This window comes from Camellia sinensis, chromosome 11 (assembly GCF_055761805.1).
Source record: "Camellia sinensis isolate YWXY chromosome 11, ASM5576180v1, whole genome shotgun sequence".
Classification (NCBI taxonomy): Eukaryota; Viridiplantae; Streptophyta; class Magnoliopsida; order Ericales; family Theaceae; genus Camellia; species Camellia sinensis.
This window is the reverse complement of record NC_138971.1, coordinates 86567850-86639938: the sequence shown is the minus strand read 5'-3', so window position 1 is coordinate 86639938 and position 72089 is coordinate 86567850. Positions and strand designations below refer to the sequence as shown.

The 72089-nt window shown below is 41.7% G+C and overlaps 1 protein-coding gene across 1 annotated transcript; it reads left to right on the top strand.

Moving 5' to 3' along the window:
- Nucleotides 1–39410: 39410 nt before the first annotated feature.
- LOC114316230 (uncharacterized) lies at nucleotides 39411–64312 on the top strand. Its single transcript, XM_082895186.1, has 9 exons — nucleotides 39411–41179; nucleotides 41694–41827; nucleotides 60386–62014; nucleotides 62190–63331; nucleotides 63388–63444; nucleotides 63550–63600; nucleotides 63727–63788; nucleotides 63981–64064; nucleotides 64306–64312. The coding sequence occupies exons 1-9, from the start codon at nucleotides 39411–39413 to the stop codon at nucleotides 64310–64312; spliced, it is 4935 nt and encodes a 1644-aa protein (XP_082751312.1).
- Nucleotides 64313–72089: the final 7777 nt, after the last annotated feature.

Here is a 72089-nt window from a genome sequence, read left to right as displayed (position 1 = left end):
AGTGCTCGAATCCTAATGCACAAGAAATGGCAAGTAAACACCACAATTACATACATGTAATCACGTAACAGGGTCCAAATGGCTGTCCGATCGTTCGAACCCTAATGCACGAGAAATGGCAAGTAAACACCATAATTACATATCTGCCATCATGCAAGAGGGTTTGAATAAGTGTCTGAATGTTTAAACCCTAATGCATGAGAAATAGCAAATAAACACCATGATTACATATCTGCCATCATGAAAAAGGGTCTGAATAAGTGTCTGAGTGTTTAAACCCTAATGCATGAGAAATGGCAGGTAAACACCATAACTACATATCTGTCATCAAGCAAGAGGGTTTGAATTAGTGTCTGAGTGTTTAAACCCTAATGCATGAGAAATCGCAAGCAAACACCATAATTACATATCTGCCATCATGCAAGAGGGTCTAAACAAGTGTCCGTGTGTTTAAACCGTAATGCATGAAAAATGGCAAGTAACCCCCATAATTACATATCTGCCATCATCTAAGAGGGTCTGAATAAGTGTCCGGGTGTTTAACCCTAATTGATGAGAAATGGCAGGTAAACAACATAATTATATATCTGCTATCGTACAAGAGTGTCTGAATAATTGTCCGAGTGTTTAAACCCTAATGCATGAGAAATGGCAAGTAAACACCATAATTACATATCTACCATCATGGAAGAGGGTCTGAATAAGTGTCCGAGTGTTCAAACCCTAATGCCTGAAAAAGGGTAAGTAAACCCCATAATTACATATCTGCCACCATGTAGGAGGGTCTGAATACGTGTCCAAGTGTTTAAACCCTAATGCACGAGAAATGGCAAGTAAACCCCATAACTACATATTTGCCACCATGCAAGAGGGTCCGAGTAACTGTCTGAGTGTTCGAACTGTAATGCATGAGAAATGGCAAGTAAACACCATAATTACATATTTGCCATCATGCAAGAGGGTCCGAATAAGTGTCCGATTGTTTAAACCCGAATGCACGAGAAATGGAAAGTAAACCCCATAATTACATATCTGCCATCATGCAAGAGGATCTGAAGAAGTGTTCGAGTGTTCGACCCGTAATGCATAAGAAATGGTATGTAAACACCATAATTACATATATGCCATCATGCAAGAGGGTCCGAATAAGTTTTCGAGTGTTTAAACCCTAACGCATGTGAAATGGCAAGTGAACACCATAATTACATTTCTGCCATCGTGCATGAGGGTCCGAATATGTGTCCGAGTGTTCGAATCCTAATGCACGGGAAATGGCAAGTAAACACCACAATTACATATATGCAATCATGCAAACGGGTCTGATTGTTCGAACCATGATGCATGAGAAATGGTAAGTAAATACCATAATTACATATATGGCATTATGCAAAAGTGTCCGAATAAGTGTCTGAATGTTTAAACCCTAATGCATGAGAAACGGAAAATAAACACCATGATTACATATCTGCCATCATGCAAGAGCGTCTGAACAAGTGTCTGAGTGTTTAAACCGTAATGCATGAGAAATGGCAGGTAAACACCATAACTACATATCTGCCATCATGCAAAACAGTTTGAATTACTGTCTGAGTGTTTAAACCCGAATGCATGAGAAATCGTAAGTAAACAGCTTAATCACATATCTGTCATCATGCAAGAGGGTCTGAATAAGTGTCCTTATGTTTAAGCCCTAATGCATGAGAAATGGCAAGTAAACACCATAATTACATATCAGCCATCACGCAAGAGGGTCCGAATAAGTGTCTGAGTGTTGAAACCCTAATGCATGACAAATGGCAAGTAGGCACCATAATTACATATCTGTCATCATGCAAGAGGGTCCGAATAAGTGTCCGAGGGTTTAACCCATAAAGCATGAGAAATGGCAGGTAAAAACATAATTATATATCTGCTATCATGCAAGAGGGTCCAAATAAGTGTCCGATTGTTTGAACCCAAATGCATGAGAAATGGCAGGTAAACCCCATAATTACATATCTGTCATCACGGAAGAGGGTCCGAATACGTGTCCAAGTGTTGTAACCCTAATGCATGAGATATTGCAAGTAAACACCACAATTACATATCTGCCATCATGCAAGAGGGCCCGAATAAGTTTTCGAGTTTTTAAACCCTAATGCATGAGAAATGGCTAGTGAACACCATAATTACATTTTTGCCATCGTGCATGAGGGTCCGAATACGTGTCTGAGTGTTTGAATCCTAATGCACGGGAAATGGAAAGTGAACACCACAATTACATATCTACCATTGTGCAAGAGGGTCCGAAAAAGTATCCGATTGTTTAAACCCTAATGCACGAGAAATGGAAAGTAAACCCCATAATTACATATCTAGCATCATGCACGGGGATCTGAATATGTGCCCGAGTATTTAAACCTTAATGCATGAGAAATGGAAAGTAAACACCATAACCACATATCTGCCATCATGCAGGAGGGTCCGAATAAGTGTTCGAGTGTTCGAACACTAATGCATGAGAAATGGCAAACAAACACCATAATTACATATATGCCATCATGCAGGAAGGACTGGATAAGTTTTCGAGTGTTTAAACCCTAATGCATGAGAAATGGCCGGTGAACACCATAATTACATTTATGCGATCATGCATGGGGGTCCAAATACGTGTCCGAGTGTTCGAATCCTAATGCACGGGAAATGGCAAGTAAACACCACAATTACATATTTGCCATCATGCAAGAGGGTTCGAATAAGTATCTGAATATTTAAACCCTCATGCATGAGAAACAGCAAATAAACACCATGATTACATATCTGCCATCATGAAAGAGGGTCTGAATAAGTGTCTGAGTGTTTAAACCCTAATGCCTGAGAAATGGCAGGTAAACACCATAACCACATATCTGCCATCATGCAGGAGGGTTTGAATTAGTGTCTGAGTGTTTAAACCCTAATGCATGAGAAATCGCAAGTAAACACCATAATTACATATCTGCCATCGTGCAAGAGGGTCTGAACAACTGTCCGTGTGTTTAAACCCCAACGCATGAAAAATGGCAAGTAACCACCATAATTACATATCTACCGTCATGTAAGAGGGTCTGAATAAGTGTCCGAGTGTTTAACCCCTAATTGATGAGAAATGGTACGTAAACAACATAATTATATATCTACTATCATGCAAGAGTGTCTGAATAAGTGTCGAGTGTTTAAACCGTAATGCATGATAAATGGCAAGTAAACAGCATAATTATATATCTGCCATCATGGAAGAGGGCCTGAATAAGTGTCCGAGTGTTCGAACCCTAATGCCGGAAAAAGGGTAAGTAAACCCCACAATTACATATCTGCCATCAGGCAGGAGGGTCCAAATACGTGTCCAAGTGTTTAAACCCTAATGCAAGAGAAATGGCAAGTAAACCCCATAACTACATATTTGCCACCATGCAAAAGAGTCCAAGTAACTGTCCAAGTGTTCGAACCGTAATGCATGAGAAATGGCAAGTAAACACCATAATTACATATCTGCCATCATGAAAGAGGGCCCGAATAAGTGTCCGATTGTTAAAACCCGAATGCACGAGAAATAGAAAGTAAACCCCATAATTACATATCTGCCATCATGCAAGAGGATCCGAATAAGTGTTCGAGTGTTCGACCCGTAATGCATAAGAAATGTCAAGTAAACACCATAATTACATATATGCCATCATACAAGAGGGTCCGAATAAGTTTTCGAGTGTTTAAACCCTAATGCATGTGAAATGGCAAGTGAACACCATAATTACTATTCACCCCAAAAAAAAAAACACCATAATTACATTTCTGCCATCGTGCATGAGGGTCCGAATACGTGTCCGAGTGTTCGAATCCTAATGCACGGGAAATGGCAAGTAAACACCATAATTACATATATGCAATCATGCAAAAGGGTCCGATTGTTCGAACCCTAATGCATGAGAAATGGAAAGTAAATACCATAATTACATATCTGCCATCATGCAAGAGGGTCCGAATAAGTGTCTGAATGTTTAAACCCTAATGCATGAGAAACGGAAAATAAACACCACGATTACATATCTGCCATCATGCAAGAGAGTCTGAATAAGTGTCTGAGTGTTTAAACCATAATGCATGAGAAATGGCAGCTAAACACCATAACTACATATCTGCCATCATGCAAAAGGGTTTGAATTAGTGTCTGAGTGTTTAAACCCCAATGCATGAGAAATCGCAAGTAAACAGCTTAATTACATATCTGCCATCATGCAAGAGGGTCTGAATTATTGTCCTGGTGTTTAAGCCCCAATGCATGTGAAATGGCAAGTAAACACCATAATTACATATCAGCCATCATGCAAGAGGGTTCAAATAAGTGTCTGAGTGTTGAAACCCTAATGCCTGACAAATGGCAAGTGGGCACCATAATTACATATCTGCCATCATGCAAGAGGGTCCGAATAAGTGTCCGACTGTTTAACCTATAAGGCATGAGAAATGGCAGGTAAGAAACGTAATTATATATCTGCTATCATGCAAGAGGGTCCAAATAAGTGTCCGAGTGTTTAAACCCTAATGCATGAGAAATGGAAAGTAAACACCATAATTACATATCTGCCATCACGGAAGAGGGTCCGAATACGTGTCCAAGTGTTTTAACCCTAATGCATGAAAAATTGCAAGTAAACACTGTAATTACATATTTGCCATCATGCGAGAGGGTCCGAATAAGTTTTCGAGTTTTTAAACCCTAATGCATGTGAAATGGCGAGTGAACACCATAATTACATTTTTGCCATCGTGCATGAGGGTCCGAATACGTGTCCGAGTGTTCGAATCCTAATGCACGGGAAACTGCAAGTGAACACCACAATTACATATCAGCCATCGTGCAAGAGGGCCCGAAAAAGTGTCCGATTGTTTAAACCTTAATGCACGTGAAATGGAAAGTAAACCCCATAATTACATATCTGGCATCATGCAAGGGGATCCGAATACATCCCAAAGTATTTAAACCTTAATGCATGAGAAATGGCAAGTAAACACCATAACCACATATCTGCCATCATGCAGGAGGGTCTGAATAAGTGTTCGAGTGTTCGAACAGTCATGCATGAGAAATGGCAAGTAAACACCATAATTACATATATGCCATCATGCAGGACGGTCTGGATAAGTTTTCGAGTGTTTAAACCCTAATGCATGAGAAATGGCCGGTGAACACCATAATTACATTTATGCCATCATGCATGAGGGTCCGAATACGTGACCGAGTGTTTGAATCCTAATGCACGAGAAATGGCAAGTAAACACCACAATTACATATATACAATCACGCAAAAGGGTCCAAATGGGTGTTCGATTGTTCGAACCCTAATGCACGAGAAATGGCAAGTAAACACCATAATTACATATCTGCCATCATGCAAGAGGGTTCGAATAAGTGTCTGAAGGTTTAAACCCTAATGCATGAGAAATAGCAAATAAACACCATGATTACATATTTGCCATCACGAAAGAGGGTCTGACTAAGTGTCTGAGTGTTTAAACCATAATGCATGAGAAATGGCTGGTAAACACCATAACTACATTTCTGCCATCATGCAAGAGGGTTTGAATTAGTGTCTGAGTGTTTAAACCCTAATGCATGAGAAATCGAAAGTAAACACCATAATTACATATCTGCAATCGTGCAAAAGGGTCTGAACAAGTGTCCATGTGTTTAAACCGTAATGCAAGAAAAATGGCAGGTAACCACCACAATTACATATCTGCCATCTTGTAAGAGGGTCCAAATAAGTGTCCGAGTGTTTAACCCCGAATTGATGAGAAATGGCAGGTAAACAACATAATTATATATCTGCTATCATGCAAGAGTGTCTGAATAAGTGTCCGAGTGTTTTAACCCTAATGCATGACAAATGGCAAGTAAACACCATAATTACATATCTGCCATCATGGAAGAGGGTCTGAATAAGTGTCCGAGTGTTCGAACCCTAATGCCTGAAAAAGGGTAAGTAAACCCCATAATTACATATCTGCCATCATGCAGGAGGGTCCGAATACGTGTCCAATTGTTTAAACCCTAATGCACGAGAAATGGCAAGTAAACCCCATAACTACGTATTTGCCATCATGCAAGAGGGTCCGAGTAACTATCCGAGTGTTCGAACCCTAATGCATGAGAAATGGCAAGTAAACACCATAATTACATCTCAGCCATCATGCATGAGGGTCCGAATAAGTGTCCAAATATTTAAACCCGAATGCATGAGAAATGGAAAGTAAACCCCATAATTACATATTTGCCATCACGCAAGAGGATCCGAATAAGTGTTTGTGTGTTCGACCCGTAACGCATCAGAAATGGCAAGTAAACACCATAATTACATATATGCCATCATGCAAGAGGGTCCGAATAAGTTTTCGAGTGTTTAAACCCTAATGCATGTGAAATGGCAAGTGAACACCATAATTACATTTCTGCCATCATGCATGACAGTCCGAATACGTGTCCAAGTGTTCGAATCCTAATGCACGGGAAATGACAAGTGAACACCACAATTACATATATGCAATCATGCAAATAGGTCTGATTGTTCGAACCCTAATGCATGAGAAATGGCAAGTAAATTCCCTAATTACATATCTGCCATCATGCAAGAGGATCCGAATAAGGTTCTAAATGTTTAAACCCTAATGCATGAGAAACGGAAAATAAACACCATGATTACATATCTTCCATCATGCAAGAGGGTCTGAATAAGTGTCTGAGTGTTTAAACCCTAATGCATGAGAAATGGCAGGTAAACACCATAACTAGATATCTGCCATCATGCAAGAGGGTTTGAATTAGTGTCTGAGTGTTTAAACCCTAATGCATGAGAAATCGCAAGTAAACACCATAATTACATATCGGCCATCATGCAAGAGGGTCTGAATAAGTGTCCGTGTGTTTAAACCCTAATGCATGAGAAATGGCAAGTAAGCACCATAATTACATATCTGCCATCGTGCAAGAGGGTCCGAATAAGTGTCCAAGTGTTTAAACCCTAATGCATGAGAAATGGCAGGTAAACACCATAACTACATATCTGCCACCAAACAAGAGGGTTAGAATTAGTTTTTGAGTGTTTAAACCCTAATGGATGAGAAATCGCAAGTAAAGACCATAATTATATATCTACCATCATGCAAGAGTGTCTGAATAAGTGTCCATGTGTTTAAACCCTAATGCATGAGAAATGGAAAGTAAACACTATAATTTCATATCAGCCATCATGCAAGAGGGTCCGAATAAGTGTCTGTGTGTTGAAACCCTATTGAATGAAAAATGGCAAGTAAGCACCATAATTACATAGCTGCCATCATGCAAGAGGGTCCGAACAAGTGTCCGAATAAGTGTCCGAGTGTTTACCCCTAATGCATGAGAAATGGCAGGTAAACAACATAATTATATATCTGCTATCATGCAAGAGCGTCTGAATAAGTGTCCGAGTGTTTAACCCGTAATGCATGAGAAATGGCAGGTAAACAACATAATTATATATATGCTATCTTGCAGGAGGGTTTGAGTATGTGTCCGAGTGTTAGAACCCTAATGCCTAAAAAAGGGAAAGTAAACCCCATAATTACATATCTGCCATCTTGCAAGAGTGTCCGAATAAGTTTTCCAGTGTTTAAACCCAAATGCGTGAGAAATGGCAAGTAAACACCACAATTACCTGTCCACCACCATGGAAGAGGGTCTGAATAAGTGTCTGAGTGTTCGAACCCAAATGCCTAAAAAATGGAAAGTAAACACCATAATTACATATCTACCATCATGCAAGAGGGTCCGAATAAGTTTTCTAGTGTTTAAACCCTAATGCATGAGAAATGGCAAGTGAACACCATAAGTACATTTCTGCCATCATGCATGAGGGTCCGAATACGTGTCCGAGTGTTCGAATCCTAATGCACGGGAAATGGCAAGTAAACACCACAATTACATATATGCAATCATGCAAAAGGGTCCGAATGGGTGTCTGAGTGTTCGAACCCAAATGCATGAGAAATGGCAAGTAAACAACATAATTACATATCTGCCATCATCCAAGAGGGTCCGAATAAATGTCCAAATGTTTCAATCCTAATGCATGAGAAACGGCAAACAAACACCATGATTATATATCTGTCATCATGCAAGAGGGTCCGAATAAGTGTCTGAGTGTTTAAACCCTAATGCGTGAGAAATGGCAGGTAAACACCATAATTACATATCGGCCATCATGCAAGAGGGTTTGAATTAGTGTCTGAGTGTTTAGACCCTAATGCATGAGAAATCGCAAGTAAACACCATAATTACATATTTGCCATCATGCAAGAGGGTCTGAATAAGTGTCCGTGTGTTTAAACCCTAATGCATGAGAAATGGCAAGTAAACACCATAATTACATATCTGCCATCATGGAAGAGGGTCTGAATAAGTGTCCAAGTGTTCGAACTCTAATGCCTAAAAGAGGGAAAGTAACCACCATAATTACATATCTGCCATCATGCAAGAGGGTCCGAATACGCGTCCAAGTGTTTAAACGCTAAAGCATGAGAAATTGCAAGTAAACACCATAATTACATATATGCCATCATGCAAGAGGGTCCGAATAAGTTTTCGAGTTTTTAAACCCTAATGCATGTGAAATGGCAAGTGAACACCATAATTGCATTTCTACCCACATCCGTGAGGGTCCAAATACGTGTCCAAGTGTTTAAACCCTAATGCTTGAGAAATGGCAAGTAAACACCATAATTACATATTTACCATCATGCAAGAGGGTCCGAATAAGTGTCCGAATATTTAAATCCTGATGCATGAGAAATGGCAAATAAACACCATGATTACATATCTGCCATCAAGAGGGACCGAATAAGTGTCTGAGTGTTTAAACCCTAATGCATGACAAATGGCAGGTAAACCGCATAATTAAAGACCGTAATTAGATATCTACCATCATGCAAGAGTGTCTGAATAAGTGTCCATGTGTTTAAACCCTAATGTATGAGAAATGGCAAGTAAACACTATAATTTCAAATCAGCCATCATGCAAGAGGGTCCGAATAAGTGTCTGCGTGTTGAAACCCTAATGAATGACAAATGGCAAGTAAGCACCATAATTACATAACTGCCATCATGCAAGAGGGTCCGAATAAGTGTCCGAATAAGTGTCCGAGTGTTTAACCCCTAATGCATGAGAAATGGCAGGTAAACAACATATTTATATGTCTGCTATCATGCAAGAGCGTCCGAATAAGAGTCCGAGTGTTTAACCCGTAATGCATGAGAAATGACAGGTAAACAACATAATTATATATATGCTATCTTTTTTTGGGTGAATAATATATATGCTATCTTGTAGGAGGGTTTGAATAAGTGTGCGAGTGTTCGAACCCTAATGCCTAAAAAAGGGAAAGTAAACCCCATAATTACATATCTGCCATCTTGCAAGAGTGTCCGAATAAGCTTTCCAGTGTTTAAACCCTAATGCGTGAGAAATGGCAAGTAAACACCACAATTACCTGTCTGCCATCATGGAAGAGGGTCTGAATAAGTGTCTGAGTGTTCGAACCCTAATGCCTAAAAAAGGGAAAGTAAACACCACAATTACATATCTACCATCGTGCAAGAGGGTCCGAATAAGTTTTCCAGTGTTTAAACCCTAATGCATGAGAAATGGCACGTGAACACCATAAGTACATTTCTTCCATCATGCATGAGGGTCCGAATACGTGTCCGAGTGTTCGAATCCTAATGCACGGGAAAGGGCAAGTAAACACCACAATTACATATATGCAATCATGCAAAAGGGTCCGAATGGGTGTCTGAGTGTTCGAACCCTAATGCATGAGAAATGGCAAGTAAACAACATAATTACATATCTGCCATCACGCAAGAGGGTGCGAATAAGTTTTCCAGTGTTTAAACCGTAATGCATGAGAAATGGCAAGTAAACACCACAATCACATATCTGCCATCATGGAAGAGGGTCTGAATAAGTGTCCGAGTGTTCGAACCCTAATGCCTAAAAAAGGGAAAGTAAACACCATAATTACATATCTACCATCATGCAAGAGGGTCCGAATAAGTTTTCCAGTGTTTAAACCCAAATGCATGAGAAATGGCAAGTGAACACCATAAGTACATTTCTGCCATCATGCATGAGGGTCCGAATACGTGTCCGAGTGTTCGAATCCTAATGCACGGGAAATGGCAAATAAACACCACAATTACATATATGAAATCATGCAAAAGGGTCCGAATGGGTGTCTGAGTGTTCGAACCCTAATGCATGAGAAATGGAAAGTAAACAACATAATTACATATCTGCCATCACGCAAGAGGGTGCGAATAAGTTTTCCAGTGTCTAAACCGTAATGCATGAGAAATGGCAAGTAAACACCACAATCACATATCTGCCATCATGGAAGAGGGTCTGAATAAGTGTCCGAGTGTTCGAACCCTAATGCCTAAAAAAGGGAAAGTAAACACCATAATTACATATCTACCATCATGCAAGAGGGTCCGAATAAGTTTTCCAGTGTTTAAACCCAAATGCATGAGAAATGGCAAGTGAACACCATAAGTACATTTCTGCCATCATGCATGAGGGTCCGAATACGTGTCCGAGTGTTCGAATCCTAATGCACGGGAAATGGCAAATAAACACCACAATTACATATATGAAATCATGCAAAAGGGTCCGAATGGGTGTCTGAGTGTTCGAACCCTAATGCATGAGAAATGGAAAGTAAACAACATAATTACATATCTGCCATCACGCAAGAGGGTGCGAATAAGTTTTCCAGTGTCTAAACCGTAATGCATGAGAAATGGCAAGTAAACACCACAATCACATATCTGCCATCATGGAAGAGGGTCTGAATAAGTGTCCGAGTGTTCGAACCCTAATGCCTAAAAAAGGGAAAGTAAACACCATAATTACATATCTACCATCATGCAAGAGGGTCCGAATAAGTTTTCCAGTGTTTAAACCCAAATGCATGAGAAATGGCAAGTGAACACCATAAGTACATTTCTGCCATCATGCATGAGGGTCCGAATACGTGTCCGAGTGTTCGAATCCTAATGCACGGGAAATGGCAAATAAACACCACAATTACATATATGAAATCATGCAAAAGGGTCCGAATGGGTGTCTGAGTGTTCGAACCCTAATGCATGAGAAATGGAAAGTAAACAACATAATTACATATCTGCCATCACGCAAGAGGGTGCGAATAAGTTTTCCAGTGTCTAAACCGTAATGCATGAGAAATGGCAAGTAAACACCACAATCACATATCTGCCATCATGGAAGAGGGTCTGAATAAGTGTCCGAGTGTTCGAACCCTAATGCCTAAAAAAGGGAAAGTAAACACCATAATTACATATCTACCATCATGCAAGAGGGTCCGAATAAGTTTTCCAGTGTTTAAACCCAAATGCATGAGAAATGGCAAGTGAACACCATAAGTACATTTCTGCCATCATGCATGAGGGTCCGAATACGTGTCCGAGTGTTCGAATCCTAATGCACGGGAAATGGCAAATAAACACCACAATTACATATATGAAATCATGCAAAAGGGTCCGAATGGGTGTCTGAGTGTTCGAACCCTAATGCATGAGAAATGGAAAGTAAACAACATAATTACATATCTGCCATCACGCAAGAGGGTGCGAATAAGTTTTCCAGTGTCTAAACCGTAATGCATGAGAAATGGCAAGTAAACACCACAATCACATATCTGCCATCATGGAAGAGGGTCTGAATAAGTGTCCGAGTGTTCGAACCCTAATGCCTAAAAAAGGGAAAGTAAACACCATAATTACATATCTACCATCATGCAAGAGGGTCCGAATAAGTTTTCCAGTGTTTAAACCCAAATGCATGAGAAATGGCAAGTGAACACCATAAGTACATTTCTGCCATCATGCATGAGGGTCCGAATACGTGTCCGAGTGTTCGAATCCTAATGCACGGGAAATGGCAAATAAACACCACAATTACATATATGAAATCATGCAAAAGGGTCCGAATGGGTGTCTGAGTGTTCGAACCCTAATGCATGAGAAATGGAAAGTAAACAACATAATTACATATCTGCCATCACGCAAGAGGGTGCGAATAATTTTTCCAGTGTCTAAACCGTAATGCATGAGAAATGGCAAGTAAACACCACAATCACATATCTGCCATCATGGAAGAGGGTCCGAATAAGTGTCCGAGTGTTCGAACCCTAATGCCTAAAAAAGGGAAAGTAAACACCATAATTACATATCTACCATCATGCAAGAGGGTCCGAATAAGTTTTCCAGTGTTTAAACCCAAATGCATGAGAAATGGCAAGTGAACACCATAAGTACATTTCTGCCATCATGCATGAGGGTCCGAATACGTGTCCGGGTGTTCGAATCCTAATGCACGGGAAATGGCAAATAAACACCACAATTACATATATGAAATCATGCAAAAGGGTCCGAATGGGTGTCTGAGTGTTCGAACCCTAATGCATGAGAAATGGAAAGTAAACAACATAATTACATATCTGCCATCACGCAAGAGGGTGCGAATAAGTTTTCCAGTGTCTAAACCGTAATGCATGAGAAATGGCAAGTAAACACCACAATCACATATCTGCCATCATGGAAGAGGGTCTGAATAAGTGTCCGAGTGTTCGAACCCTAATGCCTAAAAAAGGGAAAGTAAACACCATAATTACATATCTACCATCATGCAAGAGGGTCCGAATAAGTTTTCCAGTGTTTAAACCCAAATGCATGAGAAATGGCAAGTGAACACCATAAGTACATTTCTGCCATCATGCATGAGGGTCCGAATACGTGTCCGAGTGTTCGAATCCTAATGCACGGGAAATGGCAAATAAACACCACAATTACATATATGAAATCATGCAAAAGGGTCCGAATGGGTGTCTGAGTGTTCGAACCCTAATGCATGAGAAATGGAAAGTAAACAACATAATTACATATCTGCCATCACGCAAGAGGGTGCGAATAAGTTTTCCAGTGTCTAAACCGTAATGCATGAGAAATGGCAAGTAAACACCACAATCACATATCTGCCATCATGGAAGAGGGTCTGAATAAGTGTCCGAGTGTTCGAACCCTAATGCCTAAAAAAGGGAAAGTAAACACCATAATTACATATCTACCATCATGCAAGAGGGTCCGAATAAGTTTTCCAGTGTTTAAACCCAAATGCATGAGAAATGGCAAGTGAACACCATAAGTACATTTCTGCCATCATGCATGAGGGTCCGAATACGTGTCCGAGTGTTCGAATCCTAATGCACGGGAAATGGCAAATAAACACCACAATTACATATATGAAATCATGCAAAAGGGTCCGAATGGGTGTCTGAGTGTTCGAACCCTAATGCATGAGAAATGGAAAGTAAACAACATAATTACATATCTGCCATCACGCAAGAGGGTGCGAATAAGTTTTCCAGTGTCTAAACCGTAATGCATGAGAAATGGCAAGTAAACACCACAATCACATATCTGCCATCATGGAAGAGGGTCCGAATAAGTGTCCGAGTGTTTGAACTCAAATGCCTAAAAAAGGGAAAGTAAACACCATAATTACATATCTACCATCATGGCAGAGGGTCCGAATAAGTTTTCCAGTGTTTAAACCCTAATGCATGAGAAATGGCAAGTGAACACCATAAGTACATTTCTGCCATCATGCATGAGGGTCCGAATACGTGTCCGGGTGTTCGAATCCTAATGCACGGGAAATGGCAAATAAACACCACAATTACATATATGTAATAATGCAAAAGGGTCCGAATGGGTGTCTGAGTGTTCGAACCCTAATGCATGACAAATGGCAAGTAAACAACATAATTACATATCTGCCATCATCCGAGAGGGTCCGAATAAATGTCCGAATGTCTAAATCCTAATGCATGAGAAATGGCAAACAAACACCATGATTATATATCTGTCATCATGCAAGAGGGTCCGAATAAGTGTCTGAGTGTTTAAACCCTAATGTGTGAGAAATGGCAGGTAAACACTATAATTACATATCGACCATCATGCAAGAGGGTTTGAATTAGTGTCCATGTGTTTAAACCCTAATGCATGAGAAATGGCAATTAGGCACCATAATTACATATCTGCCATCGTGCAAGAGGGTCCGAATAAGTGTACGAGTGTTTAACCCCTAATGCATGAGAAATGGCAGGTAAACAACATAATTATATATCTGCTATCATGCAAGAGGGTCTGAATAAATGTCCGAGTATTTAAACCCTAATGCATGAGAAATGGCAGGTAAACACCATAAGTACGTATCTGCCACCATGCAAGAGGGTTCGAATTAGTTTTTGAGTGTTTAAACCATAATGCATGAGAAATCGCAAGTAAACACCATAATTACATATCTACAATCATGCAAGAGGGTCTGAATAAGTGTCCATGTGTTTAAACCATAATGCATGAGAAATGGCAAGTAAACACTATAATTACATATCAGCCATCATGCAAAAGGGTCTGAATAAGTGTCTGAGTGTTGAAACCGTAATGAATGAGAAATGGCAAGTAAGGACCATAATTACATAACTTCCATCACGCAAGAGGCTCTGAATAAGTGTCCGAATGTTTAACCCCTAATGCATGAGAAATGACAGGTAAACAGCATAATTATATATCTGCTATCATGCAAGAGGGTCTGAATAAGTGTCCGAGTGTTTAACCCCTAATGCATGAGAAATGACAGGTAAAGAACATTCCTAATTGATCGTATTGCCACGCCTGACATGGAGTGAAGGGCACACTGCCGTGGGGTTTGAGGCTTGTGATCTACCAAGGAAGGGACTGGGGGATGTGATGATTGCTCTCATGATTTTTGTTAGCTATGTATTGGTCTGTTGCTGTGGGGCTATGGATTTTCACTACAACTCCCAAGACCGCGGATTATGGTTACTGATCGTGCTAGCTTCATGTGACTTTGTTGTGATTTCTCATGGGGTAGATTTTTTTCCTCTGTCACGACTTTGGTTAAGTGGCTTGGATGTCACGGTTGTGAAGAGTGGGTTGCTTATTGGATTCCATGCGTTTATCTACAATAAAGACTGGAAGTTTGCGGGGTTGGTTTTCATCTTCGATTCGGCTTGAGGGTTGTTGTTTTGTTTTGTGAGTGTGTCTGTTGTGTTGTAAGCATTGTGTTGTGTTTTGTTTATTGCCCATATATCCACCCCAAGTTTCCATCTATTGTCTCTGATGGTAGGGGTTACTTGGGGACAAAAAGGATATATGGGCAAAGTGGGGGATCATGCGTATTTGGTGTTGTCTGTTGTTTTCTGTTGTAGTGGTAGTTTCTGTTGTTTTTATTATTTGTTGTAGGGCGTACCTGGGGTATGCCCCTTGTAAATTTGTACACTTTACTGTTTTTATTTTATGACTTACTTACCCAAAAAAAGACAGGTAAAGAACATAATTATATATCTGCTATCATGCAAGAGGGTCCGAATAAGTGTAAGAGTGTTTAACCCATAATGCATTAGAAATGGCAGGTAAGCAACATAATTATATATATGCTATCATGCAAGAGGGTTTGAGTAAGTGTCCGAGTGTTTAAACCCTAATGCATGAGAAATGGCAAGTAAACACCATAATTACATATCTGCCATCCTGGAAGAGGGTCTGAATAAGTGTCCGAGTGTTCAAACCCTAATGCATAAAAAAGGAAAAGTAAACACCATAATTACATATCTGCCATCATGCAAGAGGGTCCAAATATGTGTCCAAGTGTTTAAACCCTAATGCATGAGAAATTGCAAGCAAACACCATAATTACATATCTGCCATCATGCAAAAGGGTACGAATAAGTTTTCCAGTGTTTAAACCCTAATGCATGAGAAATGGCAAGTGAACACCATAAGTACATTTCTTCCACCATGCATGAGGGTCCGAATGCGTGTCCGAGTGCTCGAGTCCTAATGCACGGGAAATGGCAAGTAAACACCACAATTACATATATGTAATCATGCAAAAGGGTCCGAATAGGTGTCCAAGTGTTCGAACACTAATGCATGAGAAATGGCAAGTAAACAACAAAATTACATATCTGCCATCATGCAAGAGGGTCCGAATAAGTGTCCGAATGTTTAAATCCTAATGCATGAGAAATGGGAAATAAACATCATGATTACATATCTGTCATCATGCAGGAGGGTCCAAATAAGTGTCTGAGTGTTTAAACCCTAATGCGTGAGAAATGGCAGGTAAACACCATAATTACATATCTGTCATCATGCAAGAGGGTGTGAATTAGTGTCTTAGTGTTTAAACCCTAATGCAAGAGAAATCGCAAGTAAATACCATAATTACATATCTGCCATCATGCAAGAGGGCCGGAATAAGTGTCCGTGTGTTTAAACCCTAATGCATGGGAAATGGTAAGTAAACACCATAATTACCTATCTGCCATCATGGAAGAGGGTCTGAATAAGTGTCCGAGTGTTCGAACCCTAATGCCTGAAATAGGGAAAGTAAACACCATAATTATATATCTGCCATCATGCAGGAGGGTCCGAATACGTGTCCAAGTGTTTAAACCCTAATGCATGAGAAATTGCAAGTAAACACCGAAATTACATATCTGCCATCATGCAAGAGGGTCCGAACAAGTTTTCGAGTGTTTCAACCCTAATGCATGTGAAATGGCAAGTGAACACCATAATTACATTTCTGCCATCTTGCATGAGGGTCCGAATACGTGTCCAAGTGTGTAAACCCTAATGCATGAGAAATGGCAAGTAAACACCATAATTACATATCTGTCATCATGCAAGAGGGTCCGAATAACTGTTCGAATGTTTAAATGCTAATGCATGAGAAATGGCAAATAAACACCATAATTACATATCTGCCATCATGCAAGACGGCCCGAATACGTGTCTGAGTGTTTAAACCCTAATACATGAGAAATGGTAGGTAAACCCCATAATTACATATCGGCCATCATGCAAGAGGGTTTGAATTAGTGTCTGAGTGTTTAAACCCTAATGCATGAGAAATCGCAAGTAAACACCATAATTACATATATGCCATCACGCAAGAGGGTCTGAATACGTGTCCGTGTGTTTAAACCCTAATGCATGAGAAATGGCAAGTATACACCATAATTACATATCTGCCATCATGGAAGAGGGTCTGAATAAGTGTCCGAGTGTTCGAACCCTAATGCCTGAAATAGGGAAAGTAAACACCATAATTATATATCTGCCATCATGCAGGAGGGTCCGAATACGTGTCCAAGTGTTTAAACCCTAATGCATGAGAAATTGCAAGTAAACACCGAAATTACATATCTGCCATCATGCAAGAGGGTCCGAACAAGTTTTCGAGTGTTTCAACCCTAATGCATGTGAAATGGCAAGTGAACACCATAATTACATTTCTGCCATCTTGCATGAGGGTCCGAATACGTGTCCAAGTGTGTAAACCCTAATGCATGAGAAATGGCAAATAAACACCATAATTACATATCTGCCATCATGCAAGAGGGTCCGAATAACTGTCCGAATGTTTAAATCTTAATGCATGAGAAATGGCAAATAAACACCATAATTACATATCTGCCATCATGCAAGACGGCCCGAATACGTGTCTGAGTGTTTAAACCCTAATGCATGAGAAATGGTAGGTAAACCCCATAATTACATATCGGCCATCATGCAAGAGGGTTTGAATTAGTGTCTGAGTGTTTAAACCCTAATGCATGAGAAATCGCAAGTAAACACCATAATTACATATATGCCATCACGCAAGAGGGTCTGAATACGTGTCCGTGTGTTTAGACCCTAATGCATGAGAAATGGCAAGTATACACCATAATTACATATCTACCATCATGGAAGAGGGTCTGAATAAGTCTCCGAGTGTTCGAACCCTAATGCCTAAAAAAGGAAAAGTAAACACCATAATTACATATCTACCACCATGCAAGAGGGTCATAATATGTGTCCAAGTGTTTAAACCCTAATGCATGAGAAATTGCAAGTGAACACCATAATTTCATATCTGCCATCATGCAAGAGGGTCCGAATAAGTTTTCGAGTGTTTGAACCCTAATGCATGGGAAATCACAAGCGAACACCATAATAAGTTTTCGAGTGTTTGAACCCTAATGCATGGGAAATCACAAGCGAACACCATAATTACGTGTCCAAGTGTTTAAACCCAAATGCATAAGAAATAGCAAGTGAACACCATACTTACATTTGTGCCATCATGCATGAGGGTCCGGATACGTGTCCGAGTGTTCAAATCCTAACGCACAGGAAATGGAAAGTAAACACCACAATTGCATGTATGCAATCATGCAAATGGGTCCGAATGGGTGACCAATTGTTCGAACCCTAATGCATGAGAAATGGCAAGTAAACACCATAATTACATATCTGCCATCACGCAAGAGGGTCCGAATAAGTGTCTGAATGTTTAAACCCGAATACATGAGAAATGGCAAATAAGCACCATGATTACATATCTGCCATCATACAAGAGCGTCCGAATAAGTGTCTGAATGTTTAACCCCGAATGCATGAGAAATGGCAAATAAACACCATGATTACATATCTGCCATCATGCAAGAGGGTCCGAATAAGTGTCTGAGTGTTGAGACCCTAATGTATGAGAAATGGCAAGTAAACACCATAATTACATATCGGCCATCATGCAAGACGGTTTGAATTAGTGTCTGAGTGTTTAAACCCTAATGTATAAGAAATTTCAAGTAAACACCATAATTACATATCTGCCATCATTCAAGAGAGTCTGAATAGGTGTCCAAGTGTTTAAACCCAAATGCATGAGAAATGGCAAGTAAACACCATAATTACATAACTGCCATCATGCAAGAGGGTCTGAATAAGTGTCCGAGTGTTTAAACCCTAATGCATGAGAAATGGCAAGTAAACACCATAATTACATATCTGCCATCACGCAAGAGGGTCCGAATAAGTGTCCTGGTGTTCGAACCCTAATGCATGAGAAATGGCAAGTAAACACCATAATTACATATCTGCCACCATGCAAGAGGGTCCGAATAAGTGTCTGAATGTTTAAACCCGAATGCATGAGAAATGAAAAATAAACACCATGATTACATTTCTGCCATCATGCAAGAGGGTCCGAATAAGTATCTGAATGTTTAACCCCGAATGCATGAGAAATGACAAATAAACACCATGATTACATATCTGCCATCATGCAAGAGGGTCCAAATAAGTGTCCGTGTGCTTAAGCCCTAATGCTTGAGAAATGGCAGGTAAACACCATAACTACATATCTTCCACCATGCAAGAGGGTTCGAATTAGTTTTTGATTGTCTAAACCCTAATGCATGAGAAATCGCAAGTAAACACCATAATTACATATCTACCATCATGCAAGAGGGTCTGAATAAGTGTCCACGTGTTTAAACCCTAATGCATAAGAAATGGCAAGTAAACACCACAATTACATATTAGCCATCATGCAAGAGGGTCTGAATAAGTGTCTGACTGTTGAAACCCTAATGAATGACAAATGGCAAGTAAGCACCATAATTACATAACTGCCATCAGGCAAGAGGGTCCGACTAAGTGTCCGAGTGTTCAACCCCTAATGCATGGGAAATGGTAGGTAAACAACATAATTATATATCCGCCATCATGCAAGAGAGTCCGAATAAGTGTCCGAGCGTTTAACCCTTAATGCATGAGAAATGGCAGGTAAACAACATAATTATATATCTGTTATCATGCAAGAGGGTCTGAATAAGTGTCCGAGTGTTTAGATCCTAATGCATGAGAAATGGCAAATAAACACCATAATTACATATCTACCATCGTGGAATAGGGTCTGAATAAGTGTCCGAGTGTTTGAACCCTAATGCCTAAAAAAGGGAAAGTAAACACCACAATTACATATCTGCCATCATGCAAGAGGGTCCGAATACGTGTCCAAGTGTTTAAACCCTAATGCATGAGAAATTGCAAGTAAACACCATAATTACATATCTGCCATCATGCAAGAGGGTCCGAGTAAGTTTTCCAGTGTTTAAACCCTAATGCATGACAAATGGCAAGTGAAAACCATAAGTATATTTCTGCCATCGTCTATGAGGGTTCGAATCCTAATGCATGGGAAATGACATGTAAACACCACAATTACATATATGCAATCATGCAAAAGGGTCCGAATGGGTGTCCCAGTGTTCGAACCTTAATGCATGAGAAATGACAAGTAAACACCATAATTACATATCTGCCATCATGCAAGAGGGTCCGAATAAGTGTCCGATTGTTTAAATCGTAATGCATGAGAAATGGCAAATAAACACCATGATTACATATCTGCCATCATGCACGAGGGTCCGAATAAGTGTCTGAGTGTTTAAACCCTAATGCGTGAGAAATGACTGGTAAACACCATAATTACATATCGGCCATCATGCAATAGGGTTTAAATTAGTGTTTGAGTGTTTAAACTCTAATGCATGAGAAATCGCAAGTAAACACCATAATTACATATCTGCCATCATGCAAGAGGGTCTGAATAAGTGTCCATGTGTTTAAACCCTAATGCACGAGAAATTGCAAGTAAACACCATAATTACATATCTACCATCATGCAAGGGGTCCGAATAAGTTTTCGATTGTTTTTTTTTTGGGTGAATAAGTTTTCGAGTGTTTAAACCCTAATGGATGAGAAATGGCAAGTGAACGCCATAATTACATTTCTGCCATCGTCCATGGGGGTCTGAATATGCGTCCAAGTGTTTAAACCCTATTGCACGAGAAATCGTAGGTAAATACCAGAATTACATATCTGCCATCATGCAAGAGGGTTCGAATAAGTTTTCAAGTGCATAAATCCTAATGCATGAGAAATGGCAACTGAACACCATAATTACATTTCTGCCATCATGCATGAGGGTCCGAATATGTGTTCGAGTGTTTAAATCCTAACGCACGGGAAATGGAAAGTGAACACCACAATTACATGTATGCAATCATGCAAATGGGTCCGGATGGGTGACCAATTGTTCGACCCCTAATGCACGAGAAATGGCAAATAAACACCATAATTACATATCCGCCATCATGCAAGAGGGTTCGAACAAGTGTCTGAATGTTTAAACCCGAATGCATGAGAAATGGCAAACAAACACCATGATTACATATCTGCCATCATGCAAGAGGGTCCAAATAAGTGTCTGTGTGCTTAAACCCTAATGCATGAGAAATGGCAGGTAAACACCATAACTACATATCTCCCACCATGCAAGAGGGTTCGAATTAGTTTTTGATTGTCTAAACCCTAATGCATGAGAAATCGCAAGTGAACACCATAATTACATATCTACCATCATGCAAGAGGGTCTGAATAAGTGTCCACGTGTTTAAACCCTAATGCATAAGAAATGGAAAGTAAACACCATAATTACATATCAACCATCATGCAAGAGGGTCTGAATAAGTGTCTGACTTTTGAAACCCTAATGAATGACAAATGGCAAGTAAGCACCATAATTACATAACTGCCATCAGGCAAGAGGGTCCGAATAAGTGTCTGACTGTTAACCCCTAATGCATGAGAAATGGTAGGTAAACAACATAATTATATATCTGCCATCATGCATGAGAGTCCGAATAAGTGTCCGAGTGTTTAACCCTTAATGCATGAGAAATGGCAGGTAAACAACATAATTATATATCTGCTATCATGCAAGAGGGTCTGAATAAGTGTCCGAGTGTTTAAATCCTAATGCATGAGAAATGGCAAGTAAACACCATAATTACATATCTACCATCATGGAATAGGGTCTGAATAAGTGTCCGAGTGTTTGAACCCTAATGCCTAAAAAATGATAGTAAACACCATAATTACGTATCCGACATCATGCAAGAGGGTCTGAATACGTGTCCAAGTGTTTAAACCCTAATGCATGAGAAATTGCAAGTAAACACCATAATTACATATCTGCCATCGTGCAAGAGGGTTCGAATAAGTTTTCCAGTGTTTAAACCCTAATGCATGAAAAATGGCAAGTGAAAACCATAAGTATATTTCTGCCATCATGCATGAGGGTTCGAATCCTAATGCATGGGAAATGACATGTAAACACCATAATTACATATATGCAATCATGCAAAAGGGTCCGAATGGGTGTCCGAGTGTTCGAACCTTAATGCATGAGAAATGGCAAGTAAACACCATAATTACATATCTGCCATCATGCAAGAGGGTCCGAATAAGTGTCCGATTGTTTAAATCCTAATGCGTGAGAAATGGCAAATAAACACCATGATTACATATCTGCCATCATGCACGAGGGTCCGAATAAGTGTCTGAGTGTTTAAACCCTAATGCGTGAGAAATGACTGGTAAACACCATAATTACATATCGGCCATCATGCAATAGGGTTTAAATTAGTGTTTGAGTGTTTAAACCCTAATGCATGAGAAATCGCAAGTAAACACCATAATTACATATCTACCATCATGCAAGAGAGTCTGAATAAGTGTCCGTGTGTTTAAACCCTAATGCATGAGAAATTGCAAGTAAACACCATAATTACATATCTACCATCATGCAAGGGGTCCGAACAAGTTTTCGAGTGTTTAAACCCTAATGGATGAGAAATGGCAAGTGAACACCATTATTACATTTCTGCCATCATCCATGGGGGTCCGAATATGCGTCCAAGTGTTTAAACCCTAATGCACGAGAAATCGCAGGTAAATACCATAATTACATATCTGCCATCATGCAAGAGGGTTCGAATAAGTTTTCAAGTGCATAAATCCTAATGCATGAGAAATGGCAACTGAACACCATAATTAGATTTCTGCCATCATGCATGGGGGTCCGAATATGTGTCCGAGTGTTTAAATCCTAACGCACGGGAAATGGAAAGTGAACACCACAATTACATTTATGCAATCATGCAAATGGGTCCGGATGGGTGACCAATTGTTCGAACCCTAATGCATGAGAAATGGCAAATAAACACCATAATTACATATCTGCCATCATGCAAGAGGGTTCGAATAAGTGTCTGAATGTTTAAACCCGAATGCATAAGAAATGGCAAATAAACACCATGATTACATATCTGCCATCAGCCAAGAGGGTCCGAATAAGTGTCTGAATGTTTACACCCGAATGCATGAGAAATGACAAATAAACACCATGATTACATATTTACCATCATGTAAGAGGGTCCGAATAAGTGTCTGAGTGCACAAACCCAAATGCAAGAAAAATGCCAGGTAAACACCATAACTACATATCTGCCACCATGCAAGAGGGTTTGAATTACTTTTTGAGTGTTTAAAACCTAATGCATGAGAAATCGCAAGTAAACACCGTAATTATATGTCTACCATCATGCAAGAGGGTCTGAATTAGTGTCCGTGTGTTTAAACCCTAATGCATGAGAAATGGCAAGTACACACCATAATTACATATCAGCCATCATGCAAGAGGGTCCGAATAAGTGTCTGAGTATTGAAACCCAAATGAATGACAAATGGCAAGTAAACACCATAATTACGTATCAGCCATCAGGCAAGAGGGTCTGAAGAAGTGTCTGACCGTTGAAACCCTAATGAATGACAAATGGCAAGTAAGCACCATAATTACATAACTGCCATCATGCAAGAGGGTCCGAATAAGTGTCCGAGTGCTTAACCCCTAATGCTTGAGAAATGGCTGGTAAACAACATAATTATATATCTACTATCGGGCAAGAGGGTCCGAATAAGTATCTGAGTGTTTAACCCGTAATGCATGAGAAATGGCAGGTAAACAACCTAATTATTTATCTGCTATCATGCAAGAGGGTCTGAATAAGTGTCCGAGTGTTTAAACCCTAATGCATGAGAAATGGCAAGTAAACACCATCATTACATATCTGCCATCATGGAAGAGGGTCTGAATAAGTGTCTGAGTGTTCGAACCCTAATGCCTAAAAAGGGGAAAGTAAACACCATAATTACATATCTGCCATCATGCAAAAGGGTCCGAATACGTGTCCAAGTGTTTAAACCCTAATGCATGCGAAATTGAAAGTAAACACCATAATTACATATCTGCCATCATGCAAGAGGGTCCCAATAAGTTTTCCAATGTTTAAGCCCTAATGCATGAGAAATGACAATTGAACACCATAAGTATATTTCTGCCATCATGCATGAGGGTCCGAATACGTGTCCGAGTGTTCGAATCGTAATGCACGGGAAATGGCAAGTAAACACCACAATTACATATATGCAATCATGTAAAAGGGTCCGAATGGGTGCCCGAGTGTTCGAACCCTAATGCATGAGAAATGGCAAGTAAACACCATAATTACATATCTGCCATGATGCAAGAGGGTCCGAATAAGTGTCCGAATGTTTAAATGCTAATGCATGAGAAATGGCAAATAAACACCATGATTACATATCTGCCATCATGCAAGAGGGTCCGAATAAGTGTCCGAATGTTTAAATCCTAATGCATGAGAAATGGCAAATAAACACCATGATTACATTTCTGCCATCATGCAAGATGGTCCGAATAAGTGTCTGAGTGTTTAAACCCAAATGCGTGAGAAATGGCAGGTAAACACCATAATTACATATCGGCCATCATGCAAGAGGGTTTGAATTAGTGTCTGAGTGTTTAAACCCTAATGCATGAGAAATCGCAAGTAAACACCATAATTACATATCTGCCATCACGCAAGAGGGACTGAACAAGTGTCCGTGTGTTTAAACCCTAATGCATGAGAAATGGCAAGTAAGCACCAAAATTACATATCTGCCATCGTGGAAGAGGGTCTGAATAAGTGTTCGAGTGTTCGTACCCTAATGCCTGAAAAAAGGAAAGTAAACACCATAATTACATATCTGCCATCATGCAAGAGGGTCCAAATACGTGTCCATGTGTTTAAACCCTAATGCATGAGAAAATTGCAACTAAACACCATAATTACATATCTGCCATCATGCAAGAGGATCCCAATAAGTTTTCCAATGTTTAAACCCTAATGCATGAGAAATTACAATTGAACACCATAAGTATATTTCTGCCACCATGCATGAGGGTCCGAATACGTGTCCGAGTGTTCGAATCCTATTGCACGGGAAATGGCAAGTAAACACCACAATTACGTATATGCAATCATGCAAAAGGGTCCAAATGGGTGCCCGAGTGTTCGAACCATAATGCATGAGAAATGGCAAGCAAACACCATAATTACATATCCGCCATCATGCAAGAGGGTCCGAATATGTGTCTGAATGTTTAAATCCTAATGCATTAGAAATGGAAGATAAACACCATGATTACATATCTGCCATCATGCAAGAGGGTCCGAATAAGTGTCCGAATGTTTAAATCCTAATTCATGAGAAATGGCAAATAAACACCATGATTACATATCTGCCATCATGCAAGAGGGTCCGAATAAGTGTCCGAGTGTTTAAACCCAAATGCATGAGAAATGGCAGGTAAACACCATAATTACATATCGGCCATCATGCAAGAGGGTTTGAATTAGTGTCTGAGTGTTTAAACCCTAATGCATGAGAAATAGCAAACAAAAACCAGAATGACATGTCTGCCATCATGCAAGAGGGTCTGAATAAGTGTCCGTGTGTTTAAGCCCTAATGCATGAGAAATGGCAAGTAAACACCATAATTACATATATTCCATCATGGAAGAGGGTCTGAATAAGTATTCGAGTTTTCATACCCAAATGCCTGAAAAAAGGAAAGTAAACACCAGAATTGCATATCTGCCATCATGCCAGAGGGTCCGAATACGTGTCCATGTGTTTAAACCCTAATGCATGAGAAATTGCAAGTAAACACCATAATTACATATCTGTCATCATGCAAGAGGGTCCAAATAAGGTTTCGAATGTTTAGACCCTAATGCATGAGAAATGGCAAGTGAACACCGTAATTACATTTCTGCATTCATGCATGTATGGTCCGAATACGTGTCCAAGTGTTTAAACCCTAATGCATGAGAAATCGCAGGTAAACACCATAATTACATATCTGCCATCATGCAAGAGGGCCCGAATACATGTCCAAGTATTTAGACCCTAATGCATGAGAAATTGCATGTAAACACCATAATTACATATCTGCCACCATGCAATGCAAGATGGTCCGAATAAGTTTTCCAGTGTTTAAACCCAAATGCATGAGAAATGGCTAGTGAACACCATAAGTACATTTCTGCCATCTTGCATAAGGGTCTGAATACGTGTCCGAGTGTTCCAATCCTAATGCACGGGAAATGACAAGTAAACACCACAATTACGTATATGCAATCATGGAAAAGGGTCCGAATGGGTGCCCGAGTGTTCGAACCCTAATGCATGAGAAATGGCAAGTAAACACCATAATTACATATCTGCCATCATGCAAGAGGGTCCGAATAAGTGTCCGAATGTTTAAATCCTAATGCATGAGAAATGGAAAATAAACACCATGATTACATATCTGCCATCATGCAAGTGGGTCCGAATAAGTGTCTGAGTGTTTAAACCCTAATGCGTGAGAAATGGCAGGTAAACACCATAATTACATATCTACCATCATGGAAGAGGGTTTGAATTAGTGTCTGAGTGTTTAAACCCTAATGCATGAGAAATCACGAGTAAACACCATAATTACATATATGCCGTCATGCAAGAGGGTCTGAATAAGTGTCCGTGTGTTTAAACCCGAATTCATGAGAAATGGCAAGTAAACACCATAATTACATATCGGCCATCACGGCAGAGGGTCTGAATAAGTGTTTGAGTGTTCGCACCCTAATGCCCGAAAAACGGAAAGCAAACACCATAATTACATATCTGCCATCATGCAAGAGGGTCCGAATATGTGTCCAAGTGTTTAAACCCTAATGCATGAGAAATTGCAAGTAAACACCATAATTACATATCTGCCATCATGCATGGGGGTCCGAATAAGTTTTCGAGTGTTTAAATCCTAATACATGAGAAATGGCAAGTGAACACCATAATTACATTTCTGCCATCATGCATTGGGGTGCGAATATGCGTCCAAGTGTTTAAACCCTAATGCCTGAGAAATCGCATGTACACACCACAATTACATATCTGCCATCACGCAAGAGGGTTCGAATAAGTTTTCAAGTGTATAAATCCTAATGCATGAGAAATGGCAACAGAACACCATAATTACATTTCTGCCATTGTGCATTAGGGTCCGAATACATGACTGAGTGTTCAAATCCTAATGCACGGGAAATGGAAGGTGAACACCAGAATTACATGTATGGAATTATGCAAATGGGTCCGAATGAATGACGAATTGTTCGAACCCTAATGCAAGAGAAATGCCAAGTAAACACCATAATTACAAATTTGCCATCATGCAAGAGGGTCCGAATAAGTGTCTGAATGTTTAAACCCGAATGCATGAGAAATGGCAAATAAACACCATGACTACATATCTACCATAATGCAAGAGGGTCCGAATAAGTGTCTGAATGTTTAAACCCGAATGCATGAGAAATGCCAAATAAACACCATGATTACATATCTGCCATCATGCAAGAGGGTCCGAATAAGTGTCTGAGTGCTTAAACCCTAATGGATGAAAAATGGCAGGTAAACACCATAACTACATATCTGCCACCGTGCAACAGGGTTTGAATTAGTTTTTGAGTGTTTAAACCCTAATGCATGAGAAATCGCAAGTAAACACCATAATTACATGTCTACCATCATGCAAGAAAGTTTGAATAAGTGTCCGTGTGCTTAAACCCTAATACATGAGAAATGGAAACTAAACACTATAATTACAAATCAGCCATCATGCAAGAGGGTCCGAATAAGTGTCTGAGTGTTGAAACCCTAATGAATGAAAAATGGCAAGTAAGCACCGTAATTACATAACTGCCATCATGCAAGAGCGTCCGAATAAGTGTCCGAGTGCTTAACCCCTAATGCTTTAGAAATGGCAGGTAAACAACATAATTATATATCTGCTATCATGCAAGAGGGTCCGATTAAGTATCTGAGTGTTTAACCCGTAATGCATGAGAAATGGCAGGTAAACAACCTAATTATATATCTGCTATCATGCAAGAGGGTCTGAATAAGTGTCCGAGTGTTTAAACCCTAATGCATGAGAAATGGCAAAGAAACACCATAATTACATATCTGCCATCATGGAAGAGGGTCTGAATAAGTGTCTGAGTGTTCGAACCCTAATGCGTAAAAAAGGGAAAGTAAACACCATAATTACATATCTGCCATCATGCAAGAGGGTCCGAATACATGTCCAAGTGTTTAAACCCTAATGCATGAGAAATCGCAGGTAAACACCATAATTACATATCTGCCATCATGCAAGAGGGTCCGAATACGTGTCCAAGTATTTAGACCCTAATGCATGAGAAATTGCATGTAAACACCATAATTACGTATCTGCCACCATGCAAGAGGGTCCGAATAAGTTTTCCAGTGTTTAAACCCAAATGCATGAGAAATGGCTAGTGAACACCATAAGTACATTGCTGCCATGTTGCATAAGGGTCTGAATACGTGTCCGAGTGTTCCAATCCTAATGCACGGGAAATGACAAGTAAACACCACAACTACGTATATGCAATCATGGAAAAGGGTCCGAATGGGTGCCCGAGTGTTCGAACCCTAATGGCTGAGAAATGGCAAGTAAACACCATAATTACATATCTGCCATCATGCAAGAGGGTCCGAATAAGTGTCCGAATGTTTAAATCCTAATGCATGAGAAATGGAAAATAAACACCATGATTACATATCTGCCATCATGCAAGTGGGTCTGAATAAGTGTCTTAGTGTTTAAACCCTAATGCGTGAGAAATGGCAGGTAAACACCATAATTACATATCTGCCATCATGGAACAAGGTTTGAATTAGTGTCTGAGTGTTTAAACCCTAATGCATGAGAAATCACAAGTAAACACCATAATTACATATCTGCCGTCACGCAAGAGGGTCTGAATAAGTGTTCGTGTGTTTAAACCCGAATGCATTAGAAATGGCAAGTAAACACCATAATTACATATCGGCCATCACAGAAGAGGGTCTGAATAAGTGTTTGAGTGTTCGCACCCTAATGCCCAAAAAACGGAAAGCAAACACCATAATTACATATCTGCCATCATGCAAGAGGGTCCGAATATGTGTCCAACTGTTTAAACCCTAATGTATGAGAAATTGCCAGTAAACACCATAATTACATATCTGCCATCATGCATGGGGGTCCGAATATGTTTTCGAGTGTTTAAATCCTAATACATGAGAAATGGCAAGTGAACACCATAATTACATTTTTGCCATCATGCATTGGGGTGCGAATATGCGTCCAAGTGTTTAAACCCTAATGCATGAGAAATCGCAAGTACACACCACAATTACATATCTGCCATCAAGCAAGAGGGTTCGTATAAGTTTTCAAGTGTATAAATCCTAATGCATGAGAAATGGCAACAGAACACCATAATTACATTTCTGCCATTGTGCATGAGGGTCCGAATACGTGTCCGAGTGTTCAAATCCTAATGCACGGGAAGTGGAAGGTGAACACCAGAATTACATGTATGGAATCATGCAAATGGGTCCGAATGGGTGACCAATTGTTCGAACCCTAATGCACGAGAAATGCCAAGTAAACACCATAATTACAAATTTGCCATCATGCAAGAGGGTCCGAATAAGTGTCTGAATGTTTAAGCCCGAATGCATGAGAAATGGCAAATAAACACCATGATTACATATCTACCATAATGCAAGAGGGTCCAAATAAGTGTTTGAATATTTAAACCCGAATGCATGAGAAATGCCAAATAAACACCATGATTACATATCTGCCATCATGCAAGAGGGTCCGAATAAGTGTCTGAGTGCTTAAACCCTAATGGATGAAAAATGGCAAGTAAACACCATAACTACATATCTGCCACCATGCAATAGGGTTTGAATTAGTTTTTGAGTGTTTAAACCCTAATGCACGAGAAATCGTAAGTAAACACCATAATTACATGTCTACCATCATGCAAGAGGGTTTGAATAAGTGTCCGTGTGCTTAAACCCTAATGCATGAGAAATGGCAAGTAAACACTATAATTACAAATCAGCCATCATGCAAGAGGGTCCGAATAAGTGTCTGAGTGTTGAAACCCTAATGAATGAAAAATGGCAAGTAAGCACCGTAATTACATAACTGCCATCATGCAAGAGCGTCCGAATAAGTGTCCGAGTGCTTAACCCCTAATGCTTTAGAAATGGCAGGTAAACAACATAATTATATATCTGCTATCATGCAAGAGGGTCCGATTAAGTATCTGAGCGTTTAACCCGTAATGCATGAGAAATGGCAGGTAAACAACCTAATTATATATCTGCTATCATGCAAGAGGGTCTGAATAAGTGTCCGAGTGTTTAAACCCTAATGCATGAGAAATGGCAAAGAAACACCATAATTACATATCTGCCATCATGGAAGAGGGTCTGAATAAGTGTCTGAGTGTTCGAACCCTAATGCGTAAAAAAGGGAAAGTAAACACCATAATTACATATCTGCCATCATGCAAGAGGGTCCGAATACGTGTCCAAGTGTTTAAACCCTAATGCATGAGAAATTGCAAGAAAACACCATAATTACATATCTGCCATCATGCAAGAGGGTCCCAATAAGTTTTCCACTGTTTAAACTCTAATGCATGAGAAATGACATGTGAACACCATAAGTATATTTCTGCCATCATGCATGAGGGTCCGAATATGTGTCCGAGTGTTTGAATCCTAATGCACCGGAAATGGCAAGTAAACACCACAATTACATATATGCAATCACGCAAAAGGGTTCGAATGGGTGTCCGAGTGTTCAAATCCTAATGCATGAGAAATGGCAAGTAAACACCATAATTACATATCTGCCATCATGCAAGAGGGTCCGAATAAGTGTCCAAATGTTTAAATCCAAATGCATGAGAAATGGCAAATAAACACCATGATTACATATCTGCCATCACGCAAGAGGGTCTGAATAAGTGTCTGAGTGTTTAAACCCAAATGCGTGAGAAATGGTACGTATACACCATAATTACATATCGACCAACATGCAAGAGGGTTTGGATTAGTGTCTGAGTGTTTAAACCCTAATGCATGAGAAATGGCAAGTAAACACCATAATTACATATCTGCCATCTTGGATGACGGTCTGAATAAGTGTTCGAGTGTTCGTACCCTAATGCCTGAACAAGGGAAAGTAAACACCATAATTACATATCTGCCATCATGCAAGAGGGTCCGAATACGTGTCCACGTGTTCAAACCCTAATCCATGAGATATTGCAAGTAAACACCATAATTACATATCTGCCATCATGCAAGAGGGTCCGAATAAGTTTTCGACTGTTTAAACCCTAATGCATAAGAAATGGCAAGTGAACACCATAATTACATTTCTGCCATCATACATGTGGGGTCCGAATACGTGTCCAAGTGTTTAAACCCTAATGCATGAGAAATCGCAGGTAAACACCATAATTGCATATTTGCCATCATGCAAGAGGGTCCGAATACGTGTCCAAGTATTTAGACCCTAATGCATGAGAAATTGCATGTAAACACCATAATTACGTATCTGCCATCATGCAAGAGGGTCCGAATAAGTTTTCCAGTGTTTAAACCCAAATGCATGAGAAATGGCTAGTGAACACCATAAGTACATTTCTGCCATCTTGCATAAGGGTCTGAATACGTGTCCGAGTGTTCGAATCCTAACGCACGGGAAATGACAAGTAAACACCACAATTACGTAAATGCAATCATGGAAAAGGGTCCGAATGGGTGCCCGAGTGTTCGAACCCCAATGCATGAGAAATGGCAAGTAAACACCATAATTACATATCTGCCATCATGCAAGAGGGTCCGAATCAGTGTCCGAATGTTTAATTCCAAATGCATGAGAAATGGAAAATAAACACCATCATTACATATCTGCCATCATGCAAGAGGGTCCGAATATGTGTCCAAGTGTTTAAACCCTAATGCAAGGGAAATTGCAAGTAAACACCATAATTACATATCTGCCATCATGCATGGTGGTCCGAATAAGTTTTCGGGTGTTTAAATCCTAATACATGAGAAATGGCAAGTGAACACCATAATTACATTTCTGCCATCATGCATTGGGGTCCGAGTATGCGTCCAAGTGTTTAAACCCTAATGCATGAGAAATCGCAAGTACACACCACAATTACATATCTGCCATCACGCAAGAGGGTTTGAATAAGTTTTGAAGTGTATAAATCCTAACGCATGAGAAATGGCAACAGAACACCATAATTACATTTCTGCCATTGTGCATGAGGGTCCGAATACGTGTCCGAGTGTTCAAATCCTAATGCACGGGAAATGGAAGGTGAACACCAGAATTACATGTATGGAATCATGCAAATGGGTCCGAATGGGTGACCAATTGTTCGAACCCTAATGCATGAGAAATGCCAAGTAAACACCATAATTACAAATTTGCCATCATGCAAGAGGGTCCGAATAAGTGTCTAAATGTTTAAACCCGAATGCATGAGAAATGGCAAATAAACACCACGATTACATATCTACCATAATGCAAGAGGGTCCGAATAAGTGTGTGAATGTTTAAACCCGAATGAATGAGAAATGCCAAATAAACACCAGGATTACAAATCTGCCATCATGCAAGAGGGTCCGAATAAGTGTCTGAGTGCTTAAACCCTAATGGATGAAAAATGGCAGGTAAACACCATAACTACATATTTGCCACCATGCAACAGGGTATGAATTAGTTTTTGAGTGTTTAAACCCTAATGCATGAGAAATAGCAAGTAAACACCATAATTACATGTCTACCATCATGCAAGAGGGTTTGAATAAGTGTCCGTGTGCTTAAACCCTAATGCATGAGAAATGGCAAGTAAACACTATAATTACAAATCAGCCATCATGCAAGAGGGTCCGAATAAGTGTCTAAGTGTTGAAACCCTAATGAATGACAAATGGCAAGTAAGCACCGCAATTATGTAACTGCCATCATGCAAGAGCGTCCGAATAAGTGTCCGAGTGCTTAACCCCTAATGCTTGAGAAATGGCAGGTAAACAACATAATTATATATCTGCTATCATGCAAGAGGGTCTGATTAAGTATCTGAGTGTTTAACCCGTAATGCATGAGAAATGGAAGGTAAACAACCAAATTATATATCTGCTATCATGCAAGAGGGTCTGAATAAGTGTCCGAGTGTTTAAACCCTAATGCATGAGAAATGGCAAAGAAACACCATAATTACATATCTGCCATCATGGAAGAGGGTCTGAATAAGTGTCTGAGTGTTCGAACCCTAATGCGTAAAAAAGGGAAAGTAAACACCATAATTACATATCTGCCATCATGCAAGAGGGTCCGAATACGTGTCCAACTGTTTAAACCCTAATGCATGAGAAATTGCAAGAAAACACCATAATTACATATCTGCCATCATGCAAGAGGGTCCCAATAAGTTTTCCACTGTTTAAACTCAAATGCATGAGAAATGACATGTGAACACCATAAGTATATTTATGCCATCATGCATGAGGGTCCGAATATGTGTCCGAGTGTTTGAATCCTAATGCACCGGAAATGGCAAGTAAACACCACAATTACATATATGCAATCACGCAAAAGGGTCCGAATGGGTGTCCGAGTGTTCAAATCCTAATGCATGAGAAATGGCAAGTAAACACCATAATTACATATCTGCCATCATGCAAGAGGGTCCGAATAAGTGTCCAAATGTTTAAATCCAAATGCATGAGGAATGGAAAATAAACACCATGATTACATATCTGCCATCATGCAAGAGTGTCTGAATAAGTGTCTGAGTGTTTAAACCCAAATGCGTGAGAAATGGCACGTAAACACCATAATTACATATCGACCAACATGCAAGAGGGTTTGAATTAGTGTCTGAGTGTTTAAACCCTAATGCATGAGAAATGGCAAGTAAACACCATAATTACATATCTGCCATCTTGGAAGAGGGTCTGAATAAGTGTTCGAGTGTTCGTACCCTAATGCCTGAACAAGGGAAAGTAAACACCATAATTACATATCTGCCATCATGCAAGAGGGTCCGAATACGTGTCCACGTGTTCAAACCCTAATGCATGAGATATTGCAAGTAAACACCATAATTACATATCTGCCATCATGCAAGAGGGTCCGAATAAGTTTTCGACTGTTTAAACCCTAATGCATGAGAAATGGCAAGTGAACACCATAATTACATATCTGCCATCATGGAAGAGGGTCTGAATAAGTGTCTGAGTGTTCGAACCCTAATGCGTAAAAAAGGGAAAGTAAACACCATAATTACATATCTGCCATCATGCAAGAGGGTCCGAATACGTGTCCAAGTATTTAGACCCTAATGCATGAGAAATTGCATGTAAACACCATAATTACGTATCTGCCATCATACAAGAGGGTCTGAATAAGTTTTCCAGTGTTTAAACCCAAATGCATGACAAATGGCTAGTGAACACCATAAGTACATTTCTGCCATCTGGCATAAGGGTCTGAATACGTGGCCGAGTGTTCGAATCCTAATGCACGGGAAATGACAAGTAAACACCACAATTACGTATATGCAATCATGGAAACGGGTCCGAATGGGTGCCCGAGTGTTCGAACCCTAATGCATGAGAAATGGCAAGTAAACACCATAATTACATATCTGCCATCATGCAAGAGGGTCCGAATAAGTGTCCGAATGTTTAAATCCAAATGCATGAGAAATGGAAAATAAACACCATGATTACATATCTGCCATCATGCAAGAGGGTCCGAATAAGTGTCTGAGTGTTTAAACCCTAATGCGTGAGAAATGGCAGGTAAACACCATAATTACATATCTGCCATCATGCAAGCGGGTTTGAATTAGTGTCTGAGTCTTTAAACCCTAATGCATGAGAAATCACAAGTAAACACCATAATTACATATCTGCCATCATGCAAGAGGGTCTGAATAAGTGTTCGTGTGTTTAAACCCGAATGCATGAGAAATGGCAAGTAAACACCATAATTACATATCGGCCATCACGGAAGAGGGTCTGAATAAGTGTTTGAGTGTTCGCACCCTAATGCCTCAAAAACGGAAAGCAAACACCATAATTACATATCTGCCACCGTGCAAGAGGGACCGAATATGTGGCCAAGTGTTTAAACCGTAATGCATGAGAAATTGCAAGTAAACACCATAATTACATATCTGTCATCATGCATGGTGGTCTGAATAAGTTTTCGAGTGTTTAAATCCTAATACATGAGAAATGGCAAGTGAACACCATAATTACATTTCTGTCATCATGCATTGGGGTCCGAATATGCGTCTGAATGTTTAAACCCTAATGCATGAGAAATCGCAAGTACACACCACAATTACATATCTGCCATCAGGCAAGAGGGTTCGAATAAGTTTTCATCTGTATAAATCCTAATGCATGCGAAATGGCAACAGGACACCATAATTACATTTCTGCCATCGTGCATGAGGGTCCGAATACGTGTCCGAGTGTTCAAATCCTAATGCACGGGAAATGGAAGGTGAACACCAGAATTACATGTATGGAATCATGCAAATGGGTCCGAATGGGTGACCAATTGTTCGAACCCTAATGCATGAGAAATGCCAAGTAAACACCATAATTTCAAATATGCCATCATGCAAGAGGGTCCGAATAAGTGTCTGAATGTTTAAACCCGAATGCATGAGAAATGGCAAATAAACACCATGATTACATATCTACCATAATGCAAGAGGGTCCGAATAAGTGTCTGAATGTTTAAACCCGAATGCATGAGAAATGCCAAATAAACACCAGGATTACATATCTGCCATCATGCAAGAGGGTCCGAATAAGTGTCTGAGTGCTTAAACCCTAATGGATGAAAAATATCAGGTAAACACCATAACTACATATCTGCCACCATGCAACAGGGTTTGAATTAGTTTTTGAGTGTTTAAACCCTAATGCATGAGAAATCGCAAGTAAACACCATAATTACATGTCTACCATCATGCAAGAGGGTTTGAATAAGTGTCCGTGTGCTTAAACCCTAATGCATGAGAAATGGCAAGTAAACACTATAATTACAAATCAGCCATCATGCAAGAGGGTCCGAATAAGTGTCTGAGTGTTGAAACCCTAATGAATGACAAATGGCAAGTAAGCACCGTAATTACGTAACTGCCATCATGCAAGAGCGTCCGAATAAGTGTCCGAGTGCTTAACCCCTAATGCTTGAGAAATGGCAGGTAAACAACATAATTATATATCTGCTATCATGCAAGGGGGTCCGATTAAGTATCTGTGTGTTTAACCCGTAATGCATGAGAAATGGCAGGTAAACAACCTAATTATTTATCAGCTATCATGCAAGAGGGTCTGAATAAGTGTCCGAGTGTTTAAACCCTAATGCATGAGAAATGGCAAGTAAACACCATAATTACATATCTGCCATCATGGAAGAGGGTCTGAATAAGTGTCTGAGTGTTCGAACCCTAATGCATAAAAAAGGGAAAGTAAACACCATAATTACATATCTGCCATCATGCAAGAGGGTCCGAATACGTGTCCAAGTATTTAGACCCTAATGCATGAGAAATTGCATGTAAACACCATAATTACGTATCTGCCATCATGCAAGAGGGTCTGAATAAGTTTTCCAGTGGTTAAACCCAAATGCATGACAAATGGCTAGTGAACACCATAAGTACATTTCTGCCATCTGGCATAAGGGTCTGAATACGTGTCCGAGTGTTCGAATCCTAATGCACGGGAAATGACAAGTAAACACCACAATTACGTATATGCAATCATGGAAACGGGTCCGAATGGGTGCCCGAGTGTTCGAACCCTAATGCATGAGAAATGGCAAGTAAACACCATAATTACATATCTGCCATCATGCAAGAGGGTCCGAATAAGTGTCCGAATGTTTAAATCCAAATGCATGAGAAATGGAAAATAAACACCATGATTACATATCTGCCATCATGCAAGAGGGTCCGAATAAGTGTCTGAGTGTTTAAACCCTAATGCGTGAGAAATGGCAGGTAAACACCATAATTATATATCTGCCATCATGCAAGCGGGTTTGAATTAGTGTCTGAGTGTTTAAACCCTAATGCATGAGAAATCGCAAGTAAACACCATAATTACATATCTGCCATCATGCAAGGGGGTCTGAATAAGTGTTCGTGTGTTTAAACCCGAATGCATGAGAAATGGCAAGTAAACACCATAATTACATATCGGCCATCACGGAAGAGGGTCTGAATAAGTGTTTGAGTGTTCGCACCCTAATACCTGAAAAACGGAAAGCAAACACCATAATTACATATCTGCCATCGTGCAAGAGGGACCGAATATGTGTCCAAGTGTTTAAACCGTAATGCATGAGAAATTGCAAGTAAACACCATAATTACATATCTGCCATCATGCATGGTGGTCTGAATAAGTTTTCGATTGTTTAAATCCTAATACATGAGAAATGGCAAGTGAACACCATAATTACATTTCTGCCATCATGCATTGGGGTCCGAATATGCGTCTGAATGTTTAAACCCTAATGCATGAGAAATCGCAAGTACACACCACAATTACATATCTGCCATCAGGCAAGAGGGTTCGAATAAGTTTTCAACTGTATAAATCCTAATGCATGAGAAATGGCAACAGGACACCATAATTACATTTCTGCCATCGTGCATGAGGGTCCGAATACGTGTCCGAGTGTTCAAATCCTAATGCACGGGAAATGGAAGGTGAACACCAGAATTACATGTATGGAATCATGCAAATGGGTCTGAATGGGTGACCAATTGTTCGAACCCTAATGCATGAGAAATGCCAAGTAAACACCATAATTACAAATATGCCATCATGCAAGAGGGTCCGAATAAGTGTCTGAATGTTTAAACCCGAATGCATGAGAAATGGCAAATAAACACCATGATTACATATCTACCATAATGCAAGAGGGTCCGAATAAGTGTCTGAATGTTTAAACCCGAATGCATGAGAAATGCCAAATAAACACCAGGATTACATATCTGCCATCATGCAAGAGGGTCCGAATAAGTGTCTGAGTGCTTAAACCCTAATGGATGAAAAATGGCAGGTAAACACCATAACTACATATCTGCCACCATGCAACAGGGTTTGAATTATTTTTTGAGTGTTTAAACCCTAATGCATGAGAAATCGCAAGTAAACACCATAATTACGTGTCTACCATCATGCAAGAGGGTTTGAATAAGTGTTCGTGTGCTTAAACCCTAATGCATGAGAAATGGCAAGTAAACACTATAATTACAAATCAGCCATCATGCAAGAGGGTCCGAATAAGTGTCTGAGTGTTGAAACCCTAATGAATGACAAATGGCAAGTAAGCACCGTAATTACGTAACTGCCATCATGCAAGAGCGTCCGAATAAGTGTCCGAGTGCTTAACCCCTAATGCTTGAGAAATGGCAGGTAAACAACATAATTATATATCTGCTATCATGCAAGGGGGTCCGATTAAGTATCTGTGTGTTTAACCCGTAATGCATGAGAAATGGCAGGTAAACAACCTAATTATTTATCAGCTATCATGCAAGAGGGTCTGAATAAGTGTTCGAGTGTTTAAACCCTAATGCATGAGAAATGGCAAGTAAACACCATAATTACATATCTGCCATCATGGAAGAGGGTCTGAATAAGTGTCTGAGTGTTCGAACCCTAATGCGTAGAAAAGGGAAAGTAAACACCATAATTACATATCTACCATCATGCAAGAGGGTCCGAATACGTGTCCAAGTGTTTAAACCCTAATGCATGAGAAATTGCAAGAAAACACCATAATTACATATCTGCCATCATGCAAGAGGGTCCCAATAAGTTTTCCACTGTTTAAACTCTAATGCATGAGAAATGACATGTGAACACCATAAGTATATTTCTGCCATCATGCATGAGGGTCCGAATATGTGTCCGAGTGTTTGAATCCTAATCCACCGGAAATGGCAAGTAAACACCACAATTATAGATCAGGGAAACTATGGGTTAGTGAGAGAAGCTCTGACATCTCTCTAGAAAACTTTGTTTTCTAGGGTTCAATATCTCATTGATTGCCGATGTCTTGAGTTTATGCTACCATTAATGAGCGTATTGAGGGGGTAAATCCTAAGGTCGAGAAAGTAAAGTCATCAGGCGGGGACTTAGGGTTCACCAAAAATTGCTTTGCGATTTTGAGTGAAAGATCGATGGCTTCTGAAGCAGATGTTACAAACCCTAGTGGCGAGGGTCTCTCAATGGCTAATCCCTCCATTATGGAGGTTAACCAAGGTGTGGATATTCAGATCGTGGATCCTTCTGGTGTGGAGATTCAATCGCAGGTTGCCGTTAATGAGGCAGATTGTTTGGGACTCGAGGTTGTTTCGGTAGCAGAGGGTGATGGTTTAGATCCACCAATAGATTCAAGCAACGTTTTGGGCAAGAGTCCTGAGCCAAAATCGGAGAAACTGAAAGGTCCGATGTTTCCAGCTACGATTGACGAGCCATCGACGCCGACTGAGAATGCTATCACTACGAGTTGGTCAGATATGGTGGAGGAAGAGTACAATAGCTTCCTAAATCTACCAGGTAGTGTAGTTTTAGCGCGTAATAGAGGGGAACACAAGAATATCGTCGAACCTTCAGTTCCAGTAAGGGCTTTTGATTCTGATATACAGATACCGATTAGGGATTCTCCATCCTTCCAACGAGGAGGCGTCAGGGGGGGTGGAAGTTATCGTGGGGGAAGAGGAGGTCGAGGGGATGCAGGTGGTAGGAGATCTAACGAGCCTGAGGGCCAAGAACATCGCTCATGGGCAAACATCACTGCTGCATCAACCCGTTCAAACATCAAACTCAGGTATATCCCTCCTACTTCTTTTGAGGATAGTGTTGTTGTAAATATGCCCCCAAGGACTGACCCGCTAGAGAAATGGGACTCCTGCCTTTTGGGTTACTTTGTTGATAAGGGAGTGGGCTACAATTATTTGCGTAACAGTGCTTTTGGGATGTGGAAAACTCAGGGCCTCAAGGAGGTTCTTACTAATGGGGATGGGTTCATGTTCTTTATTTTTGATACCCCTGATAGTTGTAGAGAAGTTCTTGAAGGAGGTCCATGGTACATAGGAGGCTATCTCCTTATTCTGAAACAATGGAAAAGGATGATGAAGCTATCAAAAGATAAATCCACAAAAATTCCAGTATGGGTGAAGTTCTTTAACATCCCTTTGGAATATTGGGATCCTGATGGTTTGAGTAGGATTGCAAGTGCAATTGGACATCCCCTCTTTATGGACCAGCTTACGGCTCGGGGTAGTAGGGTGGCTTTTGCTAGAATCTGTGTGGAAATTGAGGCCACCTCAAAACTGCCCACTTATTTCCAAATTAGGCATGATGATGATGCTGTTCTAATCCGAGTCGAATATCAGGGGCTGCCGTCAAGGTGTCAACATTGCCAAATATTTGGACATAGCACTCAAAAGTGTGTGTCTCAACAGGTGGCTAAGCTGATCTCTATGCAGCAGACATTTGAGGAAAATGTCAATGCTCAAGACGAAGGCTGGACCACTGTCATAGCTAAGGGGAAGAGGAAGGTGGGTGAACCTGAGTTGGAAACTATCCTAGAAGTGGTGGAACTCCCAGTTCCAGGTTCTATAGTAGACCCAGTTCCAGCTCCAGCTCCTGAAATTGCTCCCACTGAGGTGGACTCATCTGATCAATCCTTTGACACTCAGGAGACTTCTGCGATCAAGAGCTCATCCGGGGAGGAGCAAAGCTCTGAAAGCAGTGATGTGGATAGGTTCCAAAAGCAGGTGTTCGAGATTGCAAAGCTGGTGGTTCCCAATGCTGCTGAAATGCTGGACACTACGATTAAAGAAGTTAAGGCTGAAAAGGTGCTCCATAGTTCTGCTACCCCTTCCCAGCAGGTGAAGAACAGGCCCTCTGGCAAAGGCAGCAGCAGCCAGAGGAAGAAAAAGAGGTAACACAGTTTCAGTTGGTTGTGGGTTTTGTCCTTTTTTTGTGGGTTTTGTCTCTATATCCTTTTTTTGTCCCTATGAATGTAAAAATTGCTTCATGGAATGTTAGAGGTTTGAATGATCCCTCTAAACATAAAGAAGTTAAAAAGTTTGTGCTTAAAGAGAATATTCATGTCATGGGGGTTTTGGAAACCAAAATAAAACAGTCTAAAGAGAGTAGTATCTGTGGTAAATGTTTTGATCAATGGTCTATGCTCTCTAATTCACAACCAACTGAAACTGGTAGAGTCTGGGTGTGCCGGAACAATGTTTTTTGTGATGTTCAAATGATTTCTATGTCTAATCAGCATATTTTGTGTAAAATTATTGACTTGGCTTCCAATGAAATATTTTATGCAACTTTTGTTTATGCTGAAAATAAGCACACATTGAGAAAGGTTTTTTTTGAATCTATGCTTGATATCTCCCGTGTTAAATCCAAAGTTGTGTTTTTCTGGGTGATTTTAATGCTATTAGATACCAGCAGGAAAAAATTGGGGGGACTTCTAATTGGACGAATGATAATGAGGAATTTAATACTTATGTTAATGCTTCTGAGTTGGCTGATTTGTCTTACGGTGGTTGCCAATTCACCTGGCCTAACAATAGGAGTGAGGGGACCTATATAGCTACCAAAATTGATAGAGCTCTGGTTAATGAGGCTTGGCTGGACAAATTTCCTGAGGCTACTGTAGACACCCCATTTTTGACCGTCCTCAAGACTTGGACGTCACCGTTTGAACACTCGGTGATTATCCATGTTTGTGTTCGTTTGGAGTTCCCGGAGGCCTCGGCTCGCGCGCCTTGCCTCAGGATCTCCGAACTTGACCGTTTAGTGTCTGGTTTTGCACCAAACACTTGCATCTTGCCTTTGAGAGGCAGGGTAGGGCTTGTAGACCATCCCCACCCACCACCGGTAGTGTCTAGAGGCCACCGGCTGGTGTTTGCTGCCACCGGCAATTTTTATTGCCGGCCGGCACTATTTGTTGCCGGTCAGCACTTTGTTGTGCCGGTCGGCACTATTTTTGGCCAAGATGGCATTTTTTGCAGGCCGATTGCTGTTCATCTGCTTTTGCAGATATTTTTAGACAGCTGTCTTGCTTTGGCTCCCCTCCATACACGTGTATGGAGGGATCTCCCTCTTGTAAAGCTTGTCTTGTAAGCTTTACAAGAGATATAGAGAGGCTCTCTCAAAACAAAAAAAAGAGAGGACTTAGGTTAGAGAGAGAGATATTTTGGGAGCAAAAAACAACCATTGTTGAGCTCTTGTTCTAGGGTTTGAGTTAGATACATTTTCTATCTCTCTTTCCCTCTCATTTGTTCACTAGGTGCATTGTGTCTTACTATTGCACACAAACACCTAGTGTTTCACCTTCCTCTTGGAGCTGAGGTTCTAAAGGGTTTGTTTTGAAATTTTGGTGTTGGATTCAAGCTAAAGGAGGCCTTTGGAACACCATTTGTAAAGGGGTCATCAAGGGTGAGAATCTAGTCCCATTTTCCCCCATTTTTGCATTGATTTTATACCTATCTTAGAGCCGTTTTTGTGCTTATTGTATAACATAAAAAAGTTCTGTTTTTAGACCCTCTTTGTTGTTTATTAAGAGTGTTTTGTTTTTTGAGGGTTGTTGACCACCCTTAGGCCTTGAAAGGCCTCATTTTGGACCATTTTGTGCTAGCTCCGGGATTTTGGTGTTGGGGTCTCTTCACCACTGAAATCTTGAGGGATTTCAGTGGTGAAGATGATGCCTTGAAGTCCCAAGAAGGAGATGGCTACCCCCTCTCCTTGTTGTCCTTGAAAAGGACATATTTTGGCCTCTTAAGGAAGCCTATGCTTGAGTGTGTGTTGAGCATGTTTAGGATGTTTTTCATGCTTATATATCCATAATATAACATGATTTCAAGTTGGTTTTGGTACTCCATGCATGTTTAGCATAGTTGCCTTGTAATGCCTTGTTATGCCTTAACATGTCTTAGGTTGTTAGCCTTTGTGGGAGCATGTTTTAGGCTTAGTCTTGTGAAGATTATGTGCTTATTTTGCCATGTTTTAGGTCTGTCCATAAGTGTTTAGGTTGATTTTGGCATGCTTGATATAGCTCCTTTGTATTTGGGCTTGTTAGCCTTGAGAGTGTGCATGTGTAGCATGCCATCTTTGCATTGTTTTGGTGATTTGGGATCATCCTATATGCCATTTCAGTCCCATTTCCATGCTTGTTTGATTGCCTTGCATGCCTCTTTAATGCTTTGGAAGCTTGTGTAGCAATGCTCCATGTTTTGACCATTATGCATGCCTTTGTTTTCGAGCCATTTAGATGCCATCTAAGTGGTCCTTAGGCTTTGTATTAATGCCATAAAACTCTGTTTTGGGTCAATAAGCTCATACCATGTTTAGTCTTGTAAGTGTATTTCAATGCTCCTTGGATTTGCTTTGAACACTTAGACTATTTGTTGCATGTTTAGCTTGATTTGTTGCTTGGTTTGGCACCATGTATTAGCATGATTTTCAGAGCTTATGTTGCATGCTTTTAGTCCATGAATGTCTCTTTCAAGTGTGCTTGAATGTTGCTTGCTTTGGGCCTAAGTGTTGGGTCTTAACATGTGTGTGTGCATGTGTGCTTAGCATCCATTTTGGGCATTAATGGCCACTGTTTTAGGCCTTATTAGAGCTGCCTAATTCATGTATAAGACCATCTTAGCATTAGTTTGCATTGTCATACGTATGCTTGCATGCTTGCATAAGTTCATTGCTATGCTATGTCGCATCCTTAGCTTGTATGCCTAGGTTGCATTGCATCTTGCATGCATTCCTTGTCCCTTGACTTAGGTGATAGGGATTGGGAGTTTGGTTTGATTTGGTTTGCATACATTTGAAATCAAAGTTGCATACTTGGTTCTTTGGGCCATCATGCATGGAAATGCGTGATTGGTGGTCCGAGAATCGAGGCACATGCCCCTTTGAGTCATTATCATGATAAGGGACATGATTATTGCATACATGCCTTGAATTGTGCTGCCATGCTTTGTCTTGCCCTCTGTTGCTGTGAGTTGCATGTTCTGCAGGCTTTCTTTGCCGACCGGCAGTGTAAGGTGCCGGCCGGCAATCTTTTCTCTGCCGACAACTCCATTATGTGCCGATGGCCACACACCAGTGCCGGTGGTAATTCCACTCAGCCGGTGGCACTCCCCAGTGTCCAGGGATGCAGTCCTGAGGTTTTGACAGCCTCCAGAGGAGTGAAGGAAAGAAAACAGAGGCAGCCTATGCATGGCGGCACGTTTCCCGAGACGATTTTCCTGTTTTAATTAATTTATTTAATTTGTTAATTAAATTAATTAATTTGTAATATTAATTAGCTTGCGTAGTTAATTAATTTGTAATATTTATTTGGTCCTTCCGAGCGAGGGCAAATCTGTAATAAGTGTGCGTGGGTGGTGTGTATGTCTTCCAATCCCCACTTCTTTCTTCCCTTTTACTTACCTGCTTTGATGGTTAGTATTAGGGCACGTTTAAATTAGCATACCTTATGCTATGCATGCGTGCATTCATGCATTTATGCTACATGTATTAGGCTCGATACATCACGCTAACTGCATTTGTACTTCAAATTCTAAACTGAATATGTGATAGTTGTGCATTTCTCACATGCCATGTTTAGGATAACCGAGCCTATTCTAGCAATACTTTGTATGCGATGCATTAGGCACTTAACATGGACTTGGATCATGCATGTTTGCTAACGAGTTCTTTGTTTTGGCACGGAGTACGATGTAAGTATTTCCGCTTTAGCATATCGCATGAGTGTGAATGTTGCCATGTCAGCATGCTTAACATGTGGCTAGATGCTTATGTGTTATAAACTGCTTGGATGCCTGTGGGTGAAGGTTGGATTGTTTGAGTTGGAAGAACTCATTGAAATCCGTGTTTTAGCCTACTTGCGAGTAGCAAATTCAAAACATTTTCCAAAACAAACGGATATGCAATGCTTATTTCCAAATTAGGCAATCTAGTTTATACTTGTTTGCTGCACGCATAACATAGTAATTCTGGGCTAATAACCGGGATAAGAACACATAAAGTTTTCAAAAACGGATATCACGGTTAGTAGAGGCCGGTCTTCGGACCGGGCGAGAGGGGGTGCTCATAGCTGACCTTCCCCGATCGTACCCAAGCTCCCGAGCCGAGACAACTCCGGTGATGACGGACATGTGGCCTTCGGCACCGAGTCAGGGTTTCCTAAATTTCCCCATTTTAAAAATATTTAGGTGGCGACTCTGTATCTGGCAAAGCAGTCCATGTTTGGCACTACTTTTTCAAAAATCTGTTTCTCAAAACGATTTGCCAGATTTGGACTCTTTGGTTCAGATTAAGAACCGTGACACAAATCGAGTCCGAACTGTAGCATGAGGCCCACGCGGGCGCGTCTACAGTTTCTGGCGACTCTACTGGGGATTTTAGAGAGCTTGACTCGAACTCGTGATATCCTGTTTTGATCTCATTTATGTGTTTCTTTGCATTGCATGTGCATTGGTGCGCCTAGGAACACAGTGTTTGCCATCTGCCATTCCTGAACGGTTTGCCGGAGGCTTGTCTTGTCAAGGCATGACCATAAGGCTGACCGGTTATGGGCTCTGACAGTATGGGGACACAAACCCCGGTTTTACCGGGGCACCCTTTTGACCATTCGACCTAGTGCATATTCGGAATCCATAGTGACCATTCCCAGCTAGGACAGGTTGCTTACCCGATTATAGGTTGTTTGAAACCGCTGCGTGCGTAGTGAAACCCTAGCTCCTGATATAATAGGACAGGGAAACCCTACCCCAATATAGTGGTGTTTTGGCTCTCCTTACTTGCTATGTGCTTTTAGAGTGTATCTTTACAGGAACGCATATGTCAGTTTGCAAGCTTGAGTATTGGGCCCGAGGGCACCAGAATCAGTATTGTTGAGAATCAGTTATCAGGAATCAGTTATCCGCAGGTATCAGATTCAGTATTTTGGGAACAGAAATCTGGGAACAGTGATCAGCAGTAGGGTACAGTTGTTTGGCTACGCCCGTATCCGATCAGTTTGAGGCTGAAATGCTGTTTATTTCTCATTTCAGTTCAGAGAGTCGCAGAGTTGATACAGAATAGCCAGTGTCTCCCCCTTGCTGAGGCAGGATTTATGGCGGCATTCAGAAGAAGTTGTGGTTATGATGGCTGCATTGGAGCAGGGGACCGCTCCGCAGAGTGAGGCCAGCATCAGTATGTCATACCTGCCCAGGTCGCCCGTTGTGCACCCGGTTTGGGCTCCCCAGTTATATCAGGCTCGTGAGCCCACCACCTTCGAATTGATGGGAATGATAGGGGACCTCCAGAGGACCGTGGCCGATCTAGCTTATGGAATGTCGGCTTCGCCGCCAGCGGCGCCATATGCCGGGAATTTCGTACCACAGGAGCCCCCGCTACTGGGACGGATTGTGATAGAGCTCAGCCAGCCAGAGGTGGCTTCCGGCTATAGCCACGACATGCCAGCACCAACCCAGACCCTTGATCAGGCTGAGGCCAGAGGAAAAGACAAGGCAAAGGTAGATGCCGACCCTATTGAGCAACTGCTGTGGGCAGTCGAGGCTCTGAAAGTCAGAGGAATGAACAAGCAACAAACATCTGCGATCGTGATCAAAGCTGTGGATGATGCTTTCCCCGCTCTGATCAAAGGCAGTTCAAGCCAAGTAGAAAATCGGGATGGGCCCCGTCATGCCCAGACAATTCCTATAGTTCCCAACCCTGCACCGGGAAAGGTTCAAAAAGCCAAGGCAGCGCCAGCCGATCCTTTCGCCAGCGCATCTGGCAAGAATCCTCAAACTGCAAAGTACCTGCCCCGAGGGCGCAGGGTCTTTCACGACCTCCACATGCCTTTGTCTAGGGCATTGCTAATACTGGCGAAGAATGGGCATCTTAAGCCTTTGGAGCCCCGGCCACTCCCGAAGAATCTCCCTGCCACTCATGATGCTACCTTGTACTGCGCGTACCATCAACAGTCCGGTCACAGTACCGATGGATGTTCCCGCCTTCGTCATGAAGTGCAGGATTTGATTGATAACAAGGTTATCCTACCACCCACCTCAGGCAAGCTCGTCACCACTCAGTTGTTGGATTTCGAGGGCTCAGATACTGCGAGTATGTGAAGTGGACCGCCTGCGGGCAACATTTGGTATATTTTGGATGAAGCGTCTGGCACGCATTTTTGAGCATCGGTGAAACCGAGTTTTGTAAATCCTGGCTTGGATGTCGAGTCAATCTTTTGTTTTGGGTCTGTCTCTTTGTCTTGAGTCAGTCTTTTTTGCTTAAGGGTCTGTCTGGTTGTATCGGGTCAGTCCCCGTTGTATATAATACCAGGTGATTTTGGGGTTGTTGTCCCGAACGCCATTTTATTATTATCTGTTTTTGTTTTGAGTCTGTTTCTGCCAAGGGGCCAGTTGCACCAACAGAGCCGATTGAAGCAGCTATTGCTATCTCAAACTTCATCCTTGCTTTCAGCATAAGTGCTAGAGAATTTGATTGGGTTGACAGTACATCTCGCCTGCTCTCCTGCGCGCCAAACTCATTGCATTAACCTAAGTTTTTCAAAAAAAAACAAACCTTTTGAACACTGCGGTGATGAAAACAAAGAGGAAGGAATTCCTCGGGTTTTGCAAAATTTTGATCATTTTGAGAGAAAGAGAGGCGTGCTAAGCCTTCTTATGAATGAAACCATGCTTGTCGGCGTGAGTACTGAGAAGGATCCTGGCCTGATCCAGATTCGTTCCACACTATCTTCGGCGCGAGCGATTTGTCGCTTTCTTAAAAACTTTCAAAAACAAATGTTTTATGCGGCCCTGCGAAGACCTGTGTGGAATCGCCCTTGAGACTGCGCAGCCTAGGATCGCTCTCAGCCTCAAGATTCGACCTATTGTCTTGAACCTCGAACTCATCCGGAACATTCAACAGTCAACCGTCAGAGGAGGCCCGTGTGGCCAGTTTTGAAGCAGCCCTCGAGCAAGAGGCACCAAAGCCGAATCGGAAGGAGTAAATCCCGCTGGAAGAAGCTCGTGGAGTAACCGGGATGGATACTTCCGCAAATCATTGCAACAGCCGTTCTCCTAGACACAGAGAGGCTTCAATTTCAAAAAACCATTTGGTATGGACTTGCTACACTTTTACCCTTTGAGAGGCTCGCTGGGTCGAAAACCCGGAAGGGCGGTCCAGGCAAAAGTTAGAGCAAGAGAAAAATACAAAAAAGAAAAAAAAAATGCAAAGAAAAGAACAAAAAAAAAAGAGAAAGAAAGAAAAAGAAAAAAAAAAGAAAAAGAAATGAACAGAAAAAAAAAAGAAGAAGCTCGCAAGGTCGAAAACCCGCATTGGGCGCCTTGGCAAAAGTGAGAGCCAAACAAAGTGAAGGTTAAAATACCCGAGAGTACCTTAGCCGGAACTACGTGAGGCTTGATTCCCATGTTTGGGATACGTAGGCAACTTCATCATGAAGTCCAGCCCCCAACGCTTTCATAGCTTCTCAGTCCATGCAATGGTTTCGCTTTCATCCCCAAAGTCCAGTGGCCAACACCCTTCAAGGTGATTGTGTCCATATATTTGTTGTGACCATCTTCGTCATCGCTGTGTCCAAGAGCTCGACCACCGCCAATGAAGACTGTCTGCGGATTGCTGCGGCACCATCCCAAACAAGGCGCAACTTTCCGTTGCCGCGAGCCGCCGTGAGCCGCCATTCAAACCAGGGGCAACTTTCCGTTGCCTCCCACCCCCCTTCAAACCAGGGGCAATTTTCCATTGCCTCCGATCCGAAGTTGCGCGTCTCGAAGAGTAAGTTCCATGCTTGTTGAGCATCAGTTGTTTGAAAAATAATTTTTGAAAATTTTTTACTGAGGTTGACTATTTTCTCGAAAACTATTTCATTTTCCAAAACTGTACCGTTGTCTTGTACCCAAAAAAGGAAAACTTTCAGTGCTTGCTGCCTGACTTGCATGCTTTTCAAATAAAAAATCGAACAAGTACGTTAATCCGACTCTCATTTTGATCAAAATTGTTTTAATAGAAAGCAAAAACAAAAATGGTTAAAATGATGAACTAGGGGCACAGTTGAGCCAGGCGTTCTGTCTTTCCCCCGTCATCGACGTACTTGCCAGAAGAGCGCTCTACCCGTCAGAAGAAATGGCCGTGAGCTAACGGTATTGAGCATGAACCCACATCGTTCTATTTATCCATCAGTCACCCCGGGGAGGGATGGAAAATGAGAGCATGAAGAATAGAGAGGTGTAAGTTGAGAGAAAAGTGAGGAAAAGGGTTTCGAGAGAAAATCCGAGCTTGAGAGTTGAGTGATGTGAGAATCACAAATCAGAAAGGGTGGGAAACAATGCCTAGAGAAACTGGCCCCTCGTGATCTGAGGTCCCCCATCTTCATTCACGCGTCTGTGTGTCGTGTCTCTTTGATTTGACGGTCTCGTCTTTTGTTTTTAGTCTTTTCCGAGCGTGTCTCGTTGTGTTTAGGTCGTGCACCTATATTTCAGTCCTCCCCGCTGTGTTTAGTTGTAGGCTCGATATCCCGGTTTGAAAAACCCTCGTTCGATTTCAAAAATCATTTATGCTTAAGAATGTTGTGCCATTCTCTACATTTGAGTGTGTTCCGACTCCAACTAGTTCCACCTTCGAGGTCCGTCCTGTTAGATTGGGCCGTTTGTTCAGAATTTGCCGTGTGCAGAATGAACCGAATGCTGTGTTATGGACTGTATGCAGATTAATCCCTAATAGAGTAAGGGCTGTGTGTCTAAGGATCAGGCAGCGGGTTGCTTGGGTTATTTTGGCTGTTGGCTGTTTAAGTTATCTGATTATTACAGTGCAAGTGTTTAATTTTCAGACAACCAATCAGTTCCATTTACATTGAGGTGTAACATGATAAGATGCAATGCAATACATGAGATATGTAAATGTAACACTTTTTAAGTAAAAAGTCCGTTTCATTTCATTATCTTTTCAAATGTACAAGTTTTGGAAACAAAAATCTGCCTGCGGCAGTACAAGGTAATCTATCTACCAACAAAAAGAAAAGTACAAGAAAGAAGAAGATAGCAAAAATCTGCATCCATGTCGAGCACTCCGAGGGGCCGTCAGTCCGTCCTAGTCCTCTTCCTGGACGAGGGTCCAGGAGCATCATCAGCATCGTCGTCAGAGCCCGAGCCAGAACCGTCTCCGGTCTCCTCCTCCGATGACTCGGACTCCGTCTCTGCGTCCGCCTCTGACTCCTCGTCATCATCATCGTCCGGGACTGGAGCTCGCGAGCTACTCCCGACATGAGTACGCCCTCCCCTGGTACGGGGAAATATCCTGCCCCCCTCATTTCTCCCCCGGGCAGGGACAGAAGGTCCCGCTAGAGCACCTCCTGCCATGGGAATCTGGAAAGGAGGCTGAAAAAGCACACCAAAGGGAAATGCATCAGTATACTGTAGACAGTTTATCAGTGCAGAATGTAGTATATGGGTACAGTGTGAATGTCGTGAGCAGTCTATCAGTGCAGAATGGAGTGTGTGAGTACAGTGTATGAATGCCGTGGGCAGTTTAACAGTGCGGAATGCAGTGTATGCAGTGTGTCAGATGCTGTGAGATCAGTGTATCAGGTGTTGTGCCGTGCATCAGATTATGCAAAGCAGTGTATGAGTGGTTTGAGGCCAATGTCAGAAGGACATACCGGTATGCTGTAGAGGGCTAGGAGATCAAATGTCCGCTGGAGCATCCCCATCATCGAGGCATTCATCGCCAACGACTGACGGGTGTACCCAGAAGAGGCCTGCAAAATATCAGATGCATCAACATTCTGTGGAATATCAAGTAAACTGAGATGAATAACTGTACGAAGTGCAGTGATACATACCGGTGGTAAGTCGGGGACATCAATGAACTCGTGACTAGCCGGTGGAGGGGCGAAGGGGATCTGATAGGTCGACCCACCCTGCCCCTGGAAAGTCAGTACAGCAGGCAGGGCAGGCCAGCCAGCTCCCCGTCCTCCCTGCACTCCACCCCTACCACGGACCCGGGCCCTCCTCGAAGATCCAGCCCCTGCTTCCGCTCCGGCCCCAGCCGCCGATGCCACAGGCCTGGCCCCCTCTTCTCGACGGCCGCTCAGGGGGCGCATCAGGTACTTCCGCACGTACTCCTGATAGTCTCCAGTGCCTTGGAAGCCGGCCTCCTCCCAGCCGATGGAGTAATCATCCAGCTGCTCAGTGGTGAGCCCCTCGGTCTCCCTCATGTCTGCAGGAGGGGGAACCGGGACTATCTGCTCAGGTAACCCTAGGGGCTGGCGTAGAAAACGCTCCCCCAGGTACCAAGCCCGACAGACCGGGCCCTTAAGCAAAATCCGGAAACGCGAGGTCTCCTCCGCACCAGGGAACCGACCCCGCATCGCCGCCGGCATAGGAGCCCACGGCCGCCATGTGATCTGAAATTGACAGACAGTTTGTTATCTACTGTTATTGAAATATACAGTTGAAAAGCGAAGCTTAAATGAACTGAAAGTAAAGCATACCTCCGCGGGGGTGATGGTGTCGAAGTATCGGCGGAAGAAGCCGAAAGTCTCTCGTGGTCGCCGGGTGCATCTCCCGTCGAAGCGACTCGAAAAGGGGACGGCCAGGGGAGTCTCCGCAACTGGCACAGGGGTAAGCCTAGGGAAGTAGGCGTAAACCCACAACTGCAAAACAGATGTCAGTATGACCGACAGAATAAAGCAGAAAGGGCAGAACCGTGTGTTGTGCAGTGTATTGTGTGCAGTGTACAGTGTGAGCAGTGTACAGTCAGTGTAAAGCAGAATGTATGTGTGTGCCGTGTGTACAGTATACAGCAAGTGTAAAGCAGACTACAGTGTATGCAGTGTACAGAGTACAGAAAGTATGAGACAGAAATGAAAAAGTGGAGAAGAGATGTACCTCCCAAGCCCGCCAATAGCCTCCGAGCAGCTGGCCGCTGCCGCGCGAAGCCGAGCTCATATATCCATAAAGGGTGGCTAGAGCAGCGCCGCCCCAGTCATAGTGCAGAATGTCCCGGACGTCCACCAGTGCGCTGAGAAGACAGAGAGGCACGGTGTTCGCCCGGTCGGCGAAGATGGTAGTCCCAAACAGGAACATGAGGAAGTCGCGAGCATACCTCTCCTCGTCCTCCGGGGTCATCTGCGCCAGCTCCTCCAACACGTGCTGGACTCGAAACTGGACCTCGAACCAGGAGTATCGGACGAAACCTGGGCGAGCTAGGGGTGGCGCCTCCCCCAGTAGATGGACCTGAGCGGCGGTCCACTCATCCATGTCTGTGTCAAAAGGGATCGGATCCCCTCCTACCCCGATGCCTGTGAGCATCGAGAAGTCATGAGGGGTCATAGTCATATCCCCTGCAGCAGAGAAATGAAAAGAATCGGTGGTGTCCCACCACCTCTCCGCCAGAGCGGCGAGGAGAGGTCTGCATGTGGACAATCTGGAGAGCCCTCGGCAGAAGGTGCCGAAGCCCGCCCGGTCCACGATGCGTCGGACTGCGTCGGGGAGCTCATCATACCACTCCCGTGCACCAGTATTCCCATACCCGCGAATGGTATGGGAACCCTCCTGTAAACAGAAAATAACGGTGGCAAGACAACATTCAAAATGCAGTTTTGAAAGGACAGATATAGCATGTATGCAAGTTTGTCGGATTCAGGCAAATACCGGGTGCCAGTGTGCTTACAGTGAAATACGTGTGATGTGTCAGCGTGTTTGGGTGTTTCAGAACAGATATAGCATGCATGAAGGTTTGACAGATTCAGACAAATACTGGGTGCCAGTGTGTATGCAGTAGAAAAACAGTGAGTGCAGTGTGTTTGAGTAATTCAGGGCTAGTGCAGTGTGTGTGCATGTGTCAGTCTCAAACAGATATCAGTTGTATGTATGTTTACAGTCAACTACAGTCTACAGCATATCAGTTTTCAGCAGTTAAAGAATACAACTAACTATGACAGTTTTTGTATCCTACATTGCGGAAAGTAAAGCAGAAGACAGAGAGTTACCTCAGAAGTGCCGAATGAAAGGTGGGAGGTAGGCTCACGTAGCAGTAGCTCAGGCGCCACGTGCCTCTCGAAGCTCCGGAACTGACGCAGGCCGTCGGGGGGCAGAACATGGATCGTCGGCCGGTAGGTCGCCGGGTCGAACGGGCGCTCTCTCATTGGTAGGAGCTCGACCCCGGGATCCATCTCGTGGTCCGGGGGAGTCCCGCCACGTGGAATGTCATCCGCCATGTAAAGGATGATGTGAAAATGGCCCGGAAAAGGAAAACCGGGTCGGAATACGAAGAGTCAACCAAAAAGTCAACTCCCGAGAGGGTCGGAAATGGCCGGGAAGGCCGGAATGTGAAAAGGCACGGAAATGAAGAGGAAAGTGAGGGGAACAAACCCCGAAAAGGCGAGAACGCCAAACGAGGCACCGAAACGAAAATGTGATCGGTGGAAAATGTCCAAAACGCGAAGAGAATCGCGAATCCGATGACGAAACGAGCGTAGAACGCGAAGAAACGGGCGAAAAACGAGAGAGAAACACTCTAGAGAGAGAGAGCAAGGGATTTTGGCGGTAGGAAAGTAAGGAATAGGGTTTTGAAACCCTATTTTATAACACCCAAGGTGAAAAGTCAAAACTGCCCCGCATCAGCAACTCTTTGCCGGTCGGCAATGTTTTGTGCCGGCCGGCACTTTTTTGTGCCGATAGAATTGTTTTTATGCCGGTGGCCTCCCCTTTCGGCCGGTGGGGTTCCCACAGCCTTGTTTAGGCCATTTGAGTTGTTTTTGGTCTTCATAGCTCAAGAAAGTGCAAGAAAGTGCATCTCCGACGCTCAACCGGCCTCCGTTCTGACCGCAGGCCGTGTCTCCCGTGCGTGGCACTCGAATTCGTGCAAGGTGTATCCTTTTTGTATCCTTTTAAATTCAAAAGTTGCCCCATGTGTGTTGCACGAGTTCATCACACTACTTCGGTGCATTACATCGCGCTGTCATGCGCCACACATTTGCATTGTTATGCACGTGTTACATGCATTGCAACACGCACCCCTTTGCATTGTCGTGCACATTTCTCGTGCATCATCATTGCATTTCCATTCCATGCATTGTCATGCATTCTGGAATACGTGCGTTGTTACGCATTTAAGCCCATTCACATTCCGTGTGGCATGCGTGTCACACTTATTGCCGCACTGTTTTGTGCATTGTATTTCACTCGCGCTGTTCTGCGCATTGCACTGTTCTGTGCATTTCAAATTGTCGCACTGTTTTGTGCATTGTATTTCAATCGCGCTGTTTTGTGCATCGCACTGTTTTGTGCACCACACTTACATTTTGCTCATGGTCTGGCGAGACCTTAAACACGTACGGTCTAGGAGACCTTAAATCCTTGGGAGGTGCGAAACCTCCGGTGCATTGATGTGCACGTTTTTTTTTATTTGGCATATAAGTCCATTTGCATCAACTTACATTCCATACGGCATGCATGCCTCATTCTTGCATTGTCATGCATATTGCTAACAATATTGTACCTGTTAAGTTTGTTTTCTTTTCAGGAACGGTATCGTATGTACGGTTCATTTGAGGCTGGAGCGACCAGACGAACCCGACAGGTATTTAGCGGTCTGGCGAGACCTTAAAAACGCACGGTCTAGGAGACCTTAAATCCTCTAAAGGTGCAATTCCTTTGGTGTTTGTCGTGCCCGAACGACTTTCGGTGGTCTGGTAAAGCCACCTGCCTGTGTTTGCGATAAGTTCCTAGAAGACCAACTGGGACGGTGGAAACTAGAGTTCGAACGGCTTATGCCTAGAACGCAAAGGTTCCGGAGTTCCGAGACTAAAGTCTGGTTTAAATACTCAGAGGTTTACCCTCGGCTTGAAATCTGTATGGAAGCCCCATAGGTTGAAGCGGCATGTCTACGCCTCAATTCTGGATACTGAACCAACCTAGTATATCACCCTGTTGGTAAGATAGGGAAAGTTGCAATCATAGTCATTGCATCATAGTGCATTGTCATGCATTTCCGTCGTAGCTTGCATGCATCCATTACATTTTCCCCAGTAGGTCGCATTGCACTGCATTGTCATGCATATTTGTAAATATCCACTCCATTGCATATTTGTAGATATTGCATTGTAAATTGCATGCATCCATTGCATCGCCTTCCGCCTATGGCTTGCGCCTTTCCAGGTTGAGCTTGGTTTGGTATGTGTCCTTACTTTTCATGTTAAAACACAGTTCTGCATGTGTATCGCGCCGATTCCACGCTGATATGTTGGTTGAGGGTTGCGGCACCTTTTCTGTGTTACACATGGCTCGTACGTGTACATGCCTTTCCTAGGCAAAATTTGGTTTGGCTTGCGCGCCATATCCATTGTATCCATATCCACTCCATTGCATATTTGTAGATATTGCATTGTAGTTTGCATGCATTCGCTGCATCACCTTCCGCTTATGGCTTGCGCCTTTCCAGGTTGAGCTTGGTCGGGTATGTGCCCTTAGTGTTCATGTTAAAACACAGTTCTGCATGTGTATCGCGCCGATTTCACGCTGATATGTTGGTTGAGGGTTGCGGCACCTTTTTTGTGTTACACATGGCTTGTATGCGTACATACTTTTCCTAGGCAAGATTTGGTTTGGCCTGCGTGCCATATCCATCGCCATCTTCCTAGCATATCCATATATATTACATTGTAGTGTAATTTTTGCATCCGGCATTAGGATTGTAGTCTTTTCTCCAGCGGGTCGTTTCCCTACTTATGTCAATTCCACCCAATACTTGTTCTTGCATCTGTCTACAATGCTCATAGTTCAATTGACCGTTCTATGGTAGATAGACTTGTTATCTCCATCAATCTATTTGACATAGGTGTGGTTTCAAATCGTTCGTGATTGTGCTTGTTAAGTTTGTTTTCTTTGCAGGCACGATATTGTATGTACGGTTCATTTGAGGCTGGTGCAACCAAACGAGCCGCACAGGTATTGTATCTCCCGAGTGAGACGTATTGAGAATTCCATAATTCTCTTACATCCTTTCTGCATTGTAGTGTAGTTTGGTATGCTAGCTTAAAACTGTCACATGTTTACTTCGTTACAGCTTCCTTTGCATGATCATAAGTTATGTCCGGCTCTGTGCATTGTCTTGCATTCCGCCCCTGCCTTCGGGCGCATATCTTGTTTATCTTGCATGTTTGTCTAAGTCTTCGGCCTTGCCAAAAATGGGTCGTCTCTGGGCTTTGACATTCACTCCCGTCATTGTTATGACTTTCGAGTTCTGTCAAAGAGGGGCAACTGTAGACACCCCATTTTTGACCGTCCTCAAGACTTGGACGTCACCGTTTGAACACTCGGTGATTATCCATGTTTGTGTTCGTTTGGAGTTCCCGGAGGCCTCGGCTCGCGCGCCTTGCCTCAGGATCTCCGAACTTGACCGTTTAGTGTCTGGTTTTGCACCAAACACTTGCATCTTGCCTTTGAGAGGCAGGGTAGGGCTTGTAGACCATCCCCACCACCACCGGCAGTGGCTAGAGGCCACCGGCTGGTGTTTGCTGCCACCGGCAATTTTTATTGCCGGCCGGCACTATTTGTTGCCGGTCAGCACTTTGTTGTGCCGGTCGGCACTATTTTTGGCCAAGATGGCATTTTTTGCCTTCCGATTGTTGTTCATCTGCTTTTGCAGATATTTTTAGACAGCTGTCTTGCTTTGGCTCCCCTCCATACACGTGTATGGAGGGATCTCCCTCTTGTAAAGCTTGTCTTGTAAGCTTTACAAGAGATATAGAGAGGCTCTCTCAAAACAAGAAAAAGAGAGGACTTAGGTTAGAGAGAGAGATATTTTGGGAGCAAAAAACAACCATTGTTGAGCTCTTGTTCTAGGGTTTGAGTTAGATACATTTTCTATCTCTCTTTCCCTCTCATTTGTTCACTAGGTGCTTTGTGTCTTACTATTGCACACAAACACCTAGTGTTTCACCTTCCTCTTGGAGCTGAGGTTCTAAAGGGTTTGTTTTGAAATTTTGGTGTTGGATTCAAGCTAAAGGAGGCCTTTGGAACACCATTTGTAAAGGGGTCATCAAGGGTGAGAATCTAGTCCCATTTTTCCCCATTTTTGCATTGATTTTATACCTATCTTAGAGCTGTTTTTGTACTTATTGTATAACATAAAAAAGTTCTGTTTTTAGACCCTCTTTGTTGTTTATTAAGAGTGTTTTGTTTTTTGAGGGTTGTTGACCACCCTTAGGCCTTGAAAGGCCTCACTTTGGACCATTTTGTGCTAGCTCCGGGATTTTGGTGTTGGGGTCTCTTCACCACTGAAATCTTGAGGGATTTCAGTGGTGAAGATGATGCCTTGAAGTCCCAAGAAGGAGAGGGCCACCCCCTCTCCTTGTTGTCCTTGAAAAGGACATATTTTGGCTTCTTAAGGAAGCCTATGCTTGAGTGTGTGTTGAGCATATTTAGGATGTTTTTCATGCTTATATATCCATAATATAACATGATTTCAAGTTGGTTTTGGTACTCCATGCATGTTTAGCATAGTTGCCTTGTAATGCCTTGTTATGCCTTAACATGTCTTAGGTTGTTAGCCTTTGTGGGAGCATGTTTTAGGCTTAGTCTTGTGAAGATTATGTGCTTATTTTGCCATGTTTTAGGTCTGTCCATAAGTGTTTAGGTTGATTTTGGCATGCTTGATATAGCTCCTTTGTATTTGGGCTTGTTAGCCTTGAGAGTGTGCATGTGTAGCATGCCATCTTTGCATTGTTTTGGTGATTTGGGATCATCCTATATGCCATTTCAGTCCCATTTACATGCTTGTTTGATTGCCTTGCATGCCTCTTTAATGCTTTGGAAGCTTGTGTAGCAATGCTTCATGTTTTGACCATTATGCATGCCTTTGTTTTCGAGCCATTTAGATGCCATCTAAGTGGTCCTTAGGCTTTGTATTAATGCCATAAAACTCTGTTTTGGGTCAATAAGCTCATACCATGTTTAGTCTTGTAAGTGTATTTCAATGCTCCTTGGATTTGCTTTGAACACTTAGACTATTTGTTGCATGTTTAGCTTGATTTGTTGCTTGGTTTGGCACCATGTATTAGCATGATTTTCAGAGCTTATGTTGCATGCTTTTAGTCCATGAATGTCTCTTTCAAGTGTGCTTGAATGTTGCTTGCTTTGGGCCTAAGTGTTGGGTCTTAACATGTGTGTGTGCATGTGTGCTTAGCATCCATTTTGGGCATTAATGGCCACTGTTTTAGGCCTTATTAGAGCTGCCTAATTCATGTATAAGACCATCTTAGCATTAGTTTGCATTGTCATACGTATGCTTGCATGCTTGCATAAGTTCATTGCTATGCTATGTCGCATCCTTAGCTTGTATGCCTAGGTTGCATTGCATCTTGCATGCATTCCTTGTCCCTTGACTTAGGTGATAGGGATTGGGAGTTTGGTTTGATTTGGTTTGCATACATTTGAAATCAAAGTTGCATACTTGGTTCTTTGGGCCATCATGCATGGAAATGCGTGATTGGTGGTCCGAGAATCGAGGCACATGCCCCTTTGAGTCATTATCATGATAAGGGACATGATTATTGCATACATGCCTTGAATTGTGCTGCCATGCTTTGTCTTGCCCTCTGTTGCTGTGAGTTGCATGTTCTGCAGGCTTTCTTTGCCGACCGGCAGTGTAAGGTGCCGGCCGGCAATCTTTTCTCTGCCGACAACTCCATTATGTGCCGATGGCCACACACCAGTGCCGGTGGTAATTCCACTCAGCCGGTGGCACTCCCCAGTGTCCAGGGATGCAGTCCTGAGGTTTTGACAGCCTCCAGAGGAGTGAAGGAAAGAAAACAGAGGCAGCCTATGCATGGCGGCACGTTTCCCGAGACGATTTTCCTGTTTTAATTAATTTATTTAATTTGTTAATTAAATTAATTAATTTGTAATATTAATTAGCTTGCGTAGTTAATTAATTTGTAATATTTATTTGGTCCTTCCGAGCGAGGGCAAATCTGTAATAAGTGTGCGTGGGTGGTGTGTATGTCTTCCAATCCCCACTTCTTTCTTCCCTTTTACTTACCTGCTTTGATGGTTAGTATTAGGGCACGTTTAAATTAGCATACCTTATGCTATGCATGCATGCATTCATGCATTTATGCTACATGTATTAGGCTCGGTACATCACGCTAACTGCATTTGTACTTCAAATTCTAAACTGAATATGTGATAGTTGTGCATTTCTCACATGCCATGTTTAGGATAACCAAGCCTATTCTAGCAATACTTTGTATGCGATGCATTAGGCACTTAACATGGACTTGGATCATGCATGTTTGCTAACGAGTTCTTTGTTTTGGCACGGAGTACGATGTAAGTATTTCCGCTTTAGCATATCGCATGAGTGTGAATGTTGCCATGTCAGCATGCTTAACATGTGGCTAGATGCTTATGTGTTATAAACTGCTTGGATGCCTGTGGGTGAAGGTTGGATTGTTTGAGTTGGAAGAACTCATTGAAATCCGTGTTTTAGCCTACTTGCGAGTAGCAAATTCAAAACATTTTCCAAAACAAACGGATATGCAATGCTTATTTCCAAATTAGGCAATCTAGTCTATACTTGTTTGCTGCGCGCATAACATAGTAATTCTGGGCTAAAAACGGGATAAGAACACATAAAGTTTTCAAAAACGGATATCACGGTTAGTAGAGGCCGGTCTTCGGACCGGGCGAGAGGGGGTGCTCATAGCTGACCTTGCCCGATCGTACCCAAGCTCCCGAGCCGAGACAACTCCGGTGATGACGGACATGTGGCCTTCGGCACCGAGTCAGGGTTTCCTAAATTTCCCCATTTTAAAAATATTTAGGTGGCGACTCTGTATCTGGCAAAGCAGTCCATTTTTCGCACTATTTTTTCAAAAATCTGTTTCTCAAAACGATTTGCCAGATTTGGACTCTTTGGTTCAGATTAAGAACCGTGACACAAATCGAGTCCGAACTGTAGCATGAGGCCCACGCGGGCGCGTCTACAGCTACTGCCCAGTTTCTCCCCTCTGGTATTTCTGACCACTCCCCTGCTGTGGTCAATATCAGTGCCACCAGGTGCTCTTTCAAAAAACCTTTCAAATACTTTGATTTCTGGTCTCAACATCCAGATTTTCTGGGGACTGTTTCTAACACCTGGGGGCAGTATATTCAAGGGGTTCCTATGTTCAGGGTCTGTCAAAAACTCAGAAAGCTTAAAGCTAGTCTCAAGCTTTTCAATAAGAAGGACTTTAGTGACATATCTACTCGTGTCCAAATTGCTAAAACTAATCTGGATCTTATTCAATATAAACTTGACAAAGACCCTATGAATAGTGGTTTGCAATCTCAAGAGAGAGAGGATCTTAAAAAGTACATTGAGCTTAGCAAATTAGAAGAGAGCCTTGCTCTTCAAAAATCCAGAGTGCAGTGGCTTGGTCTTGGGGATAGAAATAGTAAATTCTTCTTTAGGTCCGTGAAAAGTAACATCAATAGAGGGAAAATTTTGAGTGTTGTCATGGGTGATGGTTCTAGGTCTACTCATAGTACTGATGTCCACACCTCTTTTATCAATTTCTATACCAATTTATTTGGTACCCCTTCTGTGGATCAGTACAAGGGCCTTGAGAGGATTCAATCTTTGGTGGAAAAAAAAGTCTCTCTCTCTCAATCTGTTTCAATGTCCAAGCCTGTTTCTGAAACTGAAATCAAGGAGGTTTTTTGGTCTTTAAAGTCCAATAAAGCCCCTGGCCCGGATGGGTATTCTGCTGGTTTCTTTAAGAGCTCTTGGGATATTGTTGGTAAGGATGTCATTCTAGCTATTAAGTCTTTCTTTGACTCTGGTAAACTTCTTTCAGAGGTTAATAGTACCATTATAGCTCTTATTCCTAAAGTTCCTAATCCTACTCATGTTGGTGACTATAGACCCATCTCTTGTTGTAATACCATCTACAAATGCATTGCCAAGATCATAGCTAATAGAATTAAATTGGCCCTTCCTGATTTGATTGATCCTGTGCAGTCTGCGTTTGTTCAATGTAGAAGGATCTCGGACAACATTTTCTTGTCCCAAGAGATTATGAGAGGTTACCATAGGAGTTCCCGCTCTCCTAAGTGCGCCATGAAAGTTGATATTATGAAAGCTTATGATACTGTGAGATGGGACTTTATCATTGATATCCTCAAAGCTATGGCTTTCCCTCCTTGTATGATTACCTGGATAAAGGCTTGCATCACGAGTCCTTCTTTCTCGATTTGTATTAATGGGAGCCTTCAGGGGTATTTTAAAGGGGCGAGGGGATTAAGACAAGGGGACCCTATGTCCCCGTATCTCTTTGTGTTGGCTATGGAAATTCTCGCCAGAATTTTAGCTGAGAAATCTAGGAGCCCTTTGTTCAAATTCCACTGGAGGTGTGAGAAAACTAAAATTGTCAACCTTTGTTTTGCTGATGATTTGATGATTTTCAGTAAAGGGGACCCTGGTACTGTTACTCTTATCATGCAGGGATTGGAGGAATTTAGGGATCTGTCTGGTCTTACCCCTAATTCTAGTAAGAGTAATATTTTTTTCTCGGGGTGTAGTAGTGCGCTTAAAGAGGATATTCTTCAGATTGCTAGTTTTACTGAGGGCTCCCTCCCGGTGAAATACCTTGGTGTGCCTCTTATCACTACCAAGCTTAAAGTGTCTGATTGTCATACTCTGGTTGAGAGAATTACTAAGAGGATTAAAAGTTGGACCAATAAACTGCTTTCTTATGCTGGTAGAGCCCAACTCATCCAGTCTATCCTGTTTTCAATGCAAGTGTATTAGTCCTCTCTTTTTATCCTCCCTAAGAAAATCATTGGTGACATTGAGAGCATCCTTAGATCTTTCCTTTGGTCTGGGGTTGAGTTGAAGAAACATAGTGCTAAGATTGCTTGGAGATATATTTGCAGGAAAAAAAAATGAGGGTGGCCTTGGTTTCAAGGACTTAGCAACCTGGAACAAGGCTGCTATAGCCAAACATGTTTGGTACTTGTTTTCTGGGGGTGATTGTTCCATGTGGTGCCAATGGGTCAAGGCTTACTTGCTTAAAGGGAGGAGCTTTTGGGATTTTAGAACTCCTAGTGATCCCTCATGGGTCTGGAGGAAAATCCTGTCTCTTAGGCATTTAGTCTATCCTCACATCAAATTCAAAATTGGTAATGGGGAAAATGTGTTCCTTTGGCATGACAATTGGCACCCGCTTGGTTCGCTGTGGCACAGGTTTGGTCCTAGAATTCTTTATGACACTAATCTTCCTGATAGCACCAAGGTTAGCTCTATAGTCTCTAATAGTTCTTGGAAGTGGCCTGTTTCTAATTCTTGGGAGATAAAGGAGTGGATCTCTTCTACCACTTTATCTCTTCTACCTTCCTTTGGCTCTTCTGATACTCCGGTTTGGAGTTTGGCTGCTGATGGTAACTTTTCTATCCAGTCAGCTTGGGATTGTTGGAGGGATAAGGGCCCTAAAGTCACTTGGTCCAAACTTATCTGGGGTCCCCCTTCAATCCCTAGGGTTAGTTTTATTGCTTGGTTAGCCACCAATGAAAGACTTAATACTGGTGATAGACTTAAAACTTGTGGTCTTGTTACAACTCCTTACTGCCCTTTCTGTCAAGATCCTGAGGAGAATCATTCCCATCTTTTTTTTAGGTGCATATTTTCTTTTAGGATTTGGGGTGGTATCCTTGCCAAGTGTAAGTCTAATTGGCCTTCTTTGCCTTGGTTGGAAACTGTTGATTTTGCTGTTAGATCCACCAGTGGTCCCTCCTTGAAAATGGTTATTCTGAAGCTATCATTTCTTTGCACTGTCTACCACATTTGGATGGAGAGGAATAGTAGGATCTTCAATAAGTCCCAAAAGCCTGAAGAGGTTGTTACTAACTCTATTATCCAAATGGTTAGGGGTAGGCTTCTTTCTATGGAAAATGTTAAAATTTCTGCAGGTGATAATTGGCTTTTGGAGGAATGGAATCTTCCACCCAAAATCATGCAGCAGCACCATACTATTGCAGATGGCAGGAGAATGAGTGTTGTGAGGTTACCTACATTGAGGGTTGAGTGATGGTGAGCATCTATTGTGGGGTTTACTAACTGGGTGCTCTTTTGCAGGTTATCATGAATCCTAAATCATCTCCCAGATTGATGTGCCCGAATGGAGGGTTGAGTGTTATGAGCAACCAAAATATTTCTAGACATTGTGGGTTGAGTGATGAGAGACAGCACACATGTTTTGCGCTAATTTTTATTATATCTTATATATGGTTTGTGCAGGTTCTTGGAGCTTTCAAGTATAATGTCTTTCTGATTCTTTCGAGGTATCATGTGAGTTGTGGGCCTAGTGATGTGAGATCATATATGGAGTGGAGAGACAAGCTGTGTTGTGGGTCGAGTGAGGAGAGCTCCTATACTGTGTGTTTGTTATTTCTTGTTCTTTATGATTTTCAACAGGCTCACTTGTTGGTGAGGAGGTGTGGTGCTGCTTACAGTGCAGTTACAGGAGGTTGTTGCTGGTATCTTTGCTTTATGGTGTGGAGGGGTGATGAATACATTCTGCATAGATTCGGGTGGCAGTTTGTAGGGTGTGTTTGTACCATGGTGATGGCTGCTGCTAGCGCCTTGCTGTGCTACATGAGGGAGAAAATCAGTTGTTTTTCTTTGTATTATTTATATAATTTTATAGCGTATTTAGCTTATACCTACAGGCTGTGTAGGAGTACCTTTGTGCTTCTTTCTGTTCTTAATAGTTTTCCTAGCAACCATGTTTCGGGTTGCACATATCTTAACAGGTTAGTTTTTGTTTTGGATTCTAATTCCTATCCCTACATGCTGTGTTGGGAATTTTGTTTTGTTTTGGCTCGTGCCCCTGCGGATACAGTGTCCAGGGTCATCCATCTTGCTTGGTGCTACAGTTGCTGGAGGTTCTTTGTCAAGGCCGTAGCCTCCTGGATCAATGCTTCATTTTGTTTTCTCTTTTCGTCTAGGCTGCTATAATTGTTTATATTTCTTGTTCACTCTTCCTATTGCTAGATTATAGGGATGGTGAACAGGTTGTTGGGCTTTTGGTTTGTTTTCCTGTATAGCTGTGTTAGGTCCTGGGGTATGCCCCTTGTAGTTGTGTAAATTTTCTTGTTTTATTTTATCTCTTATTCACCCAAAAAAAAAACACCACAATTACATATATGCAATCATGCAAAAGGGTCCGAATGGGTGTCCGAGTGTTCAAATCCTAATGCATGAGAAATGGCAAGTAAACACCATAATTACATATCTGCCATCATGCAAGAGGGTCCGAATAAGTGTCCAAATATTTAAATCCTAATGCATGAGAAATGGCAAATAAACCCTATGATTACATATCTGCCATCATGCAAGATGGTCTGAATAAGTGTTTGAGTGTTTAAACCCAAATGCGTGAGAAATGGCAGGTAAACACCATAATTACATATCGACCAACATGCAAGAGGGTTTGAATTAGTGTCTGAGTGTTTAAACCCTAATGCATGAGAAATGGCAAGTAAACACCATAATTACATATCTGCCATCTTGGAAGAGGGTCTGAATAAGTGTTCGAGTGTTCGTACCCTAATGCCTGAACAAGGGAAAGTAAACACCATAATTACATATCTGTGATCATGCAAGAGGGTCCGAATACGTGTCCACGTGTTCAAACCCTAATGCATGAGATATTGCAAGTAAACACCATAATTACATATCTTCCATCACGCAAGAGGGTCCGAATAAGTTTTCGACTGTTTAAACCCTAATGCATGAGAAATGGCAAGTGAACACCATAATTACATTTCTGCCATCATACATGTGGGGTCCGAATACGTGTCCAAGTGTTTAAACCCTAATGCATGAGAAATCGCAGGTAAACACCATAATTACATATCTGCCATCACGCAAGAGGGTCCGAATATGTGTCCAAGTATTTAGACCCTAATGCATGAGAAATTGCATGTAAACACCATAATTACGTATCTGCCATCATGCAAGAGGGTCCGAATAAGTTTTCCAACGTTTAAACCCAAATGCATGAGAAATGTCTAGTGAACACCATTAGTACATTTCTGCCATCTTGCATAAGGGTCTGAATAAGTGCCCGAGTGTTCGAATCCTAATGCACGGGAAATGACAAGTAAACACCACAATTACGTATATGCAATCATGGAAAAGGGTCCGAATGGGTGCCCGAGTGTTCGAACCCTAATGCAAGAGAAATGGCAAGTAAACCCCACAATTACATATCTGCCATCATGCAAGAGGGTCCGAATAAGTGTCCGAATGTTTAAATCTAAATGCATGAGAAATGGGAAATAAACACCATGATTACATATCTGCCATCATGCAAGAGGGTCCGAATAAGTGTCTGAGTGTTTAAACCCTAATGCGTGAGAAATGGCAGGTAAACACCATAATTACATATCTGCCATCATGCAAGAGGGTTTGAATTAGTGTCTGAGTGTTTAAACCCTAATGCATGAGAAATCGCAAGTAAACACCATAATTACATATCTGCCATCATGCAAGAGGGTCTGAATAAGTGTCCGTGTGTTTAAACCCGAATGCATGAGAAATGGCAAGTAAACACCAAAATTACATATCGGCCATCACGGAAGAGGGTCTGAATAAGTCTTTGAGTGTTCGCACCCTAATGCCTGAAAAACGGAAAGCAAACACCATAATTAGATATCTGCCATCATGCAAGAGGGTCCGAATATGTGTCCAAGTGTTTAAACCCTAATGCATGAGACATTGCAAGTAAACACCATAATTACATATCTGCCATCATGCATGGGGGTCCGAATAAGTTTTCGAGTGTTTAAATCCTAATACATGAGAAATGGCAAGTGAACACCATAATTACATTTCTTCCATCATGCATTGGGGTCCGAATGTGCGTCCAAGTGTTTAAACCCAAATGCATGAGAAATCGCAAGTACACACCACAATTACATATTTGCCATCATGCAAGAGGGTTCGAATAAGTTTTCAAGTGTATAAATCCTAATGCATGAGAAATGGCAACAAAACACCACAATTACATTTCGGCGATCGTGCATGAGGGTCCGAATACGTGTCCGAGTGTTCAAATCCTAATGCACGGGAAACAGAAGGTGAACACCAGAATTACATGTATGGAATCATGCAAATGGGTCCGAATGGGTGACCAATTGTTCGAACCCTAATGCATGAGAAATGCCAAGTAAACACCATAATTACAAATTTGCCATCATGCAAGAGGGTCCGAATAAGTGTCTGAATGTTTAAAGCCCGAATGCATGAGACATGGCAAATAAACACCCTGATTACATATCTACCATAATGCAAGAGGGTCCGAATAAGTGTCTGAATGTTTAAACCCGAATGCATGAGAAATGCCAAATAAACACCATGATTACATATCTGCCATCATGCAAGAAGGTCCGAATAAGTGTCTGAGTGCTTAAACCCCAATGGATGAAAAATGGCAGGTAAACAGCATAACTACATATCTACCACCATGCAACACGGTTTGAATTAGTGTTTAAACCCTAATGCATGAGAAATCGCAAGTAAACACCATAATTACATGTCTACCATCATGCAAGAGGGTTTGAATAAGTGTCTGTGTGCTTAAACCCTAATGCATGAGAAATGGCAAGTAAACACTATAATTACAAATCAGCCATCATGCAAGAGGGTCCGAATAAGTGTCGGAGTGTTGAAACCCTAATGAATGACAAATGGCAAGTAAGCACCGTAATTACGTAACTGCCATCATGCAAGAGCGTCCGAATAAGTGTCCGAGTGCTTAACCCCTAATGCTTGAGAAATGGTAGGTAAACAACATAATTATATATCAGCTATCATGCAAGAGGGTCCGATTAAGTATCTGAGTGTTTAACCCGTAATGCATGAGAAATGGCAGGTAAACAGCCTAATTATATATCTGCTGTCATGCAAGAGGGTCTGAATAAGTGTCCAAGTGTTTAAACCCTAATGCATGAGAAATGGCAAGTAAACACCATAATTACATATCTGCCATCATGGAAGAGGGTCTGAATAAGTATCTGAGTGTTCGAACGCTAATGCGTAAAAAAGGGAAAGTAAACACCATAATTACATATCTGCCATCACGCAAGAGGGTCCGAATACGTGTCCAAGTGTTTAAACCCTAATGCATGAGAAATTGCAAGCAAACACCATAATTACATATCTGCTATCATGCAAGAGGGTCCCAATAAGTTTTCCACTGTTTAAACTCTAATGCATGAGAAATGACATGTGAACACCATAAGTATATTTCTGCCATCATGCATGAGGGTCCGAATATGTGTCCGAGTGTTTGAATCCTAATGCACCGGAAATGGCAAGTAAACACCACAATTACATATATGCAATCACGCAAAAGGGTCCGAATGGGTGTCCGAGTGTTCAAATCCTAATGCATGAGAAATGGCAAGTCAACACCATAATTACATATCTGCCATCATGCAAGAGGGTCCGAATAAGTGTCCAAATATTTAAATCCTAATGCATGAGAAATGGCAAATAAACACCATGATTACATATCTGCCATCATGCAATAGGGTCTGAATAAGTGTCTGAGTGTTTAAACCCAAATGCATTAGAAATGGCAGGTAAACACCATAATTACATATCGACCAACATGCAAGAGGGTTTGAATTAGTGTCTGAGTGTTTAAACCCTAATGCATGAGAAATGGCAAGTAAACACCAAAATTACATATCTGCCATCTTGGAAGAGGGTCTGAATAAGTGTTCGAGTGTTCGTACCGTAACGCCTGAACAAGGGAAACTAAACACCATAATTACATATCTGCCATCATGCAAAAGGGTCCGAATACGTGTCCACGTGTTCAAACCCTAATGCATGAGATATTGCAAGTAAACACCATAATTACATATCTTCCATCATACAAGAGGGTCCGAATAAGTTTTCGACTGTTTAAACCCTAATGCATGAGAAATGGCAAGTGAACACCATAATTACATTTCTGCCATCATACATGTGGGGTCCGAATACGTGTCCAAGTGTTTAAACCCTAATGCATGAGAAATCGCAGGTAAACACCATAATTACATATCTGCCATCATGCAAGAGGGTCCGAATACGTGTCCAAGTATTTAGACCCTAATGCATGAGAAATTGCATGTAAACACCATAATTACGTATCTGCCATCATGCAAGAGGGTCCGAATAAGTTTTCTAGTGTTTAAACCCAAATGCATGACAAATGGCTAGTGAACACCATAAGTACATTTCTGCCATCTTGCATAAGGGTCTGAATATGTGTCCGAGTGTTCGAATCCTAATGCACGGGAAATGACAAGTAAACACCACAATTACGTATATGCAGTCATGGAAAAGGGTGGGTGCCCGAGTGTTCGAACCCTAATGCATGAGGAATGGCAAGTAAACACCATAATTACATATCTGCCATCATGCAAGAGGGTCCGAATAAGTGTCCGAATGTTTAAATCCAAATGCATGAGAAATGGGAAATAAACACCATGATTACATATCTGCCATCATGCAAGAGGGTCCGAATAAGTGTCTGAGGGTTTAAACCCTAATGCGTGAGAAATGGCAGGTAAACACCATAATTACATATCTGCCATCATGCAAGAGGGTTTGAATTGGTGTCTGAGTGTTTAAACCCTAATGCATGAGAAATCGCAAGTAAACACCATAATTACATATCTGCCATCACGCAAGAGGGTCTGAATAAGTGTCCGTGTGTTTAAACCCGAATGCACGAGAAATGGCAAGTAAACACCATAATTACATATCGGCCATCGCGGAAGAGGGTCTGAATAAGTGTTTGAGTGTTCGCACCCTAATGCCTGAAAAACGGAAAGCAAACACCATAATTACATATCTGCCATCATGCAAGAGGGTCCGAATATGTGTCCAAGTGTTTAAACCCTAATGCATGAGAAATTACAAATAAGCACCAAAATTACATATCTGTCATCATGCATGGGGGTCCGAATAAGTTTTCGAGTGTTTAAATCGTAATACATTAGAAATGGCAAGTGAACACCATAATTACATTTCTGCCTCATGCATTGGCGTCCGAATGTGCGTCCAAGTGTTTAAACCCTAATGCATGAGAAATCGCAAGTACACACCACAATTACATATCTGCCATCATGCAAGAGGGTTCGAATAAGTTTTCAAGTGTATAAATCCTAATGCATGAGAAATGGCAACAGAACACCATAATTACATTTATGCTATCGTGCATGTGGGTCCGAATACGTGTCCGAGTGTTCAAATCCTAATGCACGGGAAATGGAAGGTGAACACCAGAATTACATGTATGGAATCATGCAAATGGGTCCGAATGGGTGACCAATTGTTCGAACCCTAATGCATGAGAAATGCCAAGTAAACACCATAATTACAAATTTGCCATCATGCAATAGGGTCCGAATAAGTGTCTGAATGTTTAAACCCGAATGCATGAGAAATGGCAAATAAACACCATGATTACATATCTACCATAATGCAAGAGGGTCCGAATAAGTGTCTGAATGTTTAAACCCGAATGCATGAGAAATGCCAAATAAACACCATGATTACATATCTGCCATCATGCAAGAGGGTCCGAATAAGTGTCTGAGTGCTTAAACCCTAATGGATGAAAAATGGCAGGTAAACACCATAACTACATATCTGCCACCATGCAACAGGGTTTGAATTAGTTTTTGAGTGTTTAAACCCTAATGCATGAGAAATCGCAAGTAAACACCATAATTACATTTCTACCATCATGCAAGAGGGTTTGAATAAGTGTCCGTGTGCTTAAACCCTAATGCATGAGAAATGGCAAGTAAACACTACAATTACAAATCAGCCATTATGCAAGAGGGTCCGAATAAGTGTCTGAGTATTGAAACCCTAATGAATGACAAATGGCAAGTAAGCACCGTAATTACGTAACAGCCATCATGCAAGAGCGTCCGAATAAGTGTCCGAGTGCTTAACCCCTAATGCTTGAGAAATGGCAGGTAAACAACATAATTATATATCTGCTATCATGCAAGAGTGTCCGATTAAGTATCTGAGTGTTTAACCCGTAATGCATAAGAAATGGCAGGTAAAAAACCTAATTATATATCTGCTATCATGCAAGAGAGTCTGAATAAGTGTCTGAGTGTTTAAACGCTAATGCATGAGAAATGGCAAGTAAACACCATAATTACATATCTGCCATCATGGAAGAGGGTCCGAATACGTGTCCAAGTGTTTAAACCCTAATGCATGAGAAATTGCAAGAAAACACCGTAATTACATATCTGCCATCATGCAAGTGGGTCCCAATAAGTTTTCCACTGTTTATACTCTAAGGCATGAGAAATGGCATGTGAACACTATAAGTATATTTCTGCCATCATGCATGAGGGTCCGAATATGTGTCCGAGTGTTTGAATCCTAATGCACCGAAAATGGCAAGTAAACACCACAATTACATATATGCAATCGCGCAAAAGGGTCCGAATGGGTGTCTGAGTGTTCAAATCCTAATGCATGAGAAATGGCAAGTAAACACCATAATTACATATCTGCCATCATGCAAAAGGGTCCGAATAAGTGTCCAAATGTTTAAATCCTAATGCATGAGAAATGGCAAATAAACACCATGATTACATATCTGCCATCACGCAAGAGGGTCTGAATAAGTGTCTGAGTGTTTAAACCCAAAAGCGTGAGAAATGGCAGGTAAACACCATAATTACATATCGACCAACATGCAAGAGGGTTTGAATTAGTGTCTGAGTGTTTAAACCCTAATGCATGAGAAATGGCAAGTAAACACCATAATTACATATCTGCCATCTTGGAAGAGGGTCTGAATAAGTGTTCGAGTGTTCGTACCCTAATGCCTGAAAAAGGGAAAGTAAACACCATAATTACATATCTGCCACCAATGCAAGAGGGTCCGAATACGTGTCCACGTGTTCAAACCCTAATGCATGAGATATTGCAAGTAAACACCATAATTACATATCTGCCATCATGCAAGAGGGTCCGAATAAGTTTTCGACTGTTTAAACCCTAATGCATGAGAAATGGCAAGTGAACACCATAATTACATTTCTACCATCATGCATGGGGGTCCGAATACGTGTCCAAGTGTTTAAACCCTAATGCATGACAAATTGCAGGTAAACACCATAATTACATATCTACCATCATGCAAGAGGTTTCCAATATGTTTTCAAGTATATAAATCCTAATGCTTGGGAAATGGCATGTGAACACTATAATTACATTTCAGCCATCATGCATGAGGGTTCGAATATGTGTCAGAGTGTTCAAATCCTAATGCACGGGAAATGGAAAGTAAACACTACAATTACATGTATGCAATCAAGCAAATGGGTCCGAATGGGTGACCAATTGTTCGAACCCTAATGCATGAGATATTGCAAGTAAACACCATAATTACATATCGGCCAACATGCAAGAGGGTTTGAATTAGTGTCTGAGTGTTTAAACCCTAATGCATGAGAAATGGCAAGTAAACACCAAAATTACATATCTGCCATCTTGTAAGAGGGTCCGAATAACTGTCTGAATGTTTAAACCCGAATGCATGAGAAATGGCAAACAAACACCATGATTACATATCTGCCATCATGCAAGAGGGTCCGAATAAGTGTCTGAATGTTTAAACCCGAATGCATGAGAAATGGCAAATAAACACCACGATTACGTATCTGTCATCATGCAAGAGGGTCCGAATAAGTTTCTAAGTGCTTAAACCCTAATGCATGAGAAATGGCAGGTAAACACCA

Coding starts and splice junctions, on each gene's coding strand:
- LOC114316230 (XM_082895186.1), top strand. CDS start 39,411: ATGGCTTCTGAAGCAGATGTTACAAACCCTAGTGGCGAGGGTCTCTCA. Junction 62,015..62,189: donor TAAACTGCTTTCTTATGCTG/GTAGAGCCCAAC, acceptor ATATATTTGCAG/GAAAAAAAAATGAGGGTGGC. Junction 63,789..63,980: donor GTTACAGGAGGTTGTTGCTG/GTATCTTTGCTT, acceptor TTATACCTACAG/GCTGTGTAGGAGTACCTTTG.